This window comes from Vollenhovia emeryi, unplaced genomic scaffold (assembly GCF_000949405.1).
Source record: "Vollenhovia emeryi isolate VEMERY1.0 unplaced genomic scaffold, V.emery_V1.0 DF939135.1, whole genome shotgun sequence".
In the NCBI taxonomy this organism is placed as follows: domain Eukaryota; kingdom Metazoa; phylum Arthropoda; class Insecta; order Hymenoptera; family Formicidae; genus Vollenhovia; species Vollenhovia emeryi.
This window is the reverse complement of record NW_011967231.1, coordinates 2,225,511-2,286,551: the sequence shown is the minus strand read 5'-3', so window position 1 is coordinate 2,286,551 and position 61,041 is coordinate 2,225,511. Positions and strand designations below refer to the sequence as shown.

The 61,041-nt window shown below is 46.8% G+C and overlaps 1 protein-coding gene across 1 annotated transcript; it reads left to right on the top strand.

Annotated features, from left to right (window-relative positions):
- Positions 1-306: 306 nt before the first annotated feature.
- On the top strand, positions 307-37,504 carry LOC105567725 (Down syndrome cell adhesion molecule-like). The gene is made up of 9 exons (XM_012022819.1): positions 307-1,652; positions 27,332-27,676; positions 29,231-29,542; positions 29,891-30,042; positions 30,137-30,281; positions 30,506-30,799; positions 31,144-31,533; positions 32,272-32,589; positions 36,419-37,504. The coding sequence occupies exons 1-9, from the start codon at positions 1,571-1,573 to the stop codon at positions 36,970-36,972; spliced, it is 2,592 nt and encodes an 863-aa protein (XP_011878209.1). The 5' UTR covers positions 307-1,570; the 3' UTR covers positions 36,973-37,504.
- Positions 37,505-61,041: the final 23,537 nt, after the last annotated feature.

Here is a 61,041-nt window from a genome sequence, read left to right as displayed (position 1 = left end):
AGAGAGAGAGAGAGAGAGGGGGGGGATGCGCGCAGTGGAGTAGGACGAGGCCGGGCGCGCGGGCGCCAAGGGGATGAAAAGTGATCGGCGGGCGCTTTAAGCGGCCGCCGCGCCGCGCCGGAGGGTGACGGAGTCGCACGAGTCGCGCCGAGCCGAGCCGAGGGCCCCGACGGCGCCGTCAGTAGGCCTGCCGCGACGCAGCAGTGAGCGCGCCTTCCACCTCGAGCAGGGGGTACACGCGCGTTTCCCGAGGACACCCCCCTCGGATCGGACTGGGAACCGCCGATTCGCGTCGATCTCTCGCGCGCTCGCGCGGGGGATGTCGAGGCCGGAGGCCGATCCGCGCGCGACAGGTGAAAGTGGCACTTGCCGCCGGCGAAACACCCTCGCGCGCTGCCCCGTTCCGGAGGAGACTCGGCGCGAGTTCGCCACCGCCGTCGTCCGCTGACCCCGAGACTCGCGGTCTGGTATCGCGGAATCCGCCGACGGGCATTCCACCCCCGCCGCGAGGAGAAGCGAGATATATTTTTCGCGGCGGGAGAGAGAACGTAGAATTGGTACGCGAGCCGGACGACTGCTCTCTTGCCCGGGGTGATCGATAGATCCCCGCGCCCGTGTCCGAAATCGCGCGGTCGGATCGATCTGGTGCGACCGGAGAGATGCCCGTTCGCCGCCCGAGCGCGTTTTACCTTCTTCGCGACCCGCTGCTATAATTACCAGCGAGCGGTGCAGCGTGAATTCTGCGGAGGACGAAAGGATGCGCGGCGACGAGGGCGGGCGGTGAATCCCCCGGTATAGCAAAGTGTTTTTCGCGCGGCGCGCGTCCACTGCGTTAGCCCGTTAACGCTCGCGATCGAGCGGAGTCATCCCGCGCGGGCCCGCCCCATCGAGCTCTCCGCCCCGCGTTCTCGAAAACATCATTACGTCATTATCGCCGAGCGATGACGGAGAGCGGAGGAACGTGGGATGGACGGGGGTCGTTGGCGTGCGCGCGTGTGAGACCTAGTGGTGTATGAAATGAACGCCAATAGACTGTGCGAGGATGTACGATTACCCGATCGAGTAACCCCGTTAGAGACGACGACGGCGCCGGAGCTTGCGTGCATAAATAACGCGCGTGATCGCGCGCGCGGAGAGCCCTTAAGGAGCCGCGCGACTTACTTGTAATCCCGCAGTTTTACGCCGAGATTCCAGCCGGCGCGCGGAGGAGGTGCCGTGTCGCCGCGTGCCCCGTCGACGGCGCTCAAGCACCCCCCGCGCTCCGACGCGCGGGGCCCGTTAAAACTGTACGCCGGACGTTTTACCGAGGGGGGCCGGCGAAGAAAGATCGGGGGACTCGCCCCGGGGAGTCTCAGATCGATGCGACGGATGTGTCGCCGTCTTATGACAAGATGCGCCCGTTAGAGCCGAGATCCCGGATGACCTGACGGATCACCGGGGAGATCGCTCGTCTCATTCAAAGTTATCAGCCGGCTTCCACTTGAGCACGGGATTTGAGGAAGAGGAGGAGGAGGAGGACGGTGTCGTCCGCGCGAGGGGGCGGAAGCTCCAGGGACTCATTCCGCTTACAATGGAGAGGATGCTCCTGCTGATGAGCCTGCTGGCCCGGTTCGTCGCGGCGGAAGCTCTGCTCGGCGACATCGACGAGCCGCGTAAGTGAATGATAAAACTTGGGTGCTCCCTACCCGGCGGGGAGAGAAAGAGGGGTGGAAACGTAACGTACAGTCGCGCGAGAGAGACAACCAGGGGGTCGTCCTCTCCGCTCGTTTGCGCTCGCTAATGGGATTGGGGAAAACAAATATAATTGGTCCGGATCGATAGGTCGTTTTCTGTTCTCGTTACATAAGGTCCCTGCCTTCGGTCTGTACTTCTTCGAACTTCCCCGTCGTCGCGCTCGTATTATATTATACGTACAGCCGATATGCACGTTTAACGCTAAGTATCTACGCTGCTTTCGCGGGTAACGGGGGAAAATGTTTACGCTCGCGATATTCCCCCTGTGCCTTCGACATAGTGAAAATATTTACGCGCCTGCCATCAGGATCGTATCGATTCTCGCGTCGACTTTCCATATCGCGGGATAATGAGCCGGCGACGTATCGGTGACGCGAACGACGGACAACCGGTCTCTCTCGGTGAAATTTGCATTTCGGCCGAATAAGATAATTCGCGCGAATAATGAAAAATCGAAGAGGTTCGCGGTCAGTTCGGTTAAAGAAGTTCGAGGGACTCCGGTGTCGCGGGCGGCTCGGTCTAAAAATATTGTAGCGCGTCGTTAGTGCGAATTAAGGTAGTTATTTCGTAAAATTATTTATGCGAGAATTGCTTGAAATTTTTACAGTTTATTCTTTACATATTAATACGCGCAAAATAAAACTGATTAAATTAAAATTGACCGTCTCAAAGTTCTAAAAAAAAATGTTAAAGTTTGCTGTGTTACACAAAATATTAAACGTGTAAAACACGTTAAAAATATTATCACACGTAGCAATATAATTCGTTGTAATATTATTACACGTGAAACATTATTTATACATATTATTAAGTGTTAAAATATTAATATTTGCGTTTGCAAACGCAAATGATGGCACATTTTACGTACGAGAAACAAATGTTATAAAGTAAAAAAGAATGAGCAACTGGAAAAATAATAAAAATTAATGACCGTTCCGTTTCATCAATATAAACAGTTAAAACTGAAAAATGGGAAGAATCATGTAGTAGACATGAGTGTAGTGTAAGAGATGTGGCAACAGCGCCTCAAACTATAATCTTCCGAATCTATTTTATAATATGTATTGATCGTAAGTGTATTCTTTAGAACAATATCGCATCAAGATACATCATTGTAATAATTGAGCGCCGGTTCCTGTCTTGAATAACTTTTGAGCATTACTGTCGCGAAGCAACTACCATACCTTAAGATCGCGATGCGGTATCAACGGTTATCGTTTCAGCGTTTCACGTTAACGCTGGATAGAGTACGAAAATATCGAGACAAATTTCGATACGTGACGCGCACAATTGCACGGATAAATTGTATTGATAAAACTGTCCCTTCTCTTCCATCTACGGTAGCCGCGCACAGAGAACTTTGACAAGTGCCATAAAGACTTGACAATAATTGAATTAATTAACGCGGTTAGTTGCAACGATAGCTTCGCGACTATGTCTCCGAGAGAAAATCAATAAATGTTTTCCGTGCCAGGCAAAAATACTGCATGTAAGCGAGGAATACTGACGGTCATCTAATCAATTAGCCAAAGATATAAACGGAACGGGGAAAAGGGGAAGAGAGAAGCCAGCAGTTTTATTTTATTCGCACTTTCGGGCTCAATATTTAACCGGGATAAACTTCGTTTCTCGTTCCAAAAATTCCGCCAAAGGAAAATTGTCCCCTTGCCCGGCGGAAAAATATCGCTTTATCATCGCCGTGATATATTGATTTCTCGGAACGCCGCGCATTTATGCAAGTGCCAATAAAACAGAGCGGGAATAATTATACGATTAGCGATCGTTCGCCGGTGTCTGGAATTATTGCATTCGGCGGGGACACGTCGTCGGATCGTGCCGCAATTATCATGCAACAACGGCTTGGGCAAATAGCGGCATTAAACGCGAAACTAAATCGAGCAAGACGGGAGAATTTATTCGGCGCGGCCCCCGATATACATTTCGGCGTGTTACGTACGGGCCGATGCGCCGAGTGACAAATGACGCGTTCTGATTCACGGCGCGGGGGAGAGGGCGGAGGGCGACGGTGGTAAAAGGACGCGATGGAATTTCGGGCGCGGCGCGATTTACGCCGCTAATTAATGGCGAAGGACAAGTTAGCGCGGGCCGACATCGGCGACAACCTCATAATCGTTATCGTGCGCGATGTGACGTGTCGCGTCGCGTGCGCGAGCGCCGGAAAAAGATGAGACGGGGCGGCGGAGGGGAGGGGGGAAGCGTGCATTAATTTTGACGTACGCACAGGACGTGAACGGCGTCGGGAATTCGCCGCCTGTCAATAGTTGTTTTGCGGGCGACGGCGGCGGCGGGGGAGGAGGACGGGGCCGGGCGCCCTTCGCCACCGTCGTGCTCCACGACATCGGACAGGACCGCAACCCGTTTATTTAATCGATGCATTATGCAAATTGACATAACGGCTCCACTTCGGATGCAGTAATCGACCGCCATCTCTCGACAGATTCACAATGGGCCAACATGTACGCTGAATAATTGGCAGTAGCGTATCGCGGGCTGAAAATCAAAGCCGCTGCATGCGCGTCCTTCCCGGTTGCTCCCCCCCTCCCTCCCCCGGCACCCCTTCCGCTTCCCCCTGTCCGCCGCTGCCCGATCCCATACCCGTGAATTCACGTGTATATCAGGAACCAACGATGGACCCCCGGCGTGTAACGCGCGCACACAAATGCATAATAGTTTGTACGCCGCAGGTACGGCTGTTCTGTTCGGAATTGAATGCCGCCGGGGGTGGGGACGCAGGTCGGAGAACACGCGAGTCGCGGGGGGAAAACACGGGGCGAGTAATAAAATTATTTCGTTTCTGGAATATATTTTTTTTGTGGACAAAACGCTCGGGCGTGCGAAGCGCGTCGCGGAAGAAAGGGTGAATCCCGCAATAAAGAATACACACCTCTCCCCCCCCCCCGCCCCTCCACAGTTCACGTAGCGTCGATGCGTGGATTTACGGCTTCGATTGTTTCGCACAATTCTTGTCAGTTGTAGAGATATATGAAAGTCACCGTTATTCCATCGTTCTCTGCTGGCTTTTGGCTTGTATTTCAAACTCCTTAAAATCCCCTCTCATCCGTCAACCCGGGATTTTTGCCCGCACTCTCGAGGCCAGGGTCCACGATGCTGGAACTTGGTCCAAGTTCTAGCCCCGAGAAACGTGTGTCCAATTAATTTGCAGCTTTTACGGAAGAGCTGATTGGCTACACGTTTCGCGAAACTAGAACTTGCATCGTGGACGCAGGCCTTTAGGCCCGCTGTCACCAACGTTGCTTGGCTCAGCTTAGTTCGTTCCTTGTCTCCTTCCAACTGTTAGAAAGAAACGAACGTAAATTGAACTAAGATTGAAGCGACGTTCGGCGAAAGCGGACCTTGAAAATACCGCCTTCGTCTTCGTTTCTGTGACGACTCAGGCTCGATCGTGCGGCTAGACTCCTAGGTTGCGTCGCATTAAACATTCATACCACTTTAAACTGGTCAAGGGTCCGAGGGCCGTGTTCGTTAGGCAAATAAAGCAAAAACGACGATATAGCCGAAGACTGCGCATGGGATTTTAATGACCGGTTTAGCAGCATCCGTAGACGCGGCGTATAACGCGACGTCCTTGTCATGGTTTAAACGGCGATTACAGCGAAGTAGGACGATTGTAAAGTTAATAGGGATGTGGAACGTTTTTGCAGCAGCGCTACCTTATCTACTTCAATTGCCGCGGTACGGCGGAACATTAAATTTTTACACGATCGTTAAACTGGATAGATTACGATCGGAGGCATCAAACGCTATCCCGTATATCATGCCGTCGTTTGCCGTATCATAGCCGGCGACTTTACACACTGTATTGCTGACGGTAAAGCAAATTATGAAAGTGCGCCAACTCCCAGTCGTACACATAACGCCGTGTGTACATACGTAGCCTCGCTGGAAATGGTGGCGAAAGTTTGAATGAAAAGTTGGCAGCTCTAATCTTCGCTTGCTCCAATAATAAAGATTAAAGGGTGTGTATTTAAAGCGGCTGCCGAGAAAATATTTTGAATTTCCCATTGGAAAAGATCCCGGCGGCGCAATTCGCAATTAAGCGTTCGCGGCGGCACATTATTTGTAGTCCCGCTCTTTCCGCTCGCAATTTACGTCATCCATCCGCAATTGTTTTTTTATCGCGACGTATCGCGATCGATAAAACTGTCGTCATTACTGTTATTTTTAATGAACGAGTCACCGCGGAGGAAACCGTCCATAAGGGCGAGTCACGAAACGCTTGATTTTGTATATTGCAGCAGCAAACAAGAAATTAGTACAATTCCTCTCAAACATTTAAAAACCACGGGACATGTCGTGGCGACACTGGAGTGTATTCATTTCTATGCATACGCACATCGAGACACATCGTTTTACAGTAGCCTTCCCGTAAATAACGAGTAGCCGCGCGATGACTTAATTGACTTAATAAACTTTGATTGCGCACGTGGCAATTAAAAGATATGATGACTGACCGCTCTCTTCTCATCTCGTTTATTTTCAGATCCGTGTGGATTTGTGATCGCAACGTGAAAATCAAAATAAAAACTGACGTGAAAGGTTATTAATAAATAAAAAATAGAATATTTTTACGGATTAATAAAAAAATACATCTATATTCCATTTTTCGCTGAACCCAATTCTTCACATTTTTTTATGGTATATACAGGGCGTCCCGTAAAGACCGAAACAAGGGTGAATTTTCGAGGTTGTCTTAAGACAAAAGTCTGAATACCAAAATGCAAGCTCTAATAATTTTTTAATTAGAAGCATTTAAAATTAGCGAATAAGGCCCGATGCACACTATCGGTTCGCCCACGTTTCTTTTCACGGCCTTATTAATATTTTGCTCGCGTAATCATAGCGAAAAAAGATTTGCGATTGAGTTTGGATGTTGAGAATCTGCTGTTTCATATTAAAAGCCTATCTCATAATAGGAGACTGCCCTCTACATTATATACATCCATTATATGGATCGCACCGTGAGCGGACTGCGAGCGGAGGGTGAGCGAACCAATAGTGTGTATCAGGCTTTAGGTAGCCTATAGCCCGCGAGCTCAGGTGTAGTACAGTGCACAGTCCTAGGGGCGAAGGCTGACCGTCTCAGCCCTTGTCAACACTAATATCAAGATTACGTACGCGAAGAGAATAAGTTTGCTTTTACTAATATTTGCGTAAATACACTGTCTGTGCGGATCACATTTCATGGAAAATCTAAAAGACAGAAACACAATGTGTAAAACGCGAGCCGTTGAGTTTCGTTGCCTCAAATCCGCAGCACTATTCAAACCTATTATAAAACTTATCGTAGTCTGAGCACTTGGGTGTTAAGAGTTTTTTAATGACCTCAGGAATTTATCCTCGGGCGTTGTCCCGGTCTTTCCGGGACACCCCGTACAATATATGGGGGGTTTTTTTTTAAGGTAACTGTTTCACAACTCGCTGCGTATTTTAAAATTGATTTTCCTCCAAGTCATCAGCGAGCGTACACGGCCACCGCTTCGGAAGCGGAGCGGCGCGTCGAATGCGCTTAAACGACTACAGATCTCCTCGCGGTAAACCGCGGGCTCGTAATGGAGCGTAATGCGTGCAGTAACGGTCCATTACGGGCGAAGATATTGAAATTCCGCGGGTGTGCAACTTCGTTCGATGGAAACTTAAAATTCTTTCGCCGGCGGCCGCGCCGCCACCGCCGCTGCCGCCGCGGTCCCGCGGCCGACCCCCCTCGGGCAGGAGTTTCATATCGGGCTGTAAGAAGACGCGGGCAAGTTTATAAAGCACGGGTAAACCGGTAGTATTCCGCGGGCGTTGCGCGGACTCGAAAATAAAGGTAGACTGCAATTACAGCCCGCGGCGTCGGCGACGTCGGCGGCGACGGTGCGGAAGAGAAGGAGCGCGCCGTGGGAATCGAGAAAGCGCAGTCGGTCCCCCGCCGAGATGTCATCCGCGTTGACGTCGCCGCGGGTTACGGGGCAGAAATACGGAGAGACACGGGGAGAGTGGGAGGGAGCGAAAAAAAGGGAGAGAAACCGGGAGAAAAAATGGGCTTCAATGTCCGCCGTGAAATACAGGGTAACGATCGGTGACACCGAGACCGGAAGCTCCGCATGGATAATGTATCCGGGCCGCCTGACCCGGGTTTACCCCCGGGGTACGCACCTCCGGCGGCGGCGGCTCGTTTGTCCTATTCGGGAGCCACGATGCAACTGCAGTCGGAACGTGACGCCGTCGGATCGCGGGTGGCGTATTTTTGGCACGAGGGGGAGGGCGTATTGTTCACCCGCCACCCCCCTTTCGTTTTTCTCCCCCTTTCGCTCGGGGCGCGATTTACCACCGGTGATTTTACTATGCAATTTTGCCGCGCGCAGGGACGAATATGTACGGCGTTGCAGAAGTGCGTTTTACCCCCCCCCCTCCCGCCCCCCGATCATACGTAATAGGGAACGAGCTGGATAGGATGCCAGTTTTATTTCGATATTGACGCGTCGTTACGGAGTCATTCATCATGCGCGCATAAAAGGCGCCCCGTGACGTGCCCGACAAACTCCGCTCGATATTCTCCCCGTGCAATTTGGAGTCAATTTTCTCTTAAAAATGATGAAATTACGGGCGTGCTGTTTTAATTCTAAACGTTTAAAATTATAAGCGATTACGAAAGCGAGCCGTGCCGAAAATAATCCTCCAAGATTTATTCAGTTAGTTAATGACCATCAATGAATATCAACGGGTCGGGGGGGAAAATTATATTATAATAAAAATTATACGCGCTCTTTAAATCGAATAGAATATCATCGGCGAAAAGTAAAATAATGCTACTGATTTGCAGCTCTTTAAATCTGCAGTATTATCTCTCCGCAGCATTAATTATTTATATTTCAAACTGAATTTGTATTGACTTTCCAATTATGACGCGAGATTATTTTCGCCGAGAGACAGCCACGTTTATCGCCACTCTTAATCTTATATCGCGTAGTGCCGTCAAATTCGAGGTACAATTTTTTTAAGTATAATTTAGATTTGAGTTACATACTGATAAAAGATATTTTTACCGATATATTAGCACGTGGTACAAGATATATGAGGTAATAATGAATATATGGCGATCAGTCGGTACCGCTCGAGGTACCGCTCGAGGTACCGTCTATAAATTCACGGTACATTTTTTAGGAGATACAAGTGGTTCCCGTACGTACTTCCTAAAGTAGCACGAGGTACGATGTACCTCCAAATGCCTGTCTCCATGCCAACGAGAGATAGCTTTTGTTATTATCTTCCTTCGTCGTGCCACACTTGCGTGATCGCGTCGGCTAAAGACACGAAGTGCATATTACATACATTATGAACGGGTTTTGTAATACGAGGCATTTTTCGTGGCCAGTGCCAAGAATTGAATTACGAGTGTACAGAGTACATTCGCAAATTACATAAAGTGGATCAATCTTACATTTTATGTCTACATTGTGGGCATCCACCAACAAGACGCGTAAATAAGACTCCTACACGGAAAAAAAATTAGCTGCTGTAGCTAAATAACTTAGCAAAATATGGACAGCTAATATTTTTAGTTGTGATAGCTCAATATTTTGCTACGACAAACGGGTTTGCTGTCGTAGCAAAATATTGAGCTATCACAACTAAAAATATTAGCTGTCCATATTTTGCTAAGTTATTTAGCTACAGCAGCTAATTTTTTTTTCCGTGTAATTTCGAGGTACTATCTTGCCTCCTATTTTTACTGGATTTTTATGTACCGCATAATTACGTATACGTTTAATTTTAACGTGCACCTCCGATTTTTTGCGGTACACGCTCACGGAAAAAAAAATTTAGCTACATATGGACAGCTAATATTTTTTAGTTGTGATAGCTAAATATTTTGCTACGACAGCAAACGGTTTGCTGTCGTAGCAAAATATTTAGCTATCACAACTAAAAATATTAGTTGTCCATATGCAGCTACATTTTTTTTTCCGTGCTTAAGAGTGCAGCACTCGGGTAAAACGAACGCGCGGGTAACGTTTCGAGCATTTGATTTGCGAAAGGGCGCAACGGCTTAAAATAACTACGAGCCTACGTGAAATTATCCGGATATCGATATGAGGGCGCGAGTCGCGCGAGAGACGTTGGCGATTTTTAATAAAAGTTTCGGGCTATCGGGAGCTCTTTCGCGCCCAACGAGCTCCGCCGCGTCGCAGCCTCTCGCTTCCGCGCCATTGCGCTTCTGTCTCCCCCGCGCGCCACTGTCGTAACAATTTCTATTTGTAATGCAGGATCGTGTCATCCTCCTCGATATCACGATTTTCTCGCATCCGGGCTCGTAAAGGCCAGACGACGTCATTTTCCGCCTCGCATATTACTTCTTGCATTTCGCAGCGACGTTTAACAAAAGGCGCATGCATAATATTAATCCTCTTATCGTGTCCTTTTTATCTTTTACGACGTGTAATCAGCGTGCGCGCGGCATCGATTTGATACGAAGTCGCGTCTTGATAAATAACGTCCTTTCAAAGTCCCCGCTTTTTTGAATTTCAGCCGCATCTGATAAGCGACGTTTTTCTCCATAAAAAAAACTCCATCTTCCTTTTCATTCTTTTTTACATATGCATATATATTTTGCACGTATACTTATTCAAGACATTCAATGCTTATCAGAGTCTATTCAGCTAATTATGCTGCAATTTTTTATCGTACTCCGAAATCACGAAGGATAATTAATTGATATTGCGTGCTGCGTGTGCCAATTATTAATATTATAAAGCGTTGTAGCGAGATACGATGTATATTTCCACGAAGAAACAGATATCACAGTGTATGTGGAAAATTGTTAATGTCGGCGATCCGAAAATATGCGATTCTCGCGCGATTACGAAAAGCGGACACGTGTAGAAATAATCGATGATTACACCGACACGGTACGTCGTCGTTGTCGTGATATTTAATTCCGGCAATCGCAGGGCCATAAAAGCCGCGTTAAAGCGCCTATCGCCGTCAGCGTTATTAATTTTCAAACTGCACGGGGGTTACGCCCGGAAGGTGGTCCGCGGATGCTCGCTCGCTCGCGGGGAGGGGGGGGGGACGGGAGGTTGAAGGGGGCTACTTCGTAAATCACTCGACGGGATTTATTATCGAGGATGTTCGCGTAAATGGCGGCGCCGCGGCGGCTTCGACCGCGACGCCGGAAAAGAAAGGAAAAGCCAGCCGGGACGATGGAAGGCGAGCGCGGCGGAGCGAGCTCCGTGGGGCCGGGGATGACTCGGTCGTAAGAGAAGGATATCCGGCCTTGAAAAGCGAGAGGCGAAAACCGAGAGGGAGGGAAAAGTGGGTAGAAAAGAGGGCAGAGGGGGGGAAAAAAGAGAGGAGGAAGAAGAATAAAAACGGGAAGCGAGAAGAGCAGGAGAAACATCGCGGCAACTATTTTCACAATGGTGCGGTGTACAACGTTCGGCCGGGCACGCCGGCGCGAAATAAGTCGGCGCGGCTAGGCGATATGTGTAGCACGAGAAAAACAGGAAACCGCGGTATTTCAAAGTCCTGGCTAACGAACGACCCCGTAGCCGGCCGGCTGCCTGGCCGGCTGCCTGGCCGGCTAGCCTGGCCGGCCAGCTAGCCAGGCTGGCTGGCTGGCTGGCCAGTCAAACTTTCTGTTAGTACGCGGACGGAGAACCCTCTGGCGAAAATTTTCCGCGAGCTCCAGCGAGCTGTGACTAATGCGCTACTCCGCCACAGCTCTTTTCTGACGATAGGACTATTCCGTAAAAAAAGGGGAAAATAAATAAATAAACGCAAGAGAGTTCTGTTTTTACGGATATACTTCTTTCCCGCGTGCTCTTTTAATTAGAGCGTAACGTGCGTTTCTCTTTTAATCGTGCGTTAAATGTATTTTTTTCATCATTAATATCGTCAATGCGTTAGTTAACCCTTTCGTTCCCAGTACTGTAGCGGTCAGTATTGTAAATCGTATAATAAAATATCACCGCGGTTTATATTTTATTCTGGTGAATATATGTTGATTCGGTATAGTCTAATGTACAATAGATGGCTGTGAAAACTTTGCGCTTTACACTTGTATAGATAGCACATATTGATACACTTTTAAGAACTGCTACGATGAGTATTATCGTCTTTCATCTGACCTCGTTGCAATTCGGCGAAAAAGGTTAAATATAATACAAGTTCATAGAATTACATCTTTCGATACATATGTGTTACATGCACGGAAAAAACAATGTAGCTGCTGTAGCTAAAACTTAGCAAAATAGGGACAGCTAATATTTTTAGTTGTGATAGCTCAATATTTTGCTACGACAGCAAACCGTTTGCTGTCGCACCTAATACAATAGGCACAGTAGCAAAATATTGAGCTATCACAACTAAAATATTAGCTGTCCCTATTTTGCTAAGTTTTAGCTACAGCAGCTACATTGTTTTTTCCGTGTGCACTTACCAAAGATAAAAAAGATTTATACAGTATAATAACTTCACCAATTGCAACATAGATGCAACAAAAATAACACGTGGAAAGAGGTCCTTAAACGTTCTCAAAGTATCTAAAGGTTTTTATAAATATGCTGTCATCGTAGGCATCTGACATCTACTGCACAGATAGACATTTCAAACTACTATAATCAAGCATTAAATAATTTGAAAACGAAAAGGTGAAATAACATTGTAAAAGATTTTATTCAAAGTATTTATGATATTCATCGAGAAACTGTATGTGAAATTAGTATATTTTTCTAGAATATTGGAACAATTAATATATAAACAGACGAATTCGTTTTTAGATATAAAACCTTTATATCTAAAGATATGAAAGGTAAATTTAAAGTAAATCTAAGGTAATCGCTATGGAGTATAAAAATCCTTTCTACGCAGAGTTGCATCGGTTGCTTAGTCTCGGAAATGAATCAGTAAAGCCGTATGTCCACGATCCAAAAACTGTGTCCACGTCCCAGTTCCGAGAAATATGTAACCAATCAACTCGCATCTTTTACGGAAAAGCTGCGAGTTGATTGGCTACACATTTCTCAGAACTATAGAACTTGGACAACAGCTCTTGGATCGTGGACGCAGGGCTTAACGAACGTGTACGGTAATATCTCGACGTTATCACGAATGTGACCACGAAATTTTTTTTAGTGCATTGCGATTCAGACTCCTCTGGGATTCTCACCAAATACACTTTGTCGCGCGCGTCGCCCTGATGCACTCCTCTCGTCGCGCGATGTTTCCGCTTCGACTATTGATTATCCAGCGGATCACACGCCGTATTTATTTGCCTGTCTATAATATGCTCACGGTGGAACGGAGCGCGCCGGAGATTTGCATGCACAATAAGCGATCTGTCGCGTAATACAGCCCTCGTTGCTGCGGCGAGGGTTTCGATAACGAGCGCGAGCGCGCGAGGGTCCCCCCCCCCCCCCCAAAGGGAGGCGGCCGAATAATGATCGCGTTTTTATTCATTTGCGCGACCCCGACGCTCGCGAAAGTTCACCCTTCTTCGCGAAGGCAAACTCCCGGGCGCGGAGATAAGAATTTTCGGCACAACTAACATTAAATATTACGCGCGGCGTCTGTCGGCCGCGTTTAATCGCCGAAAATAATCGGGGGATGCGCCGCCGTGTCTGCACAAAACGCCTCCGCCATCCGCGTTTTCAATTATTTATGCTACGTTATGCACGTACCGAGTATGCATTCTATAGCTAATTAGAATAATGCGGAGAACGATGGCGACGTTACAATGCCGCAGCACGACCGACGAAATTTATTCAATACTAACAGCGCTAATTTTACATAGGAATCTTGATGAATTATTAAAGACTCCGGGCCCTGCCCTTCCCCTCCGAGGGGAGGGAGCATGTCCGGGTTACGTACATTTCATGGCTTTTCTATCTGGCCGCTGGCCAAGTGGTAGGCTTTTCGATTAAATGAATCGATCCTTGTAAATGTCTATAGTCGTATTGCTTTTACCACGGCGCCTACCGCGGTAGCTCCGGGCTCTCCCCCTAACGCTGCACAATCATAATTCCGTTCCGGCTCCGGCGTGAAAAAATAGCGCGCGCGTGTAATGCAGGGGGTGCTTACGGGTACCGGCTTATCAAAGGCCAAATCGCACCGCGCTCGAGTACGATTTCTCTCTCTCTCTCTCTCTCTTTCTCTCGCTGATGTACAAAATGTGCACGCGGAAAATTAATAAAGGGGAGTCTTTAACAAAAAAACGATATGCGCCGCGCGAGATTCGGAGGACAGAAACGATGGCTACATGGGCGACGTGGGCGTGGCGCAGCCCCGCTGAGCGCCCCTAACAAAAAACGAGGCAATAGCGACGAAAGACAGAACGCAAGAAACGCCCGACCTGTGAACCTGCCTCGTGCACATGATGTCATTATTGCTTTGCATTTGCCGCTCTCGCCCTCGCCCTATCTCAGGCTCGCCTCGCCTCGCCTCGCGCGCGTAAGTAAGGCGATATCGTACGCGCGAATTCGCCGGGAGCAGCTGCACGGAGCCCGTCCTTACGCGAACGTTCGCGGCAAATTACATTTCCGCGACTCCACCCCTTGTCGACCGAAGAGCTGTTACTTACTTACAAAGCGCGCTAAGTCGTAATTCCTGTAAAACTCCTCTCTCCCTACCCCCTCCCGGTTCCCCCCCCGTCCTTCCCCTCGCGCGCCCGAAAGTTCTTTAAACGGTCTCACGCGGGGAGGGGCAGGGAGAAACCCCTTTGATCATAATCTCTCGCCCGGAGTTATTTGGGAGCACCTGAATTCCAACGCGCGCGTGGCCGCCCGAGCGATAAAGTCGCTTTACCGAGGAGAAATCTTCTTTTTCCTTCCGCTCCCCGAGCGAGTGCGACGGCGAAAAAGAAACGGGGGGGGGGGGGCATTAGACAGATTCGCGTCTGAAGGCGCGAACCTGATCGCCACCTGATAGATCTTATCTCTTGCGAAGCGTCAAAGGAGAAGCGCGCTGAACATCCGGTTGATTTTGCTAAACCAAGGCGGTAAATCGAATGTAAACGTTTCCGCCTCCTGCAGTCTCGGTAATTGTTGATCACCCCGGACCCGTCCGGTTACACCGCCGTCTACGGCGGACACGTGTTTGACCGCCGAAGACTATGACAGGCAATCGGGCCGTGCGCCACACGTAGAGAAGTTTCCCTTAACATTTATCCTGAAAATCGTGTAATTGTGGGACAACACGGTATTTCGAAGAATTTTATAAGAGTTTCTCGAAATTTCACCGTACATCTTACCAGTAATTATACTTGGTATACGTTTTACTAGTAAATAGTACACCAAGTATAATTACTGGTAAAATGTACGGTAAGATTTCAGAAAGCTCTCATAAAGTTTTTCAAAACGCCACGATTACACGATTTTCAGGACAGATTACCCGGAAAATCGTGGGACATGGCATTTTGAACAACTTTATGAGAGTTTTCTGAAATTTTACCATACATTTTACTAGTAAATAGTGCACCAAGTATAATTACTGGTAATGTACGGCAAAATTTCAGAAAACCCTCATCAAGTTGTTGAAAACGCCACGTTGTCCCACGATTACACGATTTCCAGGGTAAATCTTAAGAGAAACTTCCCTCCGTGCACGACTCCGCTGGCGATCCCCGTGTGGTCGCGCGCATAAACCAATTTCATTCGAATAGCATACAATCCGCAGATTACAGATCTCGCGCCCGCATTTTCTTAGCCGTGGCGAATGTCGCGGCGCGACTAATGGCTTTCTCACGAGCGGGGTATCGCCGCGTGTGGATCGCACGCAGATCGCGCAGATTGCGGTGAAAAATATTCCGCGAAGGAGCGTTACGGCGCGAACTACGCCGGCCTCGATAGGGCTGGACGCGGTTGACCTCCTCCCGGCCGGTCGCCGCTCGCGGCCGAAAAACCGCGCGGCGAGAAACGCGCCTCTCTAATCCGTCCCGTTTTATTTACGGCACCACGCGAGATCTAGATTGTCTTCTTATTAATCCTCGTATCTCGTTCTTCATCCGCCGCCTCGCCGTAATCCGTTTCTTCTCCGCGAGACGCCAAAAGTGACTCGGGAAAGCTGCTTTCGGTCCGCCGCCAAAAGGATCCCGTCGGAGCCTCTTTACTTTGTCCCCCGGTCTATCTCGCCTTCCCCGTTCCTCGCTTCCGCGCGCCCCGGGGGCTCGGCGCAAAGGGAAAAATCCCGGAACTCAATGCGGGACTGATTGGCTCGCGCGATTATCCGTGGTCCTCCGATTGTCTCGGAAACGTTGTCTAAGAAGAAATCCGGAGTAACGTCCCGAGGTCGCGAGGAAGAAAAAGCGGAGGCGGGAACGTATATCGGGATATAGAGAGGGACGCGGGAAATAGAGGGCGAGGTAAGAAAACGGGGAGAAAAAGGAAGGAAAGGGAGAAGTGACGGCGCGATTTCGCGAACGGGCGACCGCGGGAGATGGCGGGGAAGCGGATACGGAGGCTGAGCCTCGCGTTTCTCCTTTTATCCCGCGGATCTGGATTCATTCGGCCGGACAGCCAGCCAACCAACCAGTCGGGCCACTCTCTAATGCCCGGATCTTTATACGCTTCTTGGCCACCAACGCGATTCCGGACGGAAGAAACACCGTCGCCCGGCATCGATCGGGGCGCCGGGCGCGGCACGATTCCCTTCGGTCGGCCGGAATCGCTAAAGATCCTCGAAACAATCGTAGACATGCCGGCTGCGTTTCTTCCCGACGGGCTCCTTTGTTCACGGCAAGAAAGGGCCCGCGCGCACTTCTATCTGATTCCCGTTTCATTATGCAGCGAAATGACGTCCGGATCTCGCTCGGTTTATCTTTAACCCCGGACGACGACAGTCGCGACTTACGTCCGCGCGCCCACGGGATCTCGCGCGGAACAGACTAATTTCGAAATAAGACCAAGTCGCGCGAGTAGAAGTTACATCCCGGCGAGAGGGAGAGAGAGAGATATCACTTGGCCGGCTCCTCACACGGGGCCCCCGGCTTCATCAGCATCAATTAACTTTAATCCTCGTTTAATTGCGAGAGAGGGACGGTTAAACTGCGATTAAAATTAACCGGCGTCGTCGAAACCGGCGATTAGTATCCCCCAAAAGCGAAATGGGCCGCGACGAAGGTGCCCGTTTCGCTTTTTCCCCCCTCGCTCCCCCCCCCCGCCCCCCGGCCTCTTGCGCGCGATAATGCACCGCGAATTTTCCCGTAACGCCGCAGTTAGCCGACACTCCCTCCGCCGGCGACGCTTTATCCTCCCGACCGAGATACGCCTCAACCAGGATTTCTTTTCTGCCGCTTCGCACCCGCGAGGAAATACCTATATACGCGGCTCGATGAAACCTGAATGCCTGGTAGGTGGAAAGGTTACCGCCTATCTGATGGCGAGTAAATACGGTCGCGGCGCGGCGGAGACGCGACCGGTTCTGTCGCACCTGCTCCAGAGAGTTATTTCCCCCCTCGTCCTCCCGCCCCCCCCTCCTTTTGCCTACGTATTCGCTATCCCGCGTAACAATCCACTCTCCTCGCCTCGCTCGGCGGCCCTCTCCGTGCACCTTCGGCCTTCGCTTTGCACTTTACACCTTACACCTCTCTACGTGTATTCTCGCGGTATCCCGTCCTTCCAATTTATTCCCGCTGCCGTTTCTTCCCGCGTCCTACCCCGCCTGCCGCGGCATTCGTTTCCTCGAGCCCTCCATTATGCACGCGTACACGCGCGCCGGGCGACGTGCACCGTCGTCAGGAGTGCGGGTACGCGTATGCGCGGACGCGCACGCTGGTTACTTTGTGCCGCGGCCGTCATTATTACGGGAGGACAAAAGTACAACGTTCTCGTCACGCATACGTTAATTCTGCACACGGAGATGTATTTAATGTTTGCACGGCAATTAACGTTGCGCGACGCAGCCGAAGTTGCAATTTGTACCACAAAAAGGATTTCCGGCTTCAGTGCTACCGCGCATCGATCTGTTATGAGAGAGGACAACTATATTTGTTGTTGAGAGAGGAATATTTTTATCTTAAATGGAAAACTCTTAAGTCTGGAATAAAACGATTGGTTGGCGAGCGCGTTGTAACAATTGTAAGACACCGGGAGATTTGTTCTAGATGTTCGGAAATGCAAGCTTAAATTTTAACACGTTACCTTTATTCTAATATGGCAAGTCAATCTTATTTGACTCGAGACAGGAAAGCGGGAATTGCTGATTTAATCATACTGTTATATAAGTTCAAACCCTGGCTGAGGTAATATATTTTTCGCAATAAATTTTCTGTATTATTAAAAACGCCAGGTATGGTCAAGAAAACACTGACGTTGTTAATTACCGCTGGCGACATTGAAGAATTCTGATTAGTTAATCATATTATTGCTTTATCTCCCGACCGCGTGAGGTTGTGACAAATTGAAATGTGCCAAGAATACTTTTCGTCTTGTCGTCGGAAATCCTTTCCGACAGAAAAGAACTCGCGAGGAAGAAAATTATTAATTAATTAAGAAGAATCGTTCTGAAACGCAGTTTTCTAAACAAGAAACAAGAATGACCAATGCGAGTCAAGGCGGGATGTAGATAGCCTATACTTGTAATTTTTAATAAATTGTGAATTCATATACCGCAATAGTTTTCGTTTCTGGACGAAACGCAATTTTCGTTAAAGCAAATGAAAGTCCAATCAAGTGTGTATAAAACATGCACTACCTTGCCCAAACGATTCCGCCGGGCAGCGGCTATCACATTGGACAAACACGGGCCCGGTGTATACAATGCCGTGTATAATGTCGAATGTAAAGGCAGCGTATGGCTGGAATTGACAATTCGGGGTCCGTTAGATCGTGCCGGGCTTTCGCCTCCGACACGGTGGATTATTTCTAACGAAGGCGACGTCGCTACTATTTCGCGGCACGTAATTTCAGGGATTACGCCAGCGTGCCGAATTTTCGGGAGCGAGCAAAACGTAATTGCCTCTGCGGTGGGAGCGTCACGTTACAATGCATATGCACGTGTCGAACTACACGCCGGTGCTGCGCGCAGTAATTTGATTTGTAAAAACGTCCCTAAATGTAACGTACCGTCTGCGCCTTGTCTCGCAGGGAGCGCAAACCTAATTTTACCGCGATTAACAATGCGACTTGTCATCGAGCAATATTTCGCTCTCGTGTACTTCTTATACAGTCGTCGTCCCGTTCTTCAACCTGTAGAGGGCCGGCATTTTTCCATTGGAATTTGTAATGATTTTAAACAGAAAATTTATGCATACATGTAATCTACACGTTCCGCAAAGTTTTCAAGTTTGCTCCTGGCCACTGTAGTGGCCACTCCGGGCCTTTAAAGGTTAATAAACGTACGGAACATATGTCTTGTCCGATGTCACTGGTGTCTATTTTTTTTCCTTCGTTTCGCACGCCGTTAAAAACGGCCTGATATCTCGATCGTGAACTCGGCAACACAATATTCGGACACTATTGTACAAGAAAGCTTCTGGATACCGCGTGTCGCTCAGCTGTCACGTTAGGCCGACGTGCGTGCGTCCTTACAACGTTTTCCTTTTAGTGCCATTGTAGCAACGTAGAAAGAGACGTCGCCGTTTCAAACTTTGAGTGCCGATTCTGAGAAAAGACCTCCTCGCGGAATTAATTTTTTAATTCACATTTGCGACGTCTTTCAACGTAGGAATTAAAAGTAAAGATTGCCTTAAGTGAGTCATGTCGCGATAGAATTCGGCCAATTTGCGTCGTAAGGTGTCGTCGAGATTCACCGACGAGATTCAGACACGGCGAGGAAATTCCGATGCGACGAGCATCTAACGTTTAATCGTAACTGGCCGTTAACCTGTCCAGCTGTTTACGGGTGAAATGCGCGTGGCGTCGATCACGCGAGCGCAGGAAGCAAGTGCAACGTTAACGCGAGACGAGATTAGGGACTCTTCCCTATTTTTGCTTAGACGAACGCATCCTTCGGAGAGTCGTAAAACGCGCCGTATTCCTGCCAGAAAGCATCATGAATCTCTATAACGCGGTGTTTCCGGCTACTTCGGCGAAAGAATTGCGGTGCTCACAATGCGAGGCATCGCTAGTCGTATATTAGGGTGTAAAACGACATATATGTCCCTCGAACTAAAGTTGGAAACGTGATGCACGACGGCGTGCGCGTGTACCTATGCGGGTCGAGCGAGGGGGGAAACAAAATCTTGATTCGCCGTGAAATTCAATACTGTTTCAACAGGGCGAGCCTAAAAGCCTGTGTCCGCGATGCTAGAACTTGGTCCAAGTTCTAGACCCGAGAAATGTGTAGCCAATCAACTTGCAGCTTTTACGGAATAGCTGCAAGGCTACACATTTCTCGGAGCTAGAACTTGGAGCAAGTTCTAGCCCCGTGGACACAGGCCTTAATGCCTCAAACCCCGAAGTCGAGACCGCGGATAAGAAAAACGGAATACGTTCACTGAAAAAAAAAATCTGATAGATTCAACCAGACGTCTGTTAGAAAATGGACGAATCAGAATTCCTTTAAGATTTACCAGAATTCTTTAGGATTTACCATGAAAGATATTTCATAACCAGAAGTTTGCTAGACTTCACTACACATCTGGTAAATCCTAAAAGAATTCTGATTCGTCCATTTTCTAACAGACGACTGGTTGAATTTATCAGATTTTTTTTTCAGTGTTCGATTCTAAAGGAATCCGTTTCTTATCGACGGTCCTTTGATTGTAGAGGAAAGTATTGCGAGATAGACTCTTAAAGTGAGATGGCAGGGTATCTGCTAAATTAATAGACATCATCTGTTGGCACTGTCGTGCATTTATTGGCCTTGGGGTGAAATCTGTTGAGCGGTAAATTTGTTGTTTAGATCGTGTAATCGTTGCGAGAAAAGATTTGCGATTGAATTTGGACGTCGAGAACCTGCTATCTCATATTAGAGGCATATCCCACGATCTAACATTAATAAATTCTAACGCAAGGATTAATCGCGTTAGACCCGCCAAGAGCGTCCGGCCCGGTAAAATTACACGAGGCACCGATCTCCAATTTCCCCTTTTTAATTTCGTAGACGCCGTGTTCGCGGAAGTTACGAAAAGGAGCGGTATAATCAAAGTACGGGCACTCCGGGGCTGCCTGCGTTCGGATTTTGCGTTCGCCGCGCGGCAGTCTGATTTTATTGGTCGACAAACGTGGCGCGGGCACGTAGCGGGACTTTATTGAAGTGTTATGCGCAGTCACAAAACGCCGGGAATTCTGATAGCGGCGAATTACGCAACGCGTGCCCCAGTTCCAAGAATTTTTCGAGCCTGCAAACACGGGCGGGAAAGGCCCATTGAAATGCGGCGGCGAAATGGATCCCACGCCCAGCCCCGGCGAAATCCGGGCGATTCGATCGCTTTCGCGCTCACTTGTCATCTTCGTGTTCGACAACGTGCCAATTATGCCAGCGAATTCTGTCGCACGCTCGTTACACTCGCGCGCGCGCGCCTTACCGCATTTGTTGCCCTTTCCCGTTACCGTCGTTGTTGCGACAAGCGCACGATAAACATCGGGGCTACAGCGGAGCAGGGTACACAAACCACCGCTGGTTTCCGGTATCCGCCATATCTCGCGGGACCTGTTAAATAATTTACCACGAATTGGCCCGCGCCGCGGCCGGTACGCGACGTGCCTATATTCGTCCCACTTTCGCGTCCTTTCTATCGCTTCATCTACTTCCGTCTAATTCTCTTCCCACACCGCGTACCTCCGGCTCCGGCGCACCGGGTTCACCCACACCCCCCCGGCGCGTTCGCCCCGCGCGCGCCTGTGTACATCCGCCCGTGTGCCACCCTCGCCCTCGGTTTGCCTTCTTCGTCATACCCGGGCGCGTGTTTGTTCAGTCGGCGGTTTCGGCAGGGGGCGAGGGGGAGGGCGGTGTGACGCCGTTTTCCCGGATGCGGCGCGGTAAAGGAGCCCGGCACCACGTTTGCACACCGCCCGGTGTTTACACGCGCGGCTCCGGACGAGTTACCGACGTTACGAAGTTAAACAGGCCGGTGATAATAATCGCCATGGACAAGGGAAATTTATGGCTTCTTAATGAGTTTGATCATTGTTCATTAGCGGCCGCCGCTCGTTACCGATACGCGCCGGCCTGTAATGAAGCCGTCGACGGAAAAATTTCACACAATAGAAATTACCCCGTATCCCCGGCGGGGATCATCGGTCTCTTGGAACTCACGACTCAAAAGAGACGAAACTTTTGAGAGATGATTACGTTCTTTTTAGAAAAAAAAGAAATAGAAGAAATCGCGAGAGTGAGACAAGCGTTAAATTGATCAATCGCCTCTTGCGATTGCACGCAATACAGAATTCCGCTTGGTAAATTAATTAAGATTTAGATTGTTTTCCTACGTGCTAAGGTCCGTCTATCGCGCTTGCATGCCGTTTGTACGCCGTTTACGTGCAAACTGGGTCAAGTTGGTGGAGCGCCCGGAATAGAGGAAGGTAACCGGCGATTCCCTATCGAGAAATGGAATATTCGTTCAATGTCCTGTTTCCATCTTTTCCACCTTTCGCGGCGACTGTGAAAGTACGCGAAGGGCATTTTGTCAAAGTTTCCCCAGTACATTCTTTACCTTGGCAAGAAAGTTGCGCCGCGTATTTGCACGACGGCGCGGCGCTCGTGCGCGAAAGCGCCGGCCATTCGTCCTTCGCGAATTCGAGAGAATAACGCAATGGCGCGATTGTTGGTCCGAAGATTAATAGTTTTAGCTTGATAATTCGCGTCCCTTATCGCATTTCACTGCCGTGCCACTCATATCTGGATGAATTTTCAAAAGGACCCCGTCACTCCGTCCGTGAGTGACGGTTTCATTTGTCTGGTTAAGTATAACTTTATTGCATTGATTAAAGCATTGATTAAAACACACAAAAAATATAATATTGATAGCACTAGATTCGATAACAAACTTTTGATTTATGTCTTTTTCAATTACAAAAGGATCCGTCATTTCCGGTTTAATTGCAACGGTTTCGTTTATTCCACTTTAATTCTTCTAATATATACGTAATTGTTAATATTTATTACTTAATATTTACTTATTCACTTATTTCTCCGATGATTTACATCGTTTTCCGACATTTCACAATAAGCAACGCACCCCTTGACTTCCCGGGTCTCCCGGAACTCAATGCCGAAATCAGCTTGGCAGTCTAGTGTTAAGACGCACGTTCGACTTTTAACGGCGGCGAATATCGTTTAAGAAGTACGTACACCCGGAAATTCCATTCCGTTTTCCCCACATTCAGCGCGATATATGTGAAAATATGCGAAATACAATTTCCGCGCGCGACTCGCGCGCCAGTTCGTCCTTCAATCGCTATCCACCTATCTTCTTTTTATTGCTTCCCGGATGCGCTGGCTTCTACCTTCCGTATGTTTGGCTGGAGCTCGCCGGTTCGCCGGCGATGCCTGAATTTACAGAAAACAAGTCGCATCCACGCGTTTGCCCACCCGCGATGTTTACAGCGCGGTGCTTTGATCAAATTACAAGGCTCGCACTTCCAAGCTGGCGAACGGCTGCGGCGCAAATTCAATTTTCCCGTATTAGAAAATAGTCGACGGCAACCTCGGTATCATGATGCGCCTTCGGGCTCATAAAGTAGATCGGGATAAAATATTCAATAAAAATAATAAAATATCACTCCGCTGCTGCGATTCGTTGCGCTTCGATCGCCGCGTCAATAAATTGCGCCGAAAATAAATAATAATAAATTATACGTTAGAGTCCGAATTGGAATATGGTTTTTTTTTTTTAACAACTGCGCCGGAGAGAGCGCGATAGTGGACGCGCATCGGGATGTCAACGATCGCCGAATTTATGTCCCCGTTAACGGAGCGACGTGAATAAATTCGTGCGCGATCCACCAATCAATATGCCAACAATCAATGGGCTACTTCGCATCTGCTCTTCCCCATCGTACGGCGGGTTTAAATCCGTGCGCGCGTGTATACACGCGGGGTAATGCGATGTATTACCGATCCACGGCGGCGTTCCGTGTTTGCTTTGAATAATTACTCCAGGATCGTCGTGTCGGCGGATACGTATGCGTCCCGCGTTACCCGAGAAACGGATATTCGCCACGCTCTCAAGTAAACGCGATACAGGCGGCGCGTGCGAAAGCACAGCAGCCGCACACGCACGGTGGACAAGGCCGCACGTACGTGCACGCGTGCACGCACGCAGAATACGTAAGCGCGCCTGCGTGCGCCGGAGTCTGTCGATGGTTCATTGTCTAAGTCATCAATTTGCGGGGTTCATGAGGGGATTTAACGAGGTAATAGGACTCGCCCCGGCGCTATTAACATTTTAATTGCGGCATTAACGACCCCCTTCCGCCTTTCGTGACATTTAATCGGCACGTTCGCGACCGATTATACGCTCGTAATGTCTGCCCGTTAACGTCAGACATTGCGCGGTCTCGGACCGCGGTTTTTAAATGCCGCGACTTGCCGGCCGCCGCGCTTTTCAAATAATTCTTTACAAAAATCCGCCCTTTGCGCTCAGCCGCGGAGATTACAACGTTTCGCGCGACGTCACCGTCACGTGCCCTGGCTCGCCGCCCCCCGTAAATGTTTACGTGACGCATTCTACCGCCGATAACGCAATCGCTATCGCGCGCAATTTTCACGCGGGGCATAACTTCGGTGACGCACGGATATGCAAACGCGTCAACGTGTGAATATTCAGTGCCACGTATCAATGGAGCGCAAAGGTGCGAAAGCGGGGCCACGTGCCTCGTTGCCGTTTGTTAACGAGTTACTTCGTGCGTGCGGCCATTCATCACCTGGCGTTAATTACATCGTGTCATTAACGCCGCCCTCGTCCGCGATGAATCTCAGAGCTCGCGTCGACGCGGAATTTGTGCGCGCGCGATCACCCGTGCCGAGTTAGCCCTCTCCCCGATATTGAAAAATCCGAAGTGTTCCTATTGCAAACGTTTGCCCATCGAATGCCCCCGTTGGAATATTCGTCCGCCACCGGTTAATTCTGCCAGAGAGAAACCCGAGAGCGGCCACGCCGGCGTTTTACTTGATACCGTTTCAGGAGACCGTGCGGGAGTTTGCGCGTCCTTACGCTCAGTTTTACTTTTGAAACTATTTCATTACGCATTGTCTGACTCTGCCGATTGAATTTCCACTCGTCGCATGTCTGCGCTACGCATTCTGACATCTAATTTATAAAATTTACATTGACTACATGAAAACAGCTGACGTAAACACCGTGCAGATAATTTATGTCAATGTAATTTTGAAATTTACAGCACAATCCTGAAAAACAGGCGTAGCGTGGACACGCACGAAGTGGAGACTTTATCGGCAGTGTCAGAAGATGCATAGCAAAGTAGTTTCAAAAGTAAAAATGGGCGTAAGGGCGCGGAAAACAGTCTCCTGAAACGGTAACAAGTAAAACGCCGGCGTGGCTGCTCAGGTTTCTCTCTGGTTCTACAGACACATGGACAAACGTTTGTGAAAAGAAAATTGTTGATTTTCTAACATTAAGGCGAGTGTGAAGTTGGTCCCCTTTTCGAAATTGGTTTTCCTATAACTTTCGAGAGCTGAGCGGGGACAAACGAAAACTCCAACGGGACATTCGCGGGCGAACGTTTGGAAAAAGGAAATCTTGGATTTTTAATAGGGTTCGGTATAGCGTTGGTCCCCTCGAAATTGATTTGTCTGTAACTTGTGAAGGGGAACAAACAAAAACACCAACGGGGCATTCGCGGGCGAACGTTTGCAGAAAGAAAGCCCCGGATTTTTAATATTAGGGTTCAGTATGGAGTCGGTCCCCTCGTAATTGATTGTCTGTAACTTGTGAACTAGAGGGGGACAAACAAAAACTCCAACGGGGCATTCGTGGGCGAACGATGGACAAACATTTGTTGAAAGAAAACATTTTAATTACGGCATTAACGATCCCGCCTTTCGTGACATTTAATTGGCACGTTCGCGATCGATTATGTTCATAGTGTCTGACCGTTGACATCGCGGTCTCGACACGGCTTCTAAATATTTTAACTCGCCCAAGCCCAGGACTTTATATTCCTCAGTATTGGGAGTCTAACTTCGCGCAAGAAAGATTCTGGTCGTCGTTACGCGAGAGAATCATCGGTCCAGCTCTCTATTGATATTGAAATAGGGATTATAATTAAGGATTCATCGAGGAGTAAATTTAAGGATCTTATTAAAGAGTAATCAAACTAACTTGAGCGAATATTTGCATTCGACGGGAATCGTCGAACGTTAAAAAATTAATCTCCCCAGCGATATAATCAGATGCGTACAATCGAGTCAAATAATTATCGGATCGAATAACCGGGATTCTTTTCTAAAACCGCTCCTCTCCGCGGTCACCAAATCAGATTTAACACCCTGAGGAAAAAACTGTAGATTATGTGCCGGCCATCCCGAGCCGCGTTTTTCTTCGCGCGTCGCGCCCGAGTCTCGCAGTGGAAAAAGCCGATACACGTCAGCCGCGTTCGCGCTCAATTAATCTCCGGCGGCGGTGGCGGATGCCCAACGTTTCGAAGGTAACCCCCTGCCCGTTACATCTAAGGTCAACGAGGGAAAAGATAATGAGACCGCCGCGGTCGGTCGGCCGGGCGTTAGACGCCCAGGACGATGGATGGGACAGCTATGAAAGCCAATAAAAATCGCGCCCGACGGTTGGCGCGCCGTTATAAATCGGCAAGTAGACCGATTAATTGGGTTTACCCGATCGTGCGGCCTCCGCTCGGCAAACGCGCGCCCCTGCGTTTTGTTTCTACGCACGACCACACGCGCGCGCGTACATACACGCTTTCCGTCTCCCCGGTGTACGGATCCGGAGTTTGCTTGGCCCGGGGACGTTCGACCAATTTGCAGTAATTCGATCGGCGCCGACGGTGACTGACTAAAACTCCAAATTTGCGGTCGCAGTGAGAAAACGCGCTGTTGCGGACAACGCATTGTTACCGGACCCGTTAACATGGCCGCGGAAACGCAACGAGGCACTTCCGAGGCACTTGTCCGAGAATGCGCGAATACTTCCCGCAGGAGAATTCTGTCACGTCGCACGTGCGGTGTCTGCGACGCGTTGCAATTGCACAACTGTGCTGAAAATGTCCGCGATAATGCGTCTGAGTTCATCGGAGATAATGCTCGATTTGTTAATGAAACGAAATCGAAAAGAGTAGTTCGCAGACTTAACGTAATGAGATTAGCCCCAAAGAAAGATTTAATCGAATTATGATGTCGCAAAAGACCCGCGGGAAGCTTATCGCTAAACAACAACAAGTAAACAAAGGAGGCCAATTTTTACGAGCATAAAAGTTGGCAATGTAATAGATATTTAAATCAAAGTTGTTAACATTGAAACGTAAGATAGCGGACGCGTTTCAGCACGCAGTGCTTTCGTCAGCGCAAATTTCAATTAAATAGTTAATTAAGTAGTTAATAATAACCCTGGCTGAGGTGATATTTTTTCGCAATACATTTAGAATAAAATATTATATAATACGAATATGAAGGACCATATCCTTTCGTAAGGATAACTCTGTCGCTTCCCCGTACTTTTCAGTGCCTATATCAGACGTTAGCGCTGTGGCCGGTTTCAAAGCTCGGATACCCTGCGACATCGATCCGCCGATTAAAGACGAGACGGTCATCATGGTATTTTGGTACAAAGATGAAAAGGACAGCGAGCCGATATACCGCATGGATGTACGGGGGAGGAAGGTAGCGCAGGCGAGGCTTTGGTCGGATCCGTATGTGTTCGGTGAAAGGGCGGTTATGAGGACGGACGGAAAGCCCGCCAAGCTGGAGATAGATCCTTTGGAGTCCACGGACGGTGGCGTATACAGATGCAGAGTGGATTTTAAAAATAGCCCCACGAAGAATCAGAAGATTAATCTTACGGTCATAGGTGAGTCTCAACGAAAACTGGGAATCTCTATTTTCCGCGTGCGTAACTTTGTAAAAGTGATAATTGCTATTACGGTTAAAACACTCTGAAAGCACCTCTGTCGAATTTCAATTATCGTAAGTTCAGTCTTTCAACGGAATTTGATTGTTTCATGTTCCTATTAGATCCGAATTGAATTCATGGTATTTGTAGAGCAATTAAGAAGAAAGCTCGAACTACTTTGCCGAATTATAAAAATTATCTTAGAATGTTCCCGTTTGCAATAGACGGAAATTAATGGAGAGTAAGGAATACAATTTTCACAGCGACACTTTCTTCATGCAAATAAAAAATTCTTGAAATACGTATAATTTTATATATAATTTGGAATTATGGAAACGTGTAATTTAGTAAAAAGGTTAGAATATATAAAAAATACAAAAACTGAGAATAATGATTACAGTTAACTGACGCATTGTAATATACGCAACGATTGTAATAATGAATGCTGTGCACGAATACAGTACGAGGCAGTATTCACATCTGTCATTCTTCTGGAAAATTCTGGTATAAAACGTAGCCCGCACAAACTGAAAGGGTACACTTAAAAATTTCAGAAATAAACTAAACGATAAGTAATCTCGAAATATATAATCTCGACTGATCCCGAAGGCTCTCTTAGGATTAATTTTCCATTATTATTTCAATTATCTGCTATTACGACGGAATGCGGCGTTTTATGACGCAAATTTTGTGGCTTATCGAGTGACGTTGGCGGACAGATCGTGCTTTATGGGGTTTTAATCAGGCGGCGCATATGGGCAGCTATCTCTCCATTCATTCGTGATTTATTCGTTTTGTATTATACCCGTTGGTGAGATTTACGCGGGCGGTGCGTAACCGTGGAAAACAGTAGTAAATCGAAGAGATAGTTTGATTCGTTCAACCTCGACCTTCCGCGCGCAGCGAGAGTATCGGACAGTCATGTGGAAATAAAGCTGCGAGACGAAATCAAGTTACGAAGTCGGTTGGATCAATTCCAGCGAGATGCAAGAACGAACCGCCGGATCACTGCGGTCTGGCGCGTTTAGTTATAAAGTCGTTGCTGTTTCAGCAATACGATTCTGAATCAATTAATTCGACGTCATAGTACGGACTCAACAGGTGCTAATCTCATCCGAGGTCGCCAACGTACTCTTACAGAGGAAAAAAAAGGGAACCAAAGACCTGACCGTTACGTCTTAATTCTCATTTCGCGGCCGCTATCCTCTCTGCGGGCATTTCTCATTTCCCGATACGGAAATTTGATAGCATTGCCCGGTCTATGCGGATTCAGATATTTTAACGCGTTCGATTCGATTTCGATTTCCCTATCGAGAGGTATTCAAATAGTTTAAATCATTATTGTTATATCGCGGTGTGGCGATCGGGTGTCGGTATGGATTTACGGAATCGATCTCTTATTAGGGAATGATGACAAAGGAAATGGCGCACGTAATTCGATATAACGGACACGTGGCGCGTGCCGATGTCACGGAAATAAATTTCTATGATCGGAATTCAATTTGCTGACAGTGCCGCCGAAAAAGCCGGTGATATATATCAACACTAAAAGGACTTTGGCTCAAATACTGCAAACGTTTGCCGAGGGAAGCGAGCTGTTCCTGTTGTGCGAGGTGATCGGAGGTTTACCTCCACCTAGGGTCACGTGGTATTTCAATAACAAAGTCCTGGACGATACGTATACGCAGAAGCACGACGTAACGATAAATCGGCTGGATATCCCGAGAATCACCAGGGACTTCCTGAGGGCGAGGCTAATTTGCGAGGCGAACAATACTCAGCTTATGACGCCCCTGACCTCCGAGGTCATTATAGATATGAACCGTGAGTGTAATTGAGATATTTCGGCATCCATATTGATTGGAAATATTAGAAATTTTTAGAAATAAATTGCGGGTGATAAATTTTTATATTAACAACATTCTTGCCTCTCGTCTTTTCCCCGTCGTTTTTGTTTCTTGTGTCGGACTCAGTTGGAAAGGAGTTGAAAAATATATTGCGTATATAATTGTTGTATTTACTTTCAATGAAATTATCTCTCGCTGCATTAATTTCATCCGAGGCTTAGTATTAAAATTAATAAATTGATGACGCGTAACGCCGAGTGGAAAATACAAATATCACGATGGATTATTTTACACCGAGTTCATCGCGCATAATTTTTCATCGCAGTGAAGCCGCTCGTGGTCAACATCACGAATAAGCGATTTCATTTATCGGCATTAAGAACTTACGAGATCGAGTGTGAAACGTCGGGTTCGAAGCCGGCAGCGGTGTTCACCTGGTACAAAGGGGCCCATCAGGTCCATCACATGGCTAGAACTGTGAGTATATTTTCCGCGACCGGACGGTTATCGTATTCGACGTAGAGGACGTCGCTATTACGTCGCGATGGCGTGGATTCTGAGTTCTTCGTAGTTCGCAGACAATCCGAACATCACGAGAAGTGTGCTGAGCTACGTGCCGACCATCGAGGACGATGGGAAATTTCTAACGTGCAGGGTGGAAAATTCCCTGGTGCCCAACAGTGGCTTGGAGGACAAGTGGCATTTATTGGTGTACTGTAAGTTATTAACATATTCCTTTTCCCGTGGCCTATCCTTACTTTGAATCGTAGAACCTTTATCGGCCGAAAATTCAATTTAGAATTATTATTTGAAATCTCCCGATTTTCGTGTTTCGTTTCTCTTGCCAACATTCTCCTTTCAACGAGAATTTTCTAATTACGCTCGCGCACGAAATTATAAGAAATAAATGAGAGATGTTTTTCGCCGCCGATACTTTCAGACGCGCCGGTGGTGAGCATCAAGCTGGGCTCCAGTTTGAGGGCGAACGATATAAACGAGGGCGACGACGTCTACTTTGAGTGCGACGTACAAGCCAATCCAAAGTCTTACAAGCTACTTTGGTTCAAAGACGGCAAAGAATTGCATCAGAACGCCACCGCGGGGATTATTCTTCCCGGTGGGCAATCCCTGGTATTGCAGAGCGTGACGAAAAGCTCCGCCGGGGAATATTCTTGCATGGCGGCTAACGTCGAAGGGAAATCCGTGAGTCGACCGGTAACCCTCGAAGTAATGTGTGAGTACATTCCCTTCCCTCGGATCGATCCCCGTGACTGATGCCGAGAAATTCAGCCCAAGTGTTTTTCATTCATCATCTCTCGGGCCCTCCCGGTATAACAATGTCGTTATTCTAATTTTATTAATACATTCACTTTTCTGTCGCAACATTGAGTCGGCGCTGGTAAATCCCGCGTTTACATAGAAGCGTCAATTATCGACGTCCGTCGTGAGGAATGGAAATCGAAAACCGCCGCCGCGGCTCACGGTCGGCCCTTATTTTTCCCACCGTGACGGTTCACGAGCGCGGGAGCGTGCACCGCGGTAAATTGAATCCACCAGCCGGCGCCCTCGTATTTTCAGACGCACCGATTTGCAAGGACGGCTCTTCCACCCAAGTGGTCGGCGCCTTGAAGCACGAAACGATCTCGCTGGTCTGCGGTGTACAGTCGAAACCGCCGCCCACGACCTTCCACTGGACGTTCAACAACTCCGGGGAGCTGATGAGCGTGCCGGCCGCCAAGTACGCGCAGGTCAAACCGCTCAGCCTGATCACGAGCCACTGGCACGGCTCCAGACTGAATTACACGCCGGAGAACGACATGGATTACGGCACGGTCGCCTGCTGGGCGAGGAATCGGATAGGGATGCAGAGGACGCCCTGTCTCTTTCAGATCATCGTCGCCGGGAAGCCCTACCCCTTGCAGAACTGTACGGCCCTCCAGTCGACCGGACCCTACGCGTACCGAATGGGTAAGCGAGGAGGGTTCCCAGGGAACCCTCGCAACGACCTGCTAACTGCGCCATTACACCCGGCCATCATCGTGGCTGACACCTTACGGTCGATGCCCTTGTTGCGCTCAACAGCTTGTTTCCTTGTTTCCCCTCGAAAGACACGATAACCGTGAAAACGCCCGTGAAATTAGTTTTTATCGATCATCAATGCTCGAGAATGGGATCATCTTTTTCCCCCGTAATTCGATAATAGATAATTGACGCGAGGCTTCACGGCACAATCGTTATTTAAACGTTTAAAGAACGTTTTACTACCCCTTTAATTTCTCCGGGTAAGATGAATAAAAAGCGGAAAGATATTTTATTTGTTCTCATTTTGATTCAACGAAGATTCGGTTTCTGGCAAATAATGCAGCGCTCGCTGCATAATTCATTTTAAAAGTCGGCTTTCACATTCGTCCAGATTTATGATCGCGATTGAGGATTTATAGTTATAGTAATTTTCGATCTGCACTGCGCGCCAATTACAGTCTCCCGGTATATATACTGTATACTTATTATGCAAGTCTAGCTGAGACTATTATCCAATTAATTCGGTCTGGCCTCCCCCCCCCCCCCCGTAATCGACGCTATCGAGTGTGCTCTGCCGCGATGACGCTCGCGCCGGGAAGCAATTAGGTCTAGCGAGTCCGAGTGTTTTTCTTCCTCCGGGAGGGAGCTTAACCGCCCCGATATGTGTGCGTCCGTGTGAAACAGGTCACGAAGACTTTAAAGCCACCGACTCGAGGGACTCGGACTCGCTGATCGTCAGATGCTCCGAGGGATTCGATGGTGGTTTGCCCTTGACTAATTACGAGCTAGAGGTCTACAGCGAGGAGAACGTTTATCATGTCAATACCATCTACCTGAACCACACCGACCGATCCGGCTCATCCGGCCCAGTTTTCGAAGTCTCCGGCTTAGAGCCGGGACGGAATTACAGGCTTCATCTTTACGCCGTCAACGCGAAGGGCCGGAGCGATCCCGTTGTTCTGGAGCCGGTCACGCTCAAAGGAGTAGCGATGTACACGACCGGTGAGTTTTTTAAAGCGCCTCTTGAGATTCTAACGATACTGTTATTCCGAAGTAGCCGTTTCGTACCCCGCGATCTCTCGTCGTCCGGCCACGGAAAACGGTTCACGGACGGGCTTTACATGCTTCGGCAATTACGTAGAACGGTCGAGCTGATTAAACGAATGTTCGCCGCGCGATGATACGAATAAACCTTCACCGGCGAAATTCACAATCCCGACGAAACCGTGCCCGAGATTACGAAACCGTCTCGAGAGAGTTTATTCTTGGGAAATACCTTCGCTGTATCTTTCCCGCGTGTAATTTCCAGTTATTATTATCGGTCTTAATGTATGCAGATTGTATTATGTCGATAGTGTTTGCCCTTCGTGATTAACCCTCCTACTTTCATTACGTAATCTTAATGGTAGAGGGCAAAATAATAATGAGGTGAGTTAATAAAGCGCTAACGACCGTTATGGAAAGAATCCCGAAACGTTCAGCTCAGAGCTGGGGCTCTTAATTGGACCGAATTGCACGACTGAGTTAAGTATACACGTCGTAAACGCGCTTGTTCGTCTTTCGGCGAAATTGTATGCGCATTTTGCTCAACCTTAGGATATTTTTAATTCCAGGTCAAAGGAACTTGCTCGTTAACACGTCGCGGCTCTCAACTGCACAGATAAATCTCTACACCTTTATGAATATAATTTTTAAAGTTCTATTTCCATTTACAGTTCGACGACCCATCCGCGGTTGTCCGTTTGGTTACAGTTTCGTAAATTCTTTCTTCAAATTTTTATGGTTCCACTTCTTTTTAGTTTTACCTCACAGTTCTGTTTTACAGTTCCATTTACAGTTCTACTTTATACAGTCTTACGTATTTTCTTGCTGACTGTTTCAACGCACCTTTACACATTTAGGCTACTTATTGTTAGATCGTGATGTATTTACAGCGATGGAATATTTAAACGCTTCGCTAGGTTGGTTCATCGATCTTGGCGGCAAAGCCTTCCAAATCCTAACATCGATTAAATTCTATTTCGAATTCGGCAGTCGGAATCAAGGGCTTGTCGTGACATTTCTGTAATCAAGTACGAGACATGTCGGACTGATCAAATATTAATCTGTATCGACGGGAGAGCGGCGCCAAGTTGCAGCGCTGACATTACTAATCAACGACTTCCGTCAAAACTTGCCGATGTAATTACAGGAATTTCGGTGGCGCTTTTGAGAAAACGCGGTCACCGGCGCCGCGCCGCCAGCCCGCGTATCACCGCGGCTGTCCCGCGCGGGCCTTGAATTAAAATCCCATAAAGCCCAAGTCTCTTTCCTCGCCGCTACCTCATTTCAGCTGCATTTATCGTCTTTAATTTCCATCCTCATGGGTTATTCATGCCGGCTCTCGCACGCGGTTCCGCCGTGTGGTAACGCGGGTGTGTGGCAACCGTATATACCGTCGTCCCAGTCTGCGCGTACACACATGCACGCACGCGTGTGCACGCGCACATCCCGCGACCGGCGAAGCTCATCCCGAATCCCGGCTGCGTATCACCACCACCGTCGCGTATCGGGAAGCGCTCGAAGCCCCTCAAACGTTCCCTCAGACAGTGCGCGCCGGGCTCCGTTCAAGTAGCTTCTACCTATTCCCGCAGGGGTGGCAAATACCCCCTCTTAACGTGTAGCAATGGAGAAACGCGCACGGGGTGGGAAAGGAGCTTTCGAGATCCCGGGATGACGGACTCAGACAATCGCGTGTCCGCCTCCCGTTCTCGATCGTGTACGCTCGTGTCACAGTGTATATGCATGTGTGCCTATACAACATATATATATATATATATACACACGTACATACACACACGTGAGGAGAGCGTTCGTTGGCTAACGAACCGAGGCGTTTTCTGAATTCTAAAGAGCCTGGCCATCTCGGTCCGCGGACCCGATCCACCGCCTTCCTCTTAATCTTTGCTACCGAAAGCTGCCTGCGTTTCCTCCGTGATCCAATAAGTACACGGAAAAAGCGGATCTCGTTTACCGGACACGTTGGAACGAACGACGCTGCCGGACGCCGCTGTTGATGTCGCCATCAGTTCGGATGTCCATCCTGATGAGGACGAATGTTCTTTGCGGGGTCGAGAATATACGGATATACGTTAGGAAATCGCACGTTTTGCGCGTAACTGCCGGCCGTTAATCCTGCGACGAGTGTGCTGCAACCAGCGGGATTAGATGTCGCGATATCCCGCGCTAACGCCTTGATAAATCCGGAATTCGACGTTGCAGGCGGTTATAATGGTATCGCGCAAACGTATGATAATTAATGTAAGATATTTTTCCGGATTCCGCAAGTTAATTCGGTCTACTTCCTCGCATTCGCGGCGTTAAGAATAGAGCTCGCGGGAATTATTACCAGTTTTATCCTTTAAAATTTGCACCACGATTTCCTTCGCGTATGGATTTTCGTCTCATGTAATGTTAAAGAGCTGTAATGCACCGCGCGCGGGCGCGGATAAAACGTCTCCCGCGACGTAAATTGCCGATACGAAATTTGCCGTTTAATGGAAATCGATTTGCTGGAATCCAAAAAGAAAACGCCCAAGCGCGCGCGCGCGCGTTCCCGTCGTTGCGCACTAATCCGATGTGGCTGATTGCCGCTTAATTATCGAATTGTGATGTGCGCGCATTGTCGATGGTCCAAAACTAACTTGACATTCGTATGTACGGATCGATAATGCGCGCGCCGTGTTCATCTCGCGAGTATCGTCATCATCGGATAAACCGATAAACCGTGCATACTTTAACACGCGTGAACAGCGATAAGATCGATAAAATGCTTCTTGCATCATCGCGAGTGTTAATGTTCGCGTTCGTTAATTATGCCGAGCACGTAGAGAGCGTAAGACTATGAGACGCATATTAATGGAGGAAAGTCATCTATTATGAGATAGGTTTTCAACACAAATCTTCTCTGTAAAAGTCTATCAGTGAATTATCATCTGAAAATAGTGAATAGTCACTGTTTTGCAGTTATAAGTATACTACTAAAAATAGCAGTATACTTATAACTGTAAATCAGTAACTGTTCACTGTCTTAAGATGATAATCAACTTAGAGAATTTTCTCGCAACGATTACACGACCTAACAATGAATTTTCCGCTGAACAGATTTCGCTCCAAGGACAATAAATTCATGGTGGAACCAACCGATGACGCCTATTTAGCAGAAAACTCGCTATCCCATATTAGGATCCTATCTCATAATAGGGGACTTTCTTCTGGTAAAATGTAGAGAACGTAAACCTATCGAATGTACATTAACGGCGAAATGCGTTCGTTCGAAACGGACTATTTTGTGTTGGTGGCAAATCAAATTTGCTTTAACGGTAAATTTGTTTTCCGCGAACAAATTTACTCGCGCATGCACGCAATAAGATCTTTTTTATTTTATCAACGAAACACAGATTTTGCTGCAATATCAAATAATTGGTTAGTAAAATTGGTCACTCTCACGTCGAATGTGCAGCAGCAGCAGCCAGCAGCCGCACTAGCAGCGATGGTTTTGCCACGGCAGCAAAATTCTTTCTCCCCGTACAGATATCGACATTTTATCGAGAGGCAGAGATCTAGTTCCTTTCGTATTACGCCGATTCTTTTACGTTTAAATCTTGCTTGGAACCTAATAGTCTCGCAAATTTATCTGCTATTCGATTATCATTTGGAAAAACGGGTCACGCTATTAATATACAATCCAGCGACACATATTTTACGATGAAAGTTGTAATTTCTAAAAAATAAAAACCACAATACGGATTCTCTCACGTGAGTGACGATTCTCTTAACGTTCGCTCCGCAGGTCGCGGGATCTCGGACGAGACGACCGATTATAGCCTCCTGGTGGCGTTCTTCGCCGGCGGTGTAACAGCCATTTGCATTCTGATCGTCGGGATAACGCTGACCCTGTACCGTCGAAACCATCCGATGCAGACGACGAAGACGCAGGCGGCGGAGCCGGTGCAGTACGAGGGCAAGGAGGACCGGGCGGCGGCGCCGCCGGCGACGGACGAGGCTCACCGGGACAACTTGAAGGAGCAGATAAACGCGGACGTGCCGGACGACGACCCGGACGTGATACCGAGCAAGACCGTCGAGAGACGGCCGGACATCTTCGAGCCGAGCTACGCGTCCAGCAAGCCGTCCGAGAGAGCCAAGGACTTCAGGTGCCTCGAGGACCTCGATTATCCGTCGCCCTCGTCGGTGCTCCACGCCAAGGACTCCTGGATCTATCCGAACGGCTACGCGGAGAAGACCGACAAGAGCCTGAGCCCGTTACGGCCCAGCACGCTGCCGGTGCATCGCACTCACGATATCTACACGAGGAGTCTGCGTGTACAGGAGAGTTGTATATAGACGGGGGTAGCGTCTTTGCGCCCGATTATCCGGGTCAGTACCCTCCGATGCTCGCCAAACCGTCGTACGCGATTAAACGACGCTTGTAAATAGACAATAAATACCGTTAAGGACCCTCACCCTCCCGACCGGCACGTCGATTCGACATTCCTATTCTTGTTTTTCACCTAGCCGTAAGAGAGATAGCGTCTCGTTAGCTTCGTTCTAAGGGAAACGTGATACTTGGAACGCCAGGGCGCGATCATGCGCGTGTACAGAGACAATAATTTTCCGCCGTTGAAAGAAGAATAAGAAAAGACTTCCCGTCACCTCTGTCTCTCGTCGGAAGCCTTCCCGTAAAACTACTCGCGAATGTCTGCAGGAGCGTAAATGTTTTGTCTACACGGATGTTTTATCGTGCTTCGTGGTTAATTAAATGGTCAAATATAAACGTTTGTATATATAGATAATAAATCTTGTTGTTTAATATGCACATTCTCCGCTGTTGTTTTCATTTACGCGCTCCCACGCCCCGAACATCCCGGTCGTCATTAGCAATTGGACCAGCATTAGCTTATCAACGCAATTTGGTCGCGCGTTGAAGTAAGTATTAAAGAGGAGATTAATTATCTCCGGACCAGGTCTGACGTTTCATTTTCCGCGACTCGAACTTATTTCAGTTAACGAGTCCCTTCGAAGCGGCTAAAAATTGTCCATCGTCGCTCGACGTCGCGGGCGCGCGCTGGCTCGGTGTATACGAATTCGTCGGACACTCGCGTTGGACGTTCGCGTGCCCGCCACGCTGACAGTTTGACAGGTTGGTGAATTGGTTCGCCGACCGATGGCTAAATTGGTACTCACTAACAACGTCACGCAGTAATATTCGCACGTGATACGAACGGCCGAGTCGCATAGAATATTAACCCGGTCCAATTATAGATAAATTGACTCGCAGCGCGAAAAGTATCGCATTGCCGGATAATATCGCCGGACGTGTGCTAAAGTGCAACCCTTCTTCAAAAGTTCGCGATTTACGTTGCGAAAGGACCGAGCAAAAATTCCGAGAGAGAAAGAGAGAGAGAGAGAGAGAGAGAGAGAGAGAGAAAATTTTCACTTAAGAACTGACCGGTTAAGTTGTTGAACTACAAAAAAAATGGTCAAAATTTTTCCCAGAGTAGAACAATCCAAATAATTCGATTACTAATTGTGGACCCCAAAATGGGTTGCTGTCTTTTTTTTCCCCCAGAGTACTCTTCGCGTGACGTCACGCGAAAGAGAGAGAGAAACCCATAGATTACTTTGCTACATTCGGCGCCACGCGGTAGCAGCTGGGATCATAGACATAGCGAGAATAGACTGCGCGTTCCCAACCTTTCCCGTACTGAGAACATGTACAAACTTTAGAACGAGACAGCCGACAGTCGAGTGGTCGCCTCATTTGTCTAATAAACAGTGGGGGCAACAGAAGAGTAAGAGGAATAATAGAGGGCGACCACTCAAAGTATGTTGTCTCTTTCTAAAGTTTGTACACTACCTCAGCCAAACGCGCAGTCTACATATTATACGTTTACGGCTGGGATTCGCGGTGACGTCGATCCCCCTTCTTGCCGATACGTCCTTCGCCTAAAAAGTCATCGATGAGACAATCTGTGTCTAATAATCTTGCTCGGAGGCGTCCGATCTCCGACTTTATATTACACGCGCACATAGATCGCGCGTCTGATCACCGAGCGACGCAGCCGCTGCAGCTTGGTCCTTAAGCCGCGCGACTTCCGTTGTTTGCGCTACTTCAACGACGCCTCCGACCAACGGTTTGCTCTTCGACAGACTTCCAGTAAGCCGCTTATCGCCACCGGCTGCGCGATAAGCTAGAAATCGACGTGGCCGTCCCGCTGTCTGTGTACCGACGATGACGGGGACCTGTCAGGGCTCGTAGACGACGATAAATCACATCGTTAGGACAACGCGCCCCTCGAGCCCATCGACTCTCGATTCCACGTCGGGCGGAAATAAACTGCCAGCGATCCGGCGAGTTGGCGGAAGTAGGCGATTCGATCGCTCGATGAACCTCGAGGCTCGGTCTTTCACCCCCGCCCCCCCCCCCCGCTTTGCCCGTTCGCCGTCTATCTATCGGTCACCCTGGTCATCGACGTCCGAAGCGCGCCGTGCGAAATAAGCTGTCGTTATATGACACTCTTCCGTCGCCGGACTCCCCTTATCCCGTCGTCGTTCGCCAACGCCGTTCTCCAAGTCCTTTGTATACGAAGTGACAGAGACGGATCTCCGGGCGGCGCGGCCTGGGACAGTAGTTTCGGGTAAACAAACCACGATATATCCCAAAGAGAGTTCCCCGCCGTCAGGTGGCGACGAGCACGTCCAGAATAATTTGACGACTCTTATACACGTGGTAAGCGCGCGCTCGTCGGCCCCTCGAGGGTAATCCTTGCATCGTCACGGCGCCGAAATGTCGGCTGCGAAGAACTTGGAATTCGCGACGCGACAGCGAACGATCCCGGAGTGCCGTTCTCGCGCAACTAATAATTGATTATTTACCGGTCTATACATTTGAAAAGTGCTCTCTACTTAAGCAACTTTTCTAACGCGACGTTTGTCATAAAGAAATTTCCATTTCGACACGCTTAATTTTCCTCTAACTGTGATATTCTAGGAGAGCGTCGTTTTCTTCGTTAATCAAAATGTTAAAAATTGACGCAGGCGTATGGAGTCATGTACGGAAAATAAATAAACTACTTATACAATATTCCATCCTCTGTTACTTTTTGCCAAGTTTTTGAGGAAACTCGCGTCCATTGACTCTTGAAACGCTGCTAACCGGTTGAAGTTGAAGCGTTCAAGAAATTAATATCCGAGCTTATCGAATTACAAGTTGGGGCGTTTACATACATTGGTAAGCCCGGTCCGCCATGGGAGAAAGTACGAATGAGAAATTCTATTTAGACACAGATTCATGAAATTCCGCCGTCGAGACCCCTCTTGTTATCTGGAGAACAGCGGTGATTTCAAGCGTCAAAGCGGGGAAATTAATTATCCCCTCTGACAATGATAGACGTTATTCTTGCATAAGACTTAATTTCGTTTTCGTGAATGCGCGACTAAATGAAGATTGAGCGCGATTGCATTAAGTATTTCGTTAATCCTATTCTCGAATAGAACGCTGAACGGCGTCGTTAATTTGCACTCGGCTATACCGTGAATTAGATTCTTCGTCCGTTTCGCGCGACTATTCGGCAAATTAACATTTTAGATCGTACTGTCAGGAATATTACTTGGTCCCCGTTGTAGACAATTTGGGTGTTTACCCGGAGAAATCCCGTCGCTGGCGTACGGCGGCCTCTACCAGTCGGTGTCTTGCCACCGTTGCACCATCTCGCAAATTGACAATCTCGTAACGCACGTTGCGATTTGAAAGTAAACACCAATTAACTAAAAACGTTTGCAAAACCTCCAAGGTGACGTAATCTACGCAAAGCGATCTACGTTTTCCTTTATGTGGGACAAATTCGCATAAAACGAGGAACGTAACGTTCCGGCGTTATCGGTAAGGCGCTTGTATTAAGAGTGTAAAGGCTCGAAATTCTCGGCTGAAAAGACCTGTGTTTATTCACGGTAGTGAACTCAAACGACTGCCAGCAGCCGAGAATAACAGTAACGGAAGCCCCCGCGGTATCGTATCAGCGATGTGCTGCGGAACGGAGAATATTGGGAATACCGTCCGCGATACGACGTGCCGTGTGAAATTTTATAATTTTTCCCTAAGATTTCTAGCGCGATCGCGCCAAAATACCGCCCGATTACGTTCGATCCTCACATTTTCTCGCTTAATCACGTCGCACGGAATTTTCTCGGAAAAGAAAAACGCAATCTATTATGCAATCTGCGCGTCCGACATAACGATATCTATTATATCTATTATATATCGCCGATACATGCGCGCGGAGGAATTATACCTCTCTCTCGCATTAGCAGAACGGCGAATATAATTTTCCGGCGCGCATAATTTACACGTCTATTTTCCACGTTGCGTTTGCCTCGTTATATATTGATTGCGTCGTTCGCCCCGGCGTTACGTCCGCGTTATGCGCGCATCGCGCGCATTACATGCATGCGCGCGTTGACGTTTTCGACTATCGGGGGAGCGCGTAACGGAGACGTCGGGGGGGGATCGGCGGGGTACCCCTAGTCGTAGAACAAAAGTAACCACGAGAAAAAGCCCTCGGGGCGTCGTATCCGCGACGCGGCTTCGAAAGCGGGGAATATCGGGATATTGTTCCGCGGTGCGATACCGTGAAATTTTACGGCGTGGCGTACCCGCCGGGAGCAGCCGCCGCGATCGCAGTAATTTTCTCGGGGAAATTTTCGACGCGCCAGTTACGCGCTCCGACCGGACGACGGAAGCGGCTAATTACGTCCGCCAAATCGACTTCTCTCTCTCTCTCTCTCTCTCCCCTCTCTCAGTCTCTCTCTCTCCGTCTCTCGTTCTCTCAGTCTCGCAGTCTCAGTCTCTCTCTCTCTCGGTCTCTCGTTCTATCAGTCTCTTAATCTCTCGGTCTCTCAGTCTCTCTCTCGTCCTCTTTTTTTCCTCTTCCCCTCTTTTTTGTCGAAACGACACGAGAAACCGATTCGTTTTGCTCTCGGTCTCCGGACCGCGACACGGAAGCTAATGCGGATGCCGCGACGTTTCGCCGAACCGTCAGCGGCGGCGAAATTACGCGGACGAAAAGGGAAAACTTTCCTGATGACGGCAATGGCAGTCGTTTCTTGTCCATTTTTACGAGAAAATGGCGTAAGCTTGTAAAGCCCGCGTATGGAATATAGATTTTGCGACCCGCCGTAAAGCGTAATCGCGCTTATCGTAAAAGCGCGGCGTAACGTGACGCGTAATGTAGCCGGCGAATTTCAGGCAGAGGGAGAGAGGGAAAAAGAATATAAGAGAAAATCAGCGGATTTGATGTGAATTACTTAGTTGATAAATTCAGACCGGGGCTGGAACTAATCGGAAAAACGGCAGGCAACCCGAAATTGGCGCTATAACTTTTCTACGTATGCACACGTGTGAGCTACGCGTAGCAAGACTTTTATATGAGGGAAAGTTTCGGGATGGAAACTCTTTTATTTAATTTAATCATGATCGTATCATATTTCCCTGTCGCGTGATCAAAGCCGGGGGAGATGCGATACTCCTTCCTATTCTGTGCAATATACACCCAAGTTTCATTAGTTCTCCCGTACCCGATCAACAATAATGGTATAAATAGCAACTGACGTGACGCGGAAAGGTTTAATATTTCGCCGATCGCGTATCCCCCTTATACGCCCGCAGGATATGAGCGAAGAAGCGTCGACCTAATAACGCAGTCGTTAGACAAAGTTGAAATATACGTCCGACGAAAGATCGAATGTACGGAAACCGGATATTTCATTTCGAAACTCGACGCCGCGATACGTCAACGCAGAATTGCCTTCGCCCGCACTACTGCCGAACTTCCGTTACAAATTTTACTCTTTCGCCTCATCCCCGGGTAAAGTAATTGGCTTCTCTCTTCCTCTCTCTCTCTCTTCTTCTTCTTCTTCCTCCCTTTCTCCTGATGTTACCGAGTTAAGTGTCTCGCGGATCTGCTTTCCTCCTTTTTAGGAGGAAAAGAAAAGTCCCGGCATTCGAGTTCATAAATTTCATCTCGCGCGCCGTCGAATTCCCCGATCAAAAAAGATTTACGAAGAGTAGAAGTGCCGGAAGCGAGAAAGAGAGAGATGGGGAGGGGGGGCAACCGAGGGAAAAGGAGAGCCTGTTTGCTCATAACCCGTTTCCTAATACTCCTTTAATTTCCTGTTTTCCACGGCCTACTTCGCGCAATTCCCCGCGCGATCTGACTAATACAATTAAGTAAAGCGATGCTCCCATCGCCGGCAGTGCCGTCAACAACGTTCTATCTACAAGTGCCGCGACAACCGGATTAGATCCTGTTTCACCTGCCACTACGTTTCCGTTGTTTTTCAGGTAGCCATCGGGTCAAGGGACTTTCCGTGCGAGACGTGTGCCACCCCGCGATGTAGCGAGTCGATTAAATGCCATCTATTTGCATGGCAATGCATAATAATTAGGGGCTAAACTAGGGCGCGACAGATTGGTACCATCAGCTTAGCCGCCTGTCTATCGCCGCGCATCAACTGCAGTATGCAACCGCAATCCTTCGTAATGCTGTGGCGCGCGCGCCCCACCATCTCGCAGATGTTTCCGCCGCATATCTCGTACAAGGGGTGTAAATATGCGCCAGCCGCGAATCCCACCCTGTACCTCCGAATGCGGATTTTCCACGAATAACCGCTGATCACGATCGACCAATCTGTTGCGATATTGAATTTCGAGCGCGTTTTACTTTTTACCATATTACACCTCTTAATTTACGATCGGTTCGTCGTGAACCGGTCGTTTAACTCGTTTAAAGCGCCGCTCTGTACTTTTACGCATTGCTTGAAAGGTACAAGTGTCTCTCACAATTGATTGCTTTTATAAATGATGATCCTGTCTATCATTACGGTAATTAGGTAAAAAATGACGAAGTTACAGATTTTCTTGAAACTTGCAGCAAAACTAATTTGAATATTAATACGTATGTGTGTAAAATTTGGGTTTGATTTACCGTATAGTTTCCGAGCTATAATCACTTCAAATTAACTGTTTTTAACATTTCGCTTATCGCCATTGGCTGCTGAGATAGAAAACCTGACATTTGGACTATTGATCGAGTCTCATTTTGGCTAGCATAGTTGGGAAAGAACTACCTTAAAAAAAAAACGTTAAAATAAAGAATCAAAACGCGATGATAGAATTAAATCAACGTTAAACGCAACACTGCGACATTGTAATCGCATATTTTCAGCCTCGAGCAATTTGTTTGTGCACAGTTACAGTTTCCTAGGTTCAACATTTTTATCCTCTTTGTGCACAGACACACGCGGAGAGAAATTGTGTCGTCTTAGCTCCGAGCAGGATGCCACGGCACGTCACCAAACAGAAACTTTTATGTGATTGCAATTTTGAAATGCCAAGCTGCCCAATAATAGAAACACATTTTTGCACCAAGTCATTGAAACTTGCGGCAGACAACGGCTTGATGAAATAAAATAATCGCATTTACAAAATGAATGCGATTCACGCGTAAATTAAAAATGCAACGGTGCACTTGAGACTTGAAGTACAATGTAAACGCTGCAGTGTCGCCGGACAAGCTGAACGACGTCGAACATTTGTTTCGTGCATGACGTACGTGTGACATTTCAATTGGAGCCTATTCCCAAATTACTCTATCGATTATGTTTTAAATCAACAACCCAAAGAGCAGCTTTGGACGTCGCAGCATGCGTCGCAAAAATCGACCTGACAAGTGGCGTCGAATTAGAAAGCTGTACTCGGACATCAAGGAGGGCCAGAGTACGTAAAATACATGTTTGCAATCAGATTAACCTACAAGTTAATTATCACCGTGGACTATTGGTACTTAATTAATTAATATTACTTGTTATAAATTCGGAGGAGCGGGAAATTTCTCGGCGGAGAAAATAGCGCTCCACTTCAATTTACCGTCGTCGGCCGCGCGATAATTATTCGCTGACAGAAGATGATTTAACGCGCGTTATTAAATGCGTCGCGACGCGACGCGGCGCGGAGGGAGCCCCGCTCTCGCGTTTATTCCATCTCGGGCGCGATTCACTTTCCAAGCTACGAAAATCCATTACAATCTTTTTCGCCCGCGTCTCGTATCATACAATATACGGGGGGGGCGTCCCGGCTTCAAAGAACGCGCACCCCCGACCCGTCTGCCTCGCTCTTTCTCTCTCCCTCGTCCACCCCACATCCCGCCGCGATGCTTTGCGAGGTGAACGCGCAATATAATCTCAGTGCACACAAGTACGGTATCTCGAGGCGCGCGTTTCGATCGCGCGAGTCGCCCGGGAGTGTTTGGTCGTTCCGAAAATTGCGGGCGATGAGCTCGCGCACCGACACACACGCTCCACCGAGCCCGCATCGCTTCCGGTACACCGTCGGTCCCGGAGATCATCGAGATCGCGGAACACGTCGGGAACGACGTGTTATTGCGACATATTATTTCGAGGGAGGATTTTCGAGCGGAGACGGGCGAGATCGGCGGGAGCGAGACAGGCGGAAATCACGGTGATAGGAGCCGGAGGGGGATGAATGAGCAACGAACGACGAAGGGGGAAAATGGGGGGGGGGCAGGTGGCGAGAGAGAAGTGAAGTGGTCGCGCACTTTACGAAATGAGATACACCCACGCCGATAAAACGCGACCACACCTATATGTACCGGGATATAGCATTACGGATATAGCGACGGAATTAAGAACGGCGTCGCGAACTAACGGCGCGCTGAAAGTAAGAATCCGCTGACGCGTTTAATCGTTCGCCGTGCATTTTCGCCGGGCGAGGGAGAGAGAGAGAGAGAGAGAGAGAGGGAGGGGGAGGGAGGGAGAAATGCAATCCGCCATCGGTTGAGGCGCGAGTAATCGCAGGACCGTTTTATCGCTCAAGATTGCACCGCCACGTTGCCTGGCGCACGTAGCTGGAATTTATAGGCGTCCAAAACCTCCTTATCTCCCTTTGTTAGAATGATGAATTCTTCGGATAACCCGAGACGTTTTGATACACACTCGAACATGTTTGTGTTGCATCGCGATCGCGATTAATGCGAGGTGAGAGAGGGAGAAAGAGAGAGAGGGGGGGGGGGAACGGGAGGGAGCGTAAAAACGTTGAACGTGATTGTCCCCGGTATCGATTTAATCGATCTAATCAATTTCATCGCTTTGCGAATAGCGTTTTAATCACGTCACGATAATTAATGTCGAAGGCACGGGGAGAAATGTGGCTTGCTCGCGACGTGTAATCGCTCTATACTTTTAATTGTGACGTATCGTCAATATTCCAAACGTCAGTAATCCAGTTTTATTGGACGCGATCGCGCAATCTCTTTTCCCCCGTGCTACGTGTGCCCGCCGTATTTTTGTTCTGTTCTGTTTTTTTTTTACGAAATTTTTCATCGGCCGTCCTTATCTCTTTGCGGTGCGCGACTGTGGCTGCGTCAAACGTTGCGGCTTTCGGTTTCACGAGCGAGCCAGGGGGCTCGCGAATTTCCGTCCCGCTCCCGCGTTTTTTCTAATCGTCAATCGAGCGCAGCAAAGGTAGCGGGTCTCGGGGTGCGTCCGCGATATCGATTTACCGCGCTGACGATTAAACTCTGCGCGATCGTATTTCCTTACCAAAAAGGACTTCTCACGTTCGAGGCCAAACGCCTTCGGAGGCGGTGCGCGCGCGGGCGCGCGCGCTACACGCAAGTTGTAACAAACGATCCATATTTCATCGCGGGCTGAAAGGACCTTTTTCCCGCGAGGTTGCTCGCTTTTCCCTCCCGCTCTCCGCTCCGCCGCCCCGTGAGGCGAGCGCGCACCCTCGCGCGACCGGTTTCCGCCTTTCTCTTCGCCCGTCTCGCAATTTTCCATCCGTCGAATACGCGGGGGATGAGGGGGGGGGGGCGAGGGAGAGCGCGCGGATGAATCGGCGGTGGAATACATCCGCGTGGAAATAAAAACTGTATGCCAATGCGCGCCGAGTGCGAAGGCGAGACCCCGTTGTCGATCAATCGCGCGCGATACCCCCCTTCGCAATCAATCGCGGAAGAATCTCGGTGGCGCAGATTCGCGTTCCATCAAAATCCGTCTTCGTCGTTACGTTAGAAACGCGAGGTGGTTTTAAGGAGAAGTGGTGCGCGCTTCCGCCGTGTTTTAATCGCGTTCTAAATTTAATACACGGAAAAAAAAATGTAGCTGCATATGGACAACTAATATTTTTAGTTGTGATAGCTAAATATTTTGCTACGACAGCAAACGGTTTGCTGTCGTAGCAAAATATTTAGCTATCACAACTAAAAAATATTAGCTGTCCATATGCAGCTAAATTTTTTTTTCCGTGTACATGCTCATTATCACTCAAATTCCTTGTCAATCTTAATCGACGCCGTAGATGCTCGCTCGCGCGAACTAATATCGGGAATAGAACGCACCTCGTATTCTACATACTGACGAAATGCAGGGTTGGGAAGTAACGAAGTTACTTGTAACGAAGTTACAGTTACTTCTTTTTGGCAACTTTAACTTAACTTCATTACTTTTTCTCCATCTGTATCTGTAACTTAACTCAATTACGTTTTTTCGATAACTAGTAACTAATTTAATAGTTACATTAATAGTTGCTTTATATATTTTTTAAACCTTCACAATCGCATAGGTCTTGCCTTAGCGTATAAGCACCTCCCTAGAAGCACAATTCATTGGCTGTACATTGGCTAACATTGGTTAAACATTGGTTACGTTGGCAGTGAATTGGCCAATATTTCCCCAATATAACACCAATATTGGTCATAAAATAAATGCAAATATACTACTAATATTGTACCTAGATGATTATTTAATATTGGATTGATTGTATTAGCAAGATTGACCAATAAAATTGTAATATTGAATATAGAATAAATGCTAATGTAACGCCGATGTTACGTATCAATAATTGCACGGTACTGTTTACATTGAAAGTGCATTGCAAAAATATGAGGCCCTCCACCACCCCCGCCAATTTCGATCGGCGGTCCTCTTTTCTTCACAATAATCATTTTCTTTTGACATTTTTATAATTATTATATTTGCATCACAATTTATTTTATAATATATTTCAATATAACACATGTAGCTATGTCTACTCTCTAAAAGTCAATCAGTGGATTATTACAGAAAACAATGAATACCCACTGCTTCACAGTTACAAGTATACCACTGAATAATTCAATAGTTATATTCATTAGTCATAATCGTTTTCAGTGATAATTCACAGATAGACTTTCAGAGAGTAATATGTAATATTCTTTATAAATGTGTAAAAAAAATCGTACTGTAAATGCGCAAACGAAAATCTATCGCATAAAAGATTATTTTACAATTAGACCAACTTAAAATTTCATACAATAGAAAAGTTAATCTAAAGAGGCCCTCCGCCGCCCCCGCCGAATTCTTATCGGCGGTCCTCTTTTGTTTGCGATAAAATTGCGTTTGTACATTTTTATAATTAATTTTATTCACAACTTATTATATAAATATAGAAAGAGAGATAAGGATAGTGAAACTAAACATAGTGAAACTAAAAACATGATATATAATAAAAATATGTACAATTTTTCAATGACATAAAATTACATATTAACATGTTACATGTGTTTACAATAATATGCACCTAACTTTTAAAATTAATTACAATTAAGTAAAACATTAATAGAAAATGTTACACAGTACACACAACGTGTTACATATGTGGCTGTGCTTATAATTGTACAACATTTTTTATTAATGTGCAAACGAAAAATCAAATTGTAAAGGCAAATTTATCGATCAATTGTAGACGAAACTATCGATTAAAAGAGTATGCGAATCAAATTGAACTAAAATTTTATTCAATAGAAACAAATTGACCTATATAGAGGCCTTCCACCACCCCCGCCGCGTTTAATCGACGGTTCTCTTTTCCTTACAGTTTGATTTCTTACATTTTTATTATTTATTTCCTTATAACTTAGTTTACAATACGTTTACAATTATATTAAAGTTACTATTACTTCGTTAATTTATGTTATCTAATATTTTAAACTCTCGAATTATGTCCCCCTATCCCTGACTATACGAATTCCTACCTACCCGTATTCCGATCTATACATCTACTTATCCAATTTCTACATACCCGTGTTTCAACATAATGAATCTACAAATCTTTAATTAACCGCGACGGGATTTTCTAGGGGTTTGACTTGGAGTTTAACGCGCTCGCGGGATTTAATAGGGGTTTCACTCTCGCACATATGCGAGAATGTATGTATATAAAAGCATAACCCACCCAAATTGTGACAAATCAAAAGAAATCAAAGTATACTTCAGTACAGCACCTTACTTAGGTACTCCATCAGAGTGGCCAATATTGGCCACTTACCTCGTCGTATTTAGTCCTTCGTTGGGCCAGATTGGACATACCTTTCGTTGCTCCCGGCCATACAATCTGGTCATTTTGACCAGAGATCAGGAAGGAAGAAAACTCCTTCCATAGTCGGTTATCGTCACCGACAAATATTTCGTACGGTTCGAATATACGAGTGACGATCGTATCGCAAAATGCACGACCACGAGAAGTTAATTAAAAGAAAAATATTAATTCAAAAAACTTTGTGGTATGTACGAATCAAATTTATTTTTACTTTCGATATTTATTTAAACATATTGACCATCTCTTCGTAAAATGATCTTTGAATACAAAATTCGAATAGATATAGAAAAAAAATTACTTCGCGTTAGAGTGATTTTAATCATATACCCCGATCAATTAAAATTTATAATATGGATAAAATTAAGTATAATAATAATTAGTTAAAATTTTTTCCTGAAAAACCGATCGCGAAAACCGACCGCGTAAACCGACCGCGAAGATGCGTGTAATTGTGCATGTCGTTCATGCGATACGCATCTTGACAATACATATTATATATCAAATCAAATATAGAAAATATAAAAAATAAATGGATAGGTTACAAAAGATTTGCTCGACAAATACAGCAAGACTATATTTGCCAAGCCATATTTTGTGTAATTTTTGCAACAACTCAAGATGGAAAGTGAATTCAACATATCGTAATGTGAGCAATAGAGTTTCATCAGATTAAAAGAATATAGAAGAAAATTAAAGGCCCTGCTGCAGAAAAGAATGAATCCCAGATCTTCCGGATTACCTCCGATAGCGGTCATTTCGGCAGGGAGTTAACGACGATCGTTTCTCAAATCATGCAATTTCGTATATTTTCAGTTTTATTGAAATAAAAATTATTCTTCCATTATTAGTGTTAATGGGAGAATATTTATGGAGAAAAATATATACATAAAATCTTCTCTTCTTTTTTGTTAATTTCGCGAATCGACGTCGCGCCCTCGTGCCGAAACCGTTGCTTCCGGGGATCCGTGACAAAGAAAACCAGGAATTAACTCTGGTTATTCAACAAGGTCTTTAATCTTCACGGGAAAAGGAAAATTTAAACAATTTAAAGGTCAAGGTCCTCGCTGCAAGAAAGAATGAATCCCAGATCTTCCGGATTACCTCCGATAGCGATCATTTTGGCAGGGAGTTAACGACGATCGTTTCTCAAATCATGCAATCTCGTATATTTTCAGTTTTCTTGAAATAAAAATTATTCTTCCATTAGTAGTGTTAATGGGAGAATATTTATGGAGAAGGATATATACATAAACTCTTCTCTTTTTTTTTATTAATTTCGCGAATCGACGTCGCGCCCTCGTGCCAAAACCGTTGCTTCCGGGTATCCGTGACAAAGAAAACCAGGGATTAACTCGTTCTCCAACAAGGTTTTCAATCTTAAATGGACAATGGAAAAGTTGCATAAACTAATCCAAAGTCGTATTTCCCGTAAATTCTAAAAATCTCTACCACTCTTTTCCGATATGTTGAATATTTTAAATAAAACATTAAATGCCGTAATTATTTTATTATTATCACCTATCCATTTTCAGGAAACGAATCTACGAGATATATTTTACTACGATCTACTATCTACAATCTACTATCTACAATCTACGATTTACGAGGTGTAGATTCGTTTCCTTTAATAAACAAAATTCGCACTCACCGACCCGATGCGCAGCAGCGGAGATGTTGTCTACTATCTGTAACACAAATATAAAATTTATATTAAAAAACAGTGTTTAACAAAACCAATTTTGCAAAATATAATTTCAACGCGGATCTAACTTTTTATTCAGTTAGATTTAAATTATTATATCGTCAAAGATTTTCCACAAAAGATCTTTATCTTAATTTTTTAATTATTTTAAAAGTATGGTGAAATAAAATGACTCAACAGTAAACCGGAAAACATTAATTTTACAAAACAGGAAAAATAATATTTACCGTAAAGTTGCTCCGCCGGCGCCTGAAGCCTCTCCCAGGCCTCCTCCTCCACTCAGGTTGTCCTTCGGGACTCCTTCTGGGACTCTTCCAGCAGTCTGTAACATACAATTACAAAATTCATGTTAAAACAGTGATCTCTTTCCAATTATTATTTTCAATTGTGGTATAAATGATAGGAAGAAGATAAATTTTATACGAAATAAAAAGTATTTACCTCAAAGATGCTCCGACGACGCCCGATGCCTATCCGAAGCCTCCTCCTCCTCTCAGACTGTCCTCTGGCACACTCGCGAAAACACTAACGCGCGATTCTACACTCCCGATTACAAATGTTTATTACATAGCTTTCAAACGAGCTTTGAAATGTCTTTATTATTGCGAATACTTTAAACGGCACTCCCGAACGCGATGGGTACCTTTGGTTGTCCCGTCTTTAGGGTCTGTACTCTTTAAAAATTAATCAGTGCATCATTACTGTAAATCAGTGAATATTCATTGTTTTCAGTGATAATCCACTGATTGACTTTTAGAGAGTAACCCTTCAGGGTACTTAAGCCCCTCCACCACGACAAGGTAGTACCCGAGGAGGGGATTATCAACAAGAAACTGTGCAATTACATATGTGTATATATAGAAAAATGAATATTGAATGAACATAAATTAGTGTTGCTATTTAATGCACGATGTGAGAGAGATTTATCCGATCGAAAGATTAATTCGCACTCTCGAACTTAGGACAAAATCAATTTTCTCGGAATTTATTAATAATGCCTCATAAACTAATAATCCGAGATGAGCCATTCTATCTCGTCAGAAGCGCTGAAATCTTACCTTTCTAACGAGACCAAGATCATCTTCCTACAATTTTTCTGTGCGAAGATATTAATAATTATATCGACTCGCGATCTCGATCTCAGAAGAAAATCAATTTTATTTTCAGAAATAGTAAACGATATTTCATAAACTAATAACTCGAGATAAATGATTCTTATCTTGTTAGAAGCTCTGAAATCTTAGCTTTCCAACGAGACCAGGATCATCTTCCTACGATTTTTCTGTGCGAAGTTATTGGCGATTATATCGACTCGCGATCTTAATCCTCATTCAGAAGCAGCAGACGGCGCGTGTATGCGGCGTCTCGCACGGCGTCTCGCGCGGTGTCTCGCGCGGCGATGTTTACTACCGAACAGGTGTTCCTCGTATGTTTTTATGCCAGTTTTTTGGGGACGTAGTACGCTCGCGTACTACTTGCATAAAATTCGCGCGGCCTTCTTTCATGAATGGTGCGCGCACGCCCGATTTTTAAAACGCTCTAACTCTGCGAAAAATCGACGCAGCGACACGAACCAAAAACCAATCTTCTTCGTTTCGCATCGCGCAGATATCTACGGTGAATATGTATGCCGTTATCATAAAACTTAAACACGGCAATGTAATAAAAAGTAAAATGATGAAATATAAATTATACGTATAACTGCTAAATATAAAAATTGGCTGACAAACTATATTAGACTGTATAGCAAGATCGCTCAATAAAATTGTACTATTGAATATAGAATAAAGGCTAATGTAACGCCAATGTTACGTATCAATAATTGCACTATATTGCATTTACATTATTTCCCAATACTACGCCAATACTTTGTGCTATTCGGGCTTTATCAACACTTTATATTATAATTCAACTACAGATTTAATATTTTTATTTTCATTGCAAGAAAGTAACTGCAAAGTAACGATTCGTTACCTTTTGAGTAACTGTAACGCGTTACTTTTCAGAATTAGTAACTTGTAACTGTAATTAATTACATTTTAGCGAAAAAACTGTAACTGTAACTAGATACTTTTATAAAGTAACTTTCCCAACCCTGACAAAATGATAGAATGCATTGAAGAATCCTTCATCCCTGACGGGTCATGGAGAAGACAGTGTGCTCGCGCAAAGGGCAATTATACAGGTATTATAACGATTTTATAGCGACGAGAATATTCGATGAAGCGCAACTCGACGTAGATAATAATACGCTTTCCTACCAGGCACCTCTGCAGTGGCCGCTCTATCGCATTACGGTTTATCGAGGAATTCATATCAATCGTGCTAATTTTGGATAACAGGTCAAACGTATGCCATCTCCGGCGGTGCTCAGGACGCTCTCTCGGCCGTCGTCGAGAGCATGTTGGAGGAGTGTCTGCAAGACGCCAAGAACTTAGCCACGGCGGCTGGCAAAAGCTGCGTCACCCCCGAAGAAATGGAGAAAGCACTGAGGAAGCTCTGCCTACGTTTAAACGCGCAGCCAGGCACGCCGAGCAAACAGAAAGTTAACACGCAGCGCGAAGACGTCTGAACCGAGAGTTTGGCGAAATCTTGCCGAGAGTGGAGATATCTCTTCACGGTGCCAAACAATTCAAATGTCGAGAGCGAGAGAGTGAGTTCTCGTGCCATCGTCTACATCGCTAATAAATGTCGAAAGTGTGGATTGTTCGCGAGCATTATCTCCGCTTATTGTCGTTCGTTCGTCATTTCATAATTATATTCACCGTAGCGGTTTATTCGTATCGCGATTCCGCGCTTGAGAAAATTAAGAAGATTCATTTACGCCGCGCGCCGCGCAAAGAACAATGGGACAATAGATAACCGGAATCGCGTGTAAAGAAAAGGAACGCGAGTGTGCCTCGGCGACTTAAAAAGTCGCGGTTCCTCTCGCGTATATTTAATAATTTCAATCTGCATCCCGAATATAATGTTACACGTTGGGGAAACTATCGAGTTATCGAGAGGCCAATATTTCTCGGCTACACGTGTCGCAATTGTTTAATGCGTAACAAGCACGTTTCCATCAATAACAATTATTTGTTCCGCCTTTGACTTTGATTGAAATTCCTCTCATTTAATGTGACGAATGGCGTCACGAGGGCCCTTCCGTGTTCATCACGTTGGAGAGCGGCCATCGTGACAATGGTCAAGCAGTTGTTGCGAATTTGCTGGCAATCCGTGCGGCAAAGCGCTTCTCGCGTGACTGGGAAAGTTCATTAAGCGACGCGCGATAAACCAAAAATAATTCCGTCCGGCATTGTTGAGCGTTAATGAACGGGACATACAACTTTTTTTTCTCGCGGTCACCTATTTTTTTCACGTCTCGCCGAGCCTGCGGTCGTCTCGCCGTCAATGAGAACTTGTGCGAGAAGTAACCTACATTTTCGGGGATTCAAATTCCCGAGGGGGAAACCGCTGGGGGGCATTGTGGTGTACAGATTTGCGGCATTACTGGGCATTACTAGGCATTTTTTAGGCATTATTTTGGGCATTAGGCCTTCCTGGAGCATTATAAAGTAAAATAAAATAAAATAAAACAAGATAAATAAAATAAAATAAGATAATAAGATAAAGTAATGCCCACTAGGCATTAGTGGGCATTGGTGTACAAGATTTTCGTCAGCGGTTTCCCCCCTCGAAAATTTCATTGTGAGCAAACGCCGCGTAAATTCGAAAACCAAGGAACAATGACGTCACATCATACGATATTCGCAATGTTAACATGCTGTTCTGCGCGTGGAATTTCGTAGAGAACGCACACATTGCCTCAATTCGGCATCGTGTATCTACCTTACATGATAATCGACAAGCTCTGCGAAACGAATGTAGCAATTTGATGATGTTCCTTTTTTATAGTTTGCGGTATCAACAACGATACGACGTATATTTTTCAGAGCTATGTTCCGTAAAAATGTTCTAACGCTGTGTTTCCATAAGCTATGTACTATCGAGCAAGAGAGAAAGAGCGAAGAGGGAAAGAAGAGCTACAGAGCTTAGAGAACAAAGCTCTTCTTGCAGAGTACAGAGCATAATGTCCGAATCTGTCGTGTCTTCGGCAACATGTATCGTCACAAGCCGAGCATCCCTCTCATTATAATCAAAACCAACCGCACAGAACGCGGTGCTATCCGTCGAGCGTACAACTTGGACGTTATTGCGGCGGCGGACCAGAGCAGAGCTCGACTCAGACGCGACTGGCATGTCATCAAAGTTTTCCGTGTAGCCTGACATCAAATAAAAGTCATCTGAAAGAACGGTCTCCGTCTCGCGCCGGAAACGCCCTTTGAAATTATGTCTCGCTAATGACGTTGCGACCTCTCCGGGGACGACGGTATATTCTTAGATTGAAGTCTCGGCTGGATTCAGCCTCAAGATGCGTTTTGTTCACACCACTATAATGGCACTGCGGCCAAGGAGCTGTGCCACGCCTCTGTCGCGCAAAGGGCGCGAGGGAGAGCACGGCGGCGCGCGGAATATCTCCGTCCAGCAGACGCGGGGAGGCTCAATATTTTACGAGCGGATCCACGTGAAATAATTGGGAAGCGTTAACAATGGACCCGGCCCGTCCTTCCTACTCTTTTTTTGTTCGTTTGTCTTGTTTTTGTTTCCTCCCCCGCCGGTGTTTTTTTTTCTCTCTTCCCTCTTTTTTTTCCATTTCGACGCGTCGCGATCGAAAAGTTAATAGATACGTGAAATGGCGCGCGATATTCGTTACCGTGCCGCGCCGATTTTATTTGTAACTCGAAAATTCGCTGTTTCATAAAACGAGATTCGGAGATACGTACGTACCTGAAGCCGCGCGCTCCGGCCGGAAAATATTTTTTCCGTGACAGCTCCGCGGGAACGACAAAAAAAAAGAAGAGAGAAAAGCGGGGGAGGAAGGGAGGCCGGTGATAATCAATCGAAAAATGATTTCGAATGGCGTAGCGGGCCCGCTCGCCGCGTCATAAATCTTGAAACCTAGCGATTAAGCAGATATGTCCACCTGCCAAAGCGAATATTCACAATTTTTGATATATGGGGACGAGTCCGGAATACAATTACGCGCGCGTGTCGATGCGCGCAACTTGGAAACGTTTTGTCTGATCTAAGCATCCGTTGTGTTAAGCGTCGCCCGATCGTGGCCGCAATTAGATGAATATTCAGCAGCGATGAAAAAGCATTTAAATCAACGCGCAAATTAACGGACAGTATTTATCTCTCGCGCAACAATATCTCACGTTCACCGCGGTTGAACCGCACCTCGGCGAGCGTGTATTAAAAAATATTTACGTTTCTCGAGATAAGGGAATAATTGTCGGCTTGATACGGCTCTGCGCCGCCGCGATTTTTATTAATATGTAATAAATTATTCAACGATTACTTTTCATTTTGATTATTAAAAAAAAGGATGATTTTGTTTCGCCTGAAAATTGCTTCATGGGAAAATAACACGTACATGCGAAACGTTGAGCGATTGAAAATAATTTCTCCTCCGCGCGATAGAAAGGCGCAGATTGGAAAGGTATTTAATAAACGAATATAGTTATGAATTTATAGACGTTGAATATTCATTTGTATCCTCTTCTATGGCGTGTTTAATATTTCGTAAAACAATTTAAGTTCCGCGCTTTAATTATTTATTGGCCCTAGAGAGAAAACGTTTCACACGAGGAATATTCAATGGATGAAAAAATTATGTATCGCGCAGGTGGTCCGCGGGCACGAAACGATCAGAAAACAAATTAATTTCGGGCTCGCGCGCCTTTCGTCGAAGGGCCCCGCGTGTCGTGCGTGTTCCGCCTCTTCGAAGCGGTCTGTCATAATAATAGCTATCCAGTTCTCGTCTACTCCTAATTAAAACTTCATTAAATAATGCCCTTGTCCGCATTACCAGGAGATGGAGTTAGAGTCTGCATGAAAGAAAAACGCGCAGTTTAATACCACAGAAAATTCACGTTTTCTCAAAAAGATCTCCTTAGATCAACACCTGACAATAATTTTATTATTCCTACATCTGAAAGTCGGTATCGAATGAGCGCGAGTAAGGGAATAAAAGGAACAAGGAGAAAAATTCATAATAAAACTTTTTCTCTCTCTATATCCACATTTAATTCGATACGTTGTAATTCAATACGATTAATGGGTCGTTTGTAAGGAATAAAACATTTATCAATATTGCTTATTTACAATTCATATAAAAATTGGAGCGTATAAAAGTCATATATGAAAATTATATCAAAATCTCTTTTGAGAGCAGGTTCTCTGGCTGTTAAATTTACTTTTGCTAAACACGTGAAAATAATTAATTTATCTATCACACTGTCTACGTATATACAGTTGTTCCCTTACGGAAAAAACACTCAAGTTTTGAGTGCTAACACTCGAGTGTCCGAATTTACTCTCAAATTTGGGTGTAAATATTTAAATTTAAATTAGTCTTATTTTGCACGTATTAATGTAAAGAATAAACTGTAAAAATTTGAAACAATTCTCGCATAAACGGTTTTACGAAATAACTACCTTAATACATTTAAATCGAGACTTATAGCATATTGGTAGACCCCTCTTGCAAATGAAGCTCTTTTTCTCTATTCGTTTTTCTTTGACTAGGAACTTCGACTTCGCCTCGGCTCGCGCGAGGATTGAACCGGTCGTGTCACGAAGACACCAAGGTGGTCCCCGTCCGTGACCGGAATTAACAAATTAACGCGCGGCCGTTCCGCCGGGAATCAGCCCGTTCACGTTCGCCCTCGCTGCATTGACTGAACAGGTCCCCGCCAGGTCACCTTTCCGTCAGTAATTTCTCGCGCGCATCACGTAAAATAATAACTTTATGACTCGACGCGTTCCAAAATGAGACAGGGCCGGGCCGCGCGAGCGGAAGAAAGGGCCCTAGAAATGCGCACGACGCGGACGAGAAAGGAACGCCGCGGCGAGAAAACGAGGAGTGAGATAAAAGGCGAGCTGGAGGGAGAGAGAGAGAGAAAGAGAGAGAGAGAGAGAGAGAGAGAGAGAGAGAGAGAGAGAGAGAGAGAGAGAGAGAGAGAGAGAGAGAGAGAGAGAGAGAGTCGCGGCACGAAACGAAAGAATGGAAACTAAAATAGTCCCCGCGACTCGAAACGAAGGAAAAACTCATTCCGTCTGCTCGCTCGCAGCCCTGAGCTGCTTCTATTGTGAGACGGCCAACTATTGTGTAGTTCGCGGTAACCACGGACCACCGTCGTTCGTTTCTTGTCCCCCCCCCCTCACGACCCGCCCTTGTCCCTTCGCCCGCCCTTGGTCTTCGTCTCGTCCTTTCTTTCGAACCTCCGCAGAATCCACCACCTCGCTCGGTCGCGCGCACACTCCGTACGTCATTTCTTTTTGTCCCGACGCGGTCGCGCTGCGAAACGACGCGACAGGCCGTCGAAACGGCGTGTCCTTCTTCCCGTTGTTCGCGATATTCCGCGCGATGGTGCGCGCGGACCGTGGCTCGCTGGGTTTCCGCGGGAGAAAAAAAAGGGTAGCATCATCTTGAGAGATATTGCCGCGAGTCGGTCAAATCGCCTTCCACGTATTAAAGACGCGGAAACGCGACGTTTGTTTGTCGCAGGCAGTTTTCGTTCTCTTCCAGGTGGCTGTTAGATAAATGAAGATAAGAGAGGCGAACAAAATACCTTGCGTTTCTTCAGTTTCCGCCGTCACATTCTTCATAGTGCTCCTCCGCCATTCGCGTTATTAAATCAGTATCATCGTGGCCCGACGAGGCGGCGATACCCCCCTCCCCGCCCCCCTTTGTCTTCTGGCGTCTCGCGCGAATTTCGACCTAAGTTTCTCGTAATGAGATAGCTCGACTCGAGAAGTTATCGTCGTGGGTCGGTTCCGATGAACGATGCATCGTACTTTCCTTGGAAACTCCGCCGAAGCTGCTGAAACTAGCATTCGCGATGCGAAAGGGACTCGACTATACGTAAAAACCGGAAGCGAATGAAAGTTCGTGTGCTTTCTTCCGTCACAGCTCGGGCGACGTCACTCCGGGGAAGATATTAAAAACGCGATCGAGATCGCGTCGCAATTATTGCCCTCGTAATTTGGCAGCGACGCGTATTCTCTGTCAGATTGTCGCAAACAATAATAAAACGACTAATAATTCTTTAATGTCGCCGGCGTCTCGTGATGATTTATTTTGCGAATCTTAAAGAGAACGCGGTGGAATTTTGTCGAGGTAAGCGAGAAAGCGACGAAATGCTCCGCAATCGAATAAAATTATCAACTCGCGACATACGATACTCGCGCGTTCCGGCGTGAATATTCAGCGAGACCTTGACAGGGGAAACAACGCAATTATCGGTAATAGAAAGTGGTCTGGTCTTCAATTTAAGAAAATTCGATACCACCAATGAACAATAAATGAGGGAAACCCGATGCAGAACGTCAAGACTAACCCTGTCGGATGAATCAATAACGTAAGATGGGGATTGGGATTGGATATCGCGTATTATATAAGCTTGTCTCACGCTTGTACGACGGTCGCAAGGACGATGATATCAATTGAAACCGACGCCGCGTGCTCCCAGAGCAGCTTAATAAATTAGCAGCGGTCCCGATTCGGTTCGCCAACTCTCGCAAACGTCACCTTCGTTGTTCGAGCGTTCCCGCTCCCGGAGAATACCGCATTCCCCGTCCAGCATCAGAATTCCGTCGAATTCTTCAACCTGATTTCACGGAGTTCGCTCCTTTTTTTTTACAAGCAGGATATTCCCATAGTTTACTCTCGCATTAACGAAGTGCTGTCATCGACTCGCGTCGCCGTCTGGACTTTTAATTTCCCGACGGGATTCTAAAAACTTCTCCCGGGGTAGAAAGGGCTTCTTCGACAATTCCGAGCGGCGAGAGCCCGGCTTCGGCGGGCCAAGGGTTGTTCACGGCGAATCGCGGAGCCTCGAGGAAGCGCGGAGAGGGGGAGGCGCGATAAAAGGAAGCGCCTGCAATCCCGTGGAAAATATAATCTCCGCGGGAGAAACGTCGCGCGATAGAATTTAGCTTGATAATTCGTAGTGCAGTGGCGCCTCGGATCTCAAGATGGATGCGCCGTAATATCGTCCCGGTGCCGCGTGCATAATGCAACGGAGGGGGAGGATACGGCGCAAAAATGCTCGTGAGAAAGCGCCGAAGTGCGGCGCCCGGCGCGGCGCGGTCAAAATTTTCCCCGCCGACGGCATCCGCGGCCGCGCGATGAAATTAAAACGAGAGTGGAAACGTAAGCACGCTATCGCGTACAGCTGTCGCGTCGCCGTATGTCGGCGCAAACTTCCTTAAATCACTCTCTTTTCCGCACGGGGTGACGTGCCTCTCCCGTAGACATTTTCCACGCCCGCGACGAGGACCTCTGATGCCCCAGCGAACGCGAAATCGTGGCGCGGAACACGGTATTCCCAGCACCCGTAAAAAAGAAAAATGGAAAACAAAAATTAGAATCGTCGTGCTGGATATTGCCGGGAACGCGCAGGGAGATGCGCGAAACGTCCGCGCGCAACGAACGAATCTGCGATCTCCGCGAGCGCGGCTGAAGGGGTACCTGGCGCAAAGTGGCGGAGCAAGGCCGAAAAGTCTTCGGCGTTTTGCCCAATGAAATGGCGTGCGAGTGTAATAAATGAATAAATAACACGAAATTTAATACTTCCTGGAAGTACTCATATCCCATGAGCGTCGCGGGTGATGGAGTACTCTTAAATTCCCATTTTTGTAACATCGCCCTCTACTCGTCAGTGTATGCTGCTCAGGGCGCGCTGGATTATTCAGCGTATTTCACACAGCACACGTTACAGAATTTGCGACTTCCAGCGGCATCAAAGTATTGAAGTTACGCTTTAAATAAAGAATATTCAAATAAATTCCCTCGCGGAGATAATCGACGCTCTCTTCCCCTCCCCCCCCTCTCTCTCTCTGTTTCTCCGCGTCCTCATATTCAAACTTGCGAACGAACTTTGGACGGAAGAAGTCGTGGGTGAAATTAAATCGGCAATGGGAACGCGCTTATGTGAAGTCGACATATGTACATTCTCCGTATATCACGACAGCGACAGAGGATCTCTCTCTTCCCTTATTACCGTAATTTCTTTCCCGGAGTACAAAAGTCTGTTTCGTAATCAAACTGCGCGATTACTGCGACTCGTGCGTATGTGAACGCTTTTCCTTTATATCGGTAGGCTTTAATGATAATTACCAAGTAAAACTCTTACACGACTTCATTGGCTGTAGTCGTGACGACTCGTCG

Bases quoted from the DNA above. Each gene is read 5' to 3' on its own strand.
- LOC105567725 (XM_012022819.1), top strand. From the start codon at position 1,571: ATGGAGAGGATGCTCCTGCTGATGAGCCTGCTGGCCCGGTTCGTCGCG. The intron at 1,653-27,331 runs GTAAGTGAATGA...CGTACTTTTCAG, and splicing joins CGGCGACATCGACGAGCCGC to TGCCTATATCAGACGTTAGC. The intron at 30,043-30,136 runs GTGAGTATATTT...AGTTCTTCGTAG, and splicing joins TCCATCACATGGCTAGAACT to TTCGCAGACAATCCGAACAT.